Source organism: Pimephales promelas, chromosome 3, assembly GCF_988280905.1.
Source record: "Pimephales promelas chromosome 3, fPimPro1.hap1.1, whole genome shotgun sequence".
Taxonomy (NCBI): Eukaryota; Metazoa; Chordata; class Actinopteri; order Cypriniformes; family Leuciscidae; genus Pimephales; species Pimephales promelas.
Genome location: NC_142771.1, coordinates 32,477,352 through 32,549,440, shown reverse-complemented (window position 1 = coordinate 32,549,440; position 72,089 = coordinate 32,477,352). Strand labels below are relative to the sequence as shown.

Below are 72,089 nucleotides of genomic sequence, written 5' to 3'. Positions count from 1 at the left end.
GACGTAATGTGTATGTGTTATGTATTGTGACAGGCTATGTATGTTTTTTTTACTACTATGGCTTACTACTATTACTATGACTATTTTTTTTACTACTATGGCTTATTACTATTACTATGGTCTACTTAAACATAATAAGTTGCTCACTAAGAACCTGTAAACCTATGTGTACTGAATTGTTTACCTAAAGTAAACTTGTTTGACTTGTATGGACATCATGTTTTTTATTTTAAATATGACTTTTTCTAAACTTATAGTCTTAAAAAAATCCCAATATATCACCTTGGATAGGTGGAATGTAAGTATGCACAGTATAGAATTATATTATTATATATTGAATTGTGACCCATATATCGCATCGCCAGATTCTTGCCAATAGACAGCCCTAGTAGTGCATCACAAATTGTAATTAAACAGAAAAATCATTGTAACCCATGACATTTCTCTTTCAATCTTTTTTTTTTGTGCAAACGCTGTTAAATTTAAAATGTTTCAGGGTTTTCAGCTTTAAGGGGTTGGAGGTCAAAGCAAAAATGTCTATTACAAGCCTTTAAAAAAAAAAAAAAATCACACAGATCAACTTTTTTCCTACTTTGTGCAAAGAAAACAAGTTCTGTACAAAAACTCCAGTGTGACTTTAAGGTCAGCAGATCTAAGATGTATTCACTGTGTTTGTTCAAACGTGACAAAATTAATCGTGTGAAAATGGCAAATGCCATACCCTGAAAATACAATTTCCATCCATGAACTCTGTTTACAAGTCATGAACTATTTCCTGTTTGCACTCCTTATTGCAGTAGTGTGAGAAGAAAGATATGCTTTGGGTGTGATCAAACTTTTAGTATGCTTTTCCTTTGTTATTTATTGAAATGACGAAGACAATAATTCTCCATAATACATGTGGCATGGAGAGAATGGATAGGACTGCTGTCGGTTGGAATAGGAAAGGTGCTTTCAGTCTTTTCATCTGCCGGAGAGAATTAAACCATGCTTCATTGTCCAGCTCCTTTAATGAGGACAATACTTTATTTTCAAAGCATGAATAAAAACAATACCTCTAGGAGATCAAGATAGACCTTTAGAGGTGCTAGCATTCATTATGGAAGCTGGATTTTTGCTTTCTAATTACTAGCCAACTATGAGCTAAGTACAGAGTAATGAACTTGAATAATTTCGTTTTATGCTGCATGCGAGACACAGGAAGGAAAAAAAAAGCAAGCTAGTTTTCTCCAGCAAAGGATCAGAAAAGAGGCGCTTAATCGTCAGGAAATGTTCATCGGTGACCTCTAAATCTCAAGGTTTTTCAAGTAACTGTGTTGCAGATTTAACGCAAATTAGGCTGTCATTCCAAAGAGATTTTTCAATTACTGATTAAATGTGCTATACAACTTTTAATGCTATATTAAAGTTGTATTAGTCTGATGATAGCTTATATAACAGGCGTACAGATGTGATCAGAATTATTGTCATCCCTGTCAAATATGATCAAAGATGGCTGTAAAAAAATAAATCTGCATTGTTTATCATTTAGATTTTTTATTCAAAAAAAGTCCCAAAATCTAACCTAAAAAAATCTAATTGAAGTAAAAGAATTGAAAGTGGAGAGAAAGTCACATTATAATTTTTTTCTTCTCCAAAACACATTGGCCACTGTCACAAACCAGTAATGTAGAATCCAAACAAAACACTCAAGGCAATACTCCAGAAAAAAGTAGATTTATTTTAAAAAAGGGTAGTTTGGAAGTAAAAAAATCCATTCATCTCAGAAAGCGGTATACCAACAGTAGTGATGCTGCAAAGAATCACAGAAGAGAAATAGGAAAACTCCACGAAGGGAGAAAAAAACTAAATCAAATAACTAAGAACACCTTTGGGTAGCTTGGAAGGACTCAGTGGGACACAGCAGGAGATGCATATCCATGTGAGGTGAGGAACAAGGGGCTGAAAAACATAGCTAAAATACTTTAGGGAAAACAAGGCACAGATGACCTGGATAACGCTAACAAGGATGCACAAGGAGGAACTAAGGCAGAGGGGAACACAGGGGAATTCTAGAGGTCCGGAGACAAACAACCAGAGGTAGGATGCTGACAGGACCGCCTCCTCTAGGAATGGCTCCTGATGTTTCTTCTAGAACACCCCGGCTTCAGGGTGACTACATGAGACTACAGCTCGTATTAAGTGCCATTTCTACAGGCCAGGTTTGCAAACTGACGTCACCCAGTTCTGTAGAAGCTGCTCTCAGTGCCAAAAGACATCAATGAAAAGTCCCTCCAAAGCTCCACTTCAACCTCTTCCAGTTACAAGTGTCCCCTTTGAGTGTCTTGGGATGGACATTGTTGATCCAGTGGAGAAAAGCAAAACATGAAACTGCTTTTTATTGGTAGAAACCAAATATCCAGAAGTCTTACCATTGAAATTAGTTAAAGCAAAAACTGTGGCATCTTCCTTGGTGCATTTTTTTCTCAAGAGTTGGTTTCCCTTGTGAATTTGTAACAGACCAAGGCACTAATTTCATGTCTAAACTTTTGAAACAGGTTTACCCACTCCTCAGCATAAAGAGTGTGCATACTACACCCTACCACCCACAAACAGATGGGCTGACAGAGCAGGTCAATCATAGCCTCAAGCAAATGCTCTGTAAATTTGGAAATGAGACTGGATCTGACTGGGATCATGGGCTTCCATACAGGGAGGTACCTCAGGCTTCCACAGGTTGTTTTTTTTTTTGAGGGGTCCTCTAGCCTTTTTGGGGGACACTTGAGGAGGAGATCAGTGGAAGGAAGGGACCATTAATGTAATTTCTTATGTTGTCCAGATGAGAGGACAACATACGAAACTAGGCCAGACACACATGCTGGAGGCCCAAAAGCACCAAAAGACTTGGTATGACAAGTCAACTCGACAGAGATGCTTTCAATCAGGCCAGAAAGTTTGGTTATGTTGTCTACCAGTGACAGTAAGCTCCTTGCAAAATGGCAGGGGCCCTTTGAGGTGAAGAAAAAGTTGGGGCCCACCACCTATCAGGCATCCACTCCAGGGCATCAGCGTTCTAGCCGGGTACTTCACGTGAACCTTCCTTAAGGAGTGGGTCCCAAGAGCTGAGGTGTTCATGATTCAGGCCGTAAAGGAAGAGGCAGATGACCAGTTTCGGCCCTTTCCCGTGTCCACAGAGCTTGGTGTAAACTTGATGTAAGTCAAGGGAACAGCAGTCTCAGGTACGGTACAAACTCTGCTTCACTTAGACATATTTTAAGAATATCCAGGGCACAGAAACCTAGTTGAACGTGACTCTGTAATTAAAACCTGAAAACAGTGAGACGTATGAGTTACAGTATACCAGAGCATCTCCTGGTGTCCCTGGAGAAGGAAGTTGACTTCATGCTGTCTCAGGGGATAAATCAACGACTAATGGACCAGGTTCTATATGTATTATCGGAGTTTTCTTGTGCATACATTGATGATATTATAATCTACAGCAAAATGTGGGAGGAACATGTGGAAAATCTTAAAGTGGTCTTTGACTGCCTACATTCTGCCTGCTTGACAATCAATCCAGCTAAATGTGTCCTGGCCAAGAAGGAAACTGAGTACCAGGGTTTCACCAGGGTTTGGAGGTGGGTTAATTAAACCTCAGGTTCAAAAGTTTCATGCAATTGAGTCATGTCCTCTCCCACAGACCAAGAAGCAGCTAAGATATTTCCTAGGGATGGCTGGTTTCTATCATCGTTTCATCCCCAACTTTTCAGCCAGGGTTGCTCTATTAACAGATAAGATGGGCTCAAGATGTCCCAGCCAGGTCCAGTGGGCGGGGGAGGCAGTGGCAGCTTTCAAGGACATTCAAAAATCTCTGAGTGAAAGCTCTGTTTTACATAGTCCAAACTTTGAGAAACTGTTCATATTTCAGACTGATGCCTCTGAGAGGGGTGTAGGGACAGTGCTTCTGCAGTGACCTATGGAGGAAAGACATCCTGTGGCATCTATCCGTCAGAAACTGCTACCCAGAGAGGTCCGCTATTCAACAGTAGAACAGGAGGCCTTGGCAGTCAAATGGGCCCTGGACTCTTTCAAGTATTATCTGATGGGCAGAGATTTTACCTTGGAGTCTGACCATAAGGCATTTGCCATGCAGCCATTCCGATTTACAGTCCAGTACATCCTCTCTCGCTGTCAGCTGTGCCCAGCAACGGCTCAGGACCTTGTTTAAAATCCTGCCGTGACACAGAGCACCATTTACATAGTTTTATATCAAATTGACTTTATTTTGTCTCAAATCATCGTAAATAACTTCACCTTGTGCTGCAATATATATTTAGTTTTACATGTATTTACAAAAATCAGCTGCTTGAATGAAAATTGCTGATGTTATCGGATTTTCAGGTGATATTCTTAATTCATTCAGTTAACGGACCCTCTATGGTAAAGTGTTCAGATGACAGACTCAGAAACTATTGTATTTAATTGTACAGTACAATCATAACAAAGTATAGAAATTATCTTCATTTCATAATGTCGTTAAACATAAGAAACTGCTGGCCTTTTAAAACGAGAAATTGTGCATCTGGTGTGCGATACCTTGAGTTGTTCTACACGCGAAGCAGCGCTGCAGAATGTGTAGCCACCAACCTTTTTACCCATCTCCGTGTCCATCACACTGCGGATTACGCAATTTTAAATAAAATAAATTACAATTATCTTACTAGTCATGGAATGGGAAATGTGACATTGACCTGTTAACTGTGTTCATACATTTAATAAAGGGTGATAATTAAGAACCCTGTTTTCTTTACTCATCTTATTTTTGTATTTTTATTTGCACTTTATTTTTTATGTTAAAATCTGCTATCTGACTTTATTGGTGCTGGTGCAACAATAAGTTTAAAAGCTTTTCAGTTCTCCAGGAAACATTCAGACAGTGTTTCGCTTCAGTTTGAAACCAGATGAACTTCACATGCTTGTCTTTCTGCACAAAAAAAGCCATATTGAGTACACACAAAGTAAAAATACATGTGGCTTGTGTTTATCAGTACCCTTATGACTGTTGGGTAAAAAAGAAAAGATCAAGAAGATCAAGGATCACAGATGGAGAATTGCAGAGATTATTTGAGTCTTGGGGTCAGAAAGCCTAAGACATTATAAATCAAACAACCCCTACATCAGCACACGTTGTTTGGGAGGGTTTAAAAAAAATCCTCCTTGGTTATTCAAAAACAAACTCCAGGATATACAGTTGTCAGGCATGACTAGAACTTCAAAAGGGACTGGATTCTGGTCAGATGAAACAAAAAAAAAATAGCTATTTTTAGAATCAAAACCTCTACATGGATTTTATGTAAACAGGGATAAAAAAAAGTATCCACGGTTAAATGTAATGTTGGATCTTTAATGTTGTGGGCTTTTTATAAATCTTAAAATGGGCCAATGGCAAGGAAATGCCATGGATGTGCAGAATTTGCATGGTGTAACTCCGCCCCACTGTGAGGGTATAAAAGTAGAAAACTGGCAATATGTCCTGGATGTATATGGAGAACACTGGGGTGTCCTGCCGCAGGTGGAATATTTCAACCCCAGGGGTGGCAAGGATGACTTGCCAAGGTAAAGACACATGCTCAGAGAGGCTTACAGTGGAAATACACATGTGGGGATCACCCAAAGGGGGGACCATGCACACGGATGAACCTAGCCAATGCGCAGGCAATAGACACTGGCAGAGTCACCTGAGAAACTGGCAATAGACCCATGAGCGGGTCCTAGGCTTGGCCTGTCTCCTCAAGGGGCAGTGCTTGCAGGTTCGTCCCAGAATGGAGTGGGTCGAGGTCTCAGGAAAATGTGAGGATAGGCTAGCCCGAATTCCAGTCACACTTCATCTACAGAAAATGTGTGCAGGTCCCCTACCCTCTTAATGGAGGCCAATGCAACCAGGAGCGCTGTCTTAATTGACAGGAACTTGAGATCTACTGATTGCAGAGGCTCAAAGGGAGCACTCTGCAGGGCAGTTAGAACCACAGAGAGGTGTGTGCTTTCCCACAGACTTACCCTCAACTATGTCATGATGTGCGGCGATAGCGGCAACATAGACTTTAAGGGTGGAGGGAAACAGCCTTCGCTCCAACCCCTCTTGCAGGAAGGAAAGCCCGACACTGATCAGGCATTTTCTGGGGTCTTCTCGGTGAGAAGAGCACCAGGAGACGAAGAGGTTTCACTTCAACATGTAGGCATGTTTGTTGGATGACACTCTAATGGTAGTGATGGAAACCTAGGGTACTCAAACCTGCCTTGTCCCATCCAGGAACCACACGTGGAGGTTCCAGAGATCGGGACAAAGGTGCCATGGGGTGCCCTGAGAGGCCGAAGACGTGAGAGCTCATCGGCTGCACAGTTCAGGTCTCCCAGGATATAAATGGCTCGAAGCGACTTCAGATGCTTCTGACTCCATAAGAGGAGGTGGCGGGCGAGTTGCAACATACGGCGGGAGCGTAGACCACCTTGTCGGTTGATGTACGCTAATGTCGCTGTAGAAGCCGGACATCATTTCGGCTGGAGGGACAGTCTTGATCGCACCCTTCACCAGTAGGGTGGAGATCCCCGATCTCATGATAGGGGCATTGCCACCAACCATAGTGAAGCAGACTCCCCTGAAGCGGGGAGTAGACCGCACTCAGAAATACATGGGCAGATCGTCTTTAGAAAGACGATTCTAAATTTTCAAATTTCACAGACTCATGGCATTTCCCTGCCATTGGCTTGTTTTATTTCTTTTGAAGAGGAGAGGCTTCTCAGAGAACCCCAATCGTCGTCATCCAATGTAACTCGGAGTGACAACGAAAGGGAACTCAGAGCTGTTCTCTTGGTAAAAGGAGGCAGCAAAAAGAATTTAATAAAAGGGTACAAATAATTATGGTCAATGTGTTTTGGAGAAAAACATTTAATCCACAATGTGATTTTTCCACCCAATTTGAATTCTTTTACTTCAAAGGTTAGATTTTTGTGATTTTCTTTTCAAATGAAAGGTCAAAAGGATTAGCAATGCAGATTTATTTTTACAGCCATCTTTGATCATATTTACCAGGGGTGCCAAAGATTCTGACCACAGTAGATCTTATTTATTCCTATAAAATAATTAGTAAACTAACAGAACAGCAAAGTCTATTACATTCATGGAAGTGCCAGATGCCTTGGAGTCCGGCTGCAGGATATATGCTAATGCATGACATTATGACGGAAATGATCCCTGCCCTCTTGTAATATCGCTTCAGTGAGCAGATTCCAGCCGAGGCTGATGGGATAGTGGGCATGCCTATATTTTGGCTGAGGACAACCCAATGCAAACAACATTTCCATCCCATTTGTCCTGATGGGAACACCTCACATGCCAGACTCATAAAAGTGATAGAATGCGGCTGTTAAAAGGAATGTTCATCAATCTACCAATATACGGTCACTCCGACACTTTCTCTTTCTGCTCATAAAGGGCCTTTTGCTGCCATTTTACATTAGAAATTAAACAGAAAAACATCTCGCACCTGGTTTTGTGTTGTAACTGCTCTTTATGGAACGCAGCATCTTCAAAATGCATATTCAAATATGCACTGAGAAGAGAAGTCGCCAGCATGGGTTTGTTTTATACGTTTGTCTTTAAAACATGTTTTTTTAAAAAAATGAACAGATAAATTTCATCTCACGTCTCCATTGCGCTGTTTTCCATTCGTCTCCCAGCCTGTCATTAATAAATAAACAAATGGACTAACAGATCACACAGAAAAATAAATGGAATAGAGCAACTGCAACGGCTTTCTCCCTCAAATCTAGTGCTGAATGAGTTTTAGTATTCTCCTTCTCCATGATGGCGAGACTGTTTTTTTTTTGGTGTACATAAATCATGATGGCTGTCTTAAACGCTTGCGACACATTTCTATATTGTAAGCACCAGAAATTATGTGTTTACCTTTAGTTGCAGAAAAAATATTGGAATGTTACATATTACAGTATGTAATATAACACATCTCACATACTAGCTGATGCTTTTTATAGACAAGAAATGATGAATCACGACAGTTGTCAGTCATTTATTTTCTGTTCACAACTTTTATATATATATATATATATATATATATATATATACAGTATACTGTATATATACATATATACTCTATACAGACCAGTCTAGGCCAGCATGTAGGCAGGGAAATCAACATATTCCTCCTTGTGCACTTTCTGTCCCCGTTTGCAATAAACCTCAGTCCGTAGAAACCTTTAATGATGTTCTGCTTAGAATTGGACATGGTATAATGATTCTCTTACTGTCTAAATAAGGTTTGTTTGACATATAGCATGGGAAGGCATTTTTTTTTGCAATGCTGAAACTGACCTGTGTGTCGTGGTTTAATTTCCTTGACTTGTTTCTGTCTCAACCTTTAATTTGAATGGTTGAGGAATCATTGTTCGTGGAATCGCAGAGCGCCGCTGGCAAAATATCTGTAATTGGGTTTGACCTTTTACTGGGAATACCAAAGTAAGAAATGAGAGTTTTTCTAATGGCATTGGTGAGGAAGCTGTGGTTTTCTGAGTGCTCCGTATTTCCAACCTATAAAATGGGCAATGTGCATTAAGCTTTGCACATCACATACTTCATGTGGACAAACATTATGCGGTTGCCTCAATAGTTTAAAATGGCCTCTATCCACTTTATTTTCTTTGCATGTTGTGAAGATAAATTACCATTAGTCATAGGTTTATAAGATAAGCTCTCCAAATCCCACCCCTCAATGTTGATTTACTCTCTAAGAATATAAAAGCCACTAAATGCTAACACATTTAATATTGCAGTATATCAAAAACCAAGATAAACTCAACAGAAATGAGCTGTATTAACTATTTAAGTAATAACTCGTTTGAGGAATAGTTTTTGCAGAAATGAAAATTATCCCATAATTTTCTCACCCTCAAGGTATCATTATATGTATATGACTTTCTCCTTTCCGATTTCTTCTTTCACACAATTGGAGTCATATTTCAAAATATCCTGGCTCTTCCAAGCTTTGTAATGGTACTGAGTAGTGTTTTTGATATTACAAAAAGCGCATCCATCCATCATAAAAGTAATCCATACGACTCTTTAATGGGTTAATAAAGTCCTTCTGAGGTGAAGCAATGCGTTTTTGTAAAGAAAAATAACCATGTTTGAAACTTTAATCACTGGCTTATAATTTATTATCTCTGGTAATGGCCGTATACGCGTTTAGGAGAGTTTTGGCGGAAGGATGACTTTTTTGGGTGAACTAGTCCTTTAAATTGAATTATGCATGTATGTTATGCATGTCACATTATGAATATTATGATTTTCATTTTTGGAACAGTCCAAAACTACCATTTTATGACATTTAACACCTTCACTGAGTGTGAGTGCCAAACCCTTCACTAGTTACAATCCTATCCTGACAAATATAAGCATGTTAAAACATAACTCCACAATAAAATGTAGGCAAAATGTTTGTGCTTTAAATCTTTGTCTTTTCAATGTTTTAAAATAAGTCTCAGCTGCATTTGTTTGATACATATTTGTACAATTACAAGTTTTTGTAACATCAAAATTTAATTTATTCCTCTTATGGCAAAGCTTCATTTTCAGCAACATTTCTTTGCATGCAATTTTGGTGGAAAACGTGATACACTTTTTATTTTTAGAATTTTATTGATGAATAGAAAGTTAGTAATAGAACAGCATTTATAAAACTAAAATAAAACAAAAATAATAGTACTGACTGTAGACTTTTGAACAGTTGTACGTCTTAATTAAATCTGTAACACTTTACAATACGGGTGCACCGATGAGCATTAATTCATGCCTAACTAATGCACAGATAATACTGAACTAATGTGTAACTAATGATTATCTAAGCTATTCATTAATGATTATGACATTAGGAACTAGTTAAGAGTCTGTAAGGTTAATGTATTCGTTCATACATGAATTGTTATTAATTAAATATGTAACTGTGGATTAATTTCATAATAACTAATTATTTTAACCCTCTGAGACCTAAGGGTATTTTTACAATAAATTTTCCGTCTGGTGTCATTTACTAAAAAAGCTTGTAAAATATCAACCCTTTGGTGCACAGACAATTGACACACCTCTTTTTTTTCAGGACAAATTGAACTTTCAGCATATTTGTGTTACATTGATGTCACCTGAATGTAAAATAAGTTATGGGACCATAAAGACAAATGAAAAAATAAATCGGAAATGGAATCACTCAATTATTTATTGAAATCACACACAAATAAATAAAAGCTAAGCAATTTTCCTCTGGAAAATAGTTTGTTCATGTCTTTGGAGTCCTGGAGCACAGGAATAAACATTATAACTTGTACAGAACAAAAAATATTGACATTTTTCCAAAAGAAGTCCAGGCGTTTGGGGCCTCATGAAATTCACTGGTGCCAAGCCTCAAAACAGTTCCTATCAGCAATCACACAGAGGGCCACATCACAGGTTTTGCATTTCTATTTTATTTATTCTTTTATTTATTATGTTCTTTTTATTCTTTTATAATACATTTATACTACTATAATACTTTTTTACAGTAAATAAATAAATGGCACTTCAGCTGGGTCTATCCTGGTAATCTAGTTCCTCATCTGTCAAAAAGCTCTGTTCTCCTGAAAATCCTTCATCCTGCAATGCACCAAAATAGACCAGCGCTTTATTTACGTCTATTTCGCTGTGTTTCTCTGTGAATCGCGCGTCTCCGTGAGTCTCTCTATCTCTCTACACTATATCAGCGCTTGGTTCATGCGTAATGACGCACACCAATGTTTACAACGGATCAGCCTGTAATTGGTCAAAAACCATCACGTGAAAACATCACGTGATATCCAGGATGTCCGCTAGCATCAAGCTAGCGGCAAAAATGACCGAATATTTATGAATTATGGGCTTCAAGATTATCAAAGTTTGACATAAAGCGTTTGGATTTATTGCTGAAAACCTCTGAAAGGAAGCACAAGTTCCAGGCTGGATAGAAAACCTTCTGTAAAGGCTAGAAAGACCCGAAAGACACCCCCGTGATGGCTAGCTCGTTAGCTTTCTGCTGGAAAAAACGGTAAGAAAATCGATAAATCTGTCATCGAGTTATGTAAACATTTATCGGAGGTGACGTGTGGCATCGTCGACGACGCCGTCGGGCTCAGGGGGTTAACTAATAGTTTTAACTACTTTGTTAATTACCAGAATGAGCCAAAGCCTTGTATTTTAACTTCCAGATAATATGACATGTACACTAATATGCATTAATACATGATTAATTACTTCATTGTTAGTGCAAATTCATGTGCAAATTACTGCAATTACTAAATGACTAGTTAATAATGATGTGCCCCAACAAGTAAAGTCATGACATAATGATACCTTTGCAAATCATTAGCTAATGATTAATTAAAGCAGACAACTGGAAGTTGAAGTGCATAGCTTTGACTAATTGTGGTAATTGACACATTAATTTATTAGTTACTAAAATATGTTATTGAGGAATTAATACACAATGACACATTGAATCTATTAATCATATAGACTATTTATTAGTTGCTGATGCAGTAATCATTAATTAATGGTTTAGTTCTTCATGAGTTATACATCAGTGCATTAGTTAAGCATGAATTAATGCATATTAGTGTACCCGTATTGTAAAGTGTTATCATTGAAAAGGTGAATCGGATAACCTGCTTATCTACAACTTTCAGAAGAACAGCAAAGAGTCGGCTATCCTTGTAATCAAGTGATTGGTGTGAAAGTCTATGGAGAAACTGACAGCTTTCTTTGATCGATTCTCCAATAGTTCCGAATGAAGGGTGAGAAGTTAACATGATATTTATAGTCCCTGTGTGTTTGCGATGCAGGCAGTAATGGTTATGAATGATGCTGTGAGAATGGGGTCCCTGCTCTATTGAGTTCAGTCAGTCAGTCACTCATGACATACATTTCACAAGAAAGTAAGCATCTCCCTCCAGCCAGAAGCTCTGAGTGCTGTGGAATTGCTATAATCAATTTAAAGTAGGCGAAACCTGTTCCAGATTATTTTTTCACCAAACCTTTCCCTTTGATAATCATAAAGAAAGAACTCACTGTAGCTAAAACCGTCCAATAAAAAGCCGTTCAACTCTCAAGTTTTGAACAATCTCCACTGTAAATCCTTCTCTTTATTTGATTCTAACCAGTCTTCTCTATAATCACACCACATTTAATTGGCCCTAAAACATATTTTATGGTTCCGCCTGTGATTTAGACCGAGTATGTTCAAACTGTGCTTCGTTTCTGCGCAGGAATGCAATTAAACAGTCGGTGGCATGTGTGTTTTTCTTCTGGAGCTGCTGTATTGGAGTTTGTGCGGTGGAGCTGTCCTTGGTGCTGGTTGTCGAAATAACACGAGGACCCAAGGATTCTTTGGAGCCGTGCAGTTAAATGCAGTCCTCTCTATCACACCGTATTGCAGAAAGCAAAGGAAAATTAGTTGCATGGTCTCTTTTTTGCTTTTTGATTAAACAGGTGCATGGCAAGGGCCTCAACATGATCTCTGTCTTTCTCTGCATTGTGCGTCTCATGAGATCTGCAGGCTGCTGGATACCGAGTTCCTCTCTAATGATCATTAAGTCACTGTCACGTTATATTTAATTGCTGCTAGCTGGAAATGAGATTGTCTGCACAGTTGTGTAATTATGGTTTTAATTATAAAGCCCTGAGTTGAGTGAGCACTGTGTTATCGGGTAAGATAAGACCGAGGAAACGATCGGTGTCTGCAACACACACTCACACACTCGACTTAAACCTGAGAGCTGCAGTGGAATACTGCTGATATGTGGAGTTAAGTTTTTAAGAATGGCACACAAAAAATGATTTATTAAATATATTCTGATAAGATCTTTGCATTTTTACTTTTTAGGGCTAAACTGTAAAATAATGAAATTATCAATAAGTTATGACAACATGTGTGTGTGCACATGTTGCTTTAACTCATAAAAATTATTTAATTATTTTTTTTTACGTTTTTTCTGCAAGTTATACAAGATTTAACTCATTGTTTAAGTCAGTTTAATGTAATTTAAGTTGAAATCACTTACATGATCATTGTCATGTAAATCCGGATCGTGGAACAGCTGTGTCGTCATCAGAGGTTGTGCAGCCGCTTTGAAAGATATGGAATAAATAACATTCAATACAAAATCAACATGTCTCGTATATTGAAATAAAATTTTAAGTGATAAAATATTTGCTTTGTTGTGCATTAGAACCACACCAGGCATTTAGTCATATTACAAAAATAATTTATTGAAGCATCCAGATACTTCGCGGCGCAAATTGACGCCAAAGTTCAGATATTTCAACTTGGGCGGCAGATGCGAATTCGCGTCAAATACGTGAATGCACAAATAGCACTAACTAAATCATTTGCGCGTAACGCGTTTAACGCGCCAGACGCTCAATTTGCGCCATTCGCGTAAACGTCTACCGCGCCGCGCTCTGCGCCTCTGATTTGGCCACAGGAATTGTTTACGCGCGTAACGTGTCTTTGCATTGACTTAACATTGAAATCATTCGCGCCTGACACGCTATTCGCGTCCGGTGTGACAGCCCGTTCTCAACGTCATATAGAACGCTATATGCAAAAACGGCGCTATACTACGCACATGGCACCCTTTATCGTTAATATAACACGCGAACCCAAGACGTTATAAATCCTTTAGCGTGAATATGACACGCACACCCTACCCCACACCTAAACTTAGCCCTCACAGCACGTGTTATATTAAAGGGTTAGTTCACCCAAAAATGAAAATCAAGTCATTAATTACTCACCCCCATGCTGTTCCAACCCCGTAAGACCTTCGTTCATCTTCGGAACACAAATAAAGATATGTTTGATTGAATCTGAGAGCTGGATCAGTCCTACATAGACTGCCTAAGGGACTGGCTCTTGACGGCCCATAAAGTCATTAAAGAAAAGGTTTAAATATTCCATGTGCCTACAGCGGCTCAATTATAAGTTTATCAAGCGACGAGACTACTTTTAGTGCGAAAAAAACATAAATAACGACTTTATTCCACTATTCCATTACTTCCTTATTGGCGCATGCGCGAGAACTGAGACGAGGACGTTCTCATTCGTCTACTTCTTGTTACCGGCTGCTCACCGCTTAGGAGTTTTACCGCCCCCTACCGTATAAGATGATGATCCATATATAAGGCGCTCCGGATTATAAGGAACACTGTCGTTTTTTGAGAAGATTAAAGGCTTTTAAGTGCACCTTATAGTGCGGAAAATACGCAAATTGAAAAGCGTATGTACAGCGCGCATCTTCCTCTGCTTGTAAACAGAAAGTTTTGCGCTTCCAGCTATATCAGCACATCATCTTATACGGTAGGGGGCGGTAAAACTCAGCAGCCGGTAAAAGCAGCCGGTAACAAGAAGTGGTCGAATGAGAACGTCCTCGTCTCAGTTCTCGCGCATGCGCCCACAAGGAAGTAATAGAATAGTTGAATAAAGTCGTTATTTATGTTTTTTTCGCACAAAAAGTATTCTCGTCGCTTGATAAACTTATAATTGAGCCGCTGTGGGCACATGGAATATTTAAACCTTTTCTTTAATGACTTTATGGGCCGTCAAGAGCCAGTCCCTTAGGAAGCCTATGGAAGAGTGATCCAGCCCTCAGATTCAATCAAAAATATCTTTATTTGTGTTCCGAAGATGAACGAAGGTCTTACGGGGTTGGTACAGCATGGGGGTGAATAATTAATTACTTAACTTTCATTTTTGGGTGAACTAACCCTTTAACAATAACGGGTGCCATGTGCGTAGTATAGCGCCGTTTTGTCATATAGCGTTCTATATGACGTTAAAGGATGAGAATGCGTTGGGTGTGAATGCACCATGAGTCCTCCGGCTACTCTCAAATCGCTCTCGCGGTACTTTGATAGCATGCGTCACAGTCACATGGAGCCAGCACTGCATCAAGTCAGACAAAATTTTCTCTGGCCTGCTCTGCTTCAAGTCAGCCACCGATCGGTCTGCGCAGAGCTGCATGAAGTCGAACAAGCCTATAAATTCTGGAATTTTGCTTTCAAGACATATCGCTTTGAAAAAAAAAATCCTGTTTATTACTATTATGGTTAGATTTAGTCCCTCAACAATTGATTCTGTATTGTCCTTTTTCTCTTAAGACACTATTGGATATCAGAAATGGATTAGTTGACATGGATGTGGGATTCTCCTCCAGATGAATTCTATCTCCTTACATTCAAATTCAGTGCTACAACCTGTTTGGTCCCCGATTCAAATTCAGGACTGGAATGTAAATTAGAATGTCAGAGGCATTCTCATTCAATTCTGAACGCACACTCTGATACAATGTCAGCGAGAGAGATTAAGAGTGATCTCTCGGCTAATCCACCCTGTGAATGTGTCCATGCTTCTATCAAAGCACTACATGGTCTGGAGTCTCTTATACACACACAGTCACGAATTCCCACATTCACATTCATTGCGTGCAGCTGACAAATTTGCGCTCTGTCAGCGAAGTGTGGCATCACATCCGAAAATCTACATTGCGGGTTTGAGCTGCTAGCTGCTTTTCTCGCCTGTCACACAAACAAGCCAGATGTTGAACCCAAGCGTGAAATAATTCCACAACCGAACACTGACCCTGCCAGCCGCGGGGCTCATCAACTTGTTAAGTGTCATTCCTCCATGATAGAATAGTATGCAAAGCAATATAGGGTGGTTTCACGTCCTTGCTACAACACAAACACGACCTGAATGTGGTATCAGAGAGCACCTTGCTGCTTTTCTCAACAGGCACCCCTCAGAATAAATGATTGATAAACTCGGCAAAGAAAAACATACTGGTAATTGGACTAGCTGAGATGTAGGAAAAGCTCTGGTTTTGAAGTTGTGGCGGAGGAGGTTGGCATGCACATTACGGTTCACGACTTGTGCAATCAAGAAAATGGAGGGAGAACTAATGGCAGGATTGCTTGTGCACTTAGTGATTTACCCTCCCGTGTGAGACTCTGAGTGATTTCTCAAGTGATACTTGTGTTATTCTGTGAGATGCATATTCAGCTAAAGGGAAAGAGTGATCATTGGATCTTGATTTGGTCACAAACTGCCCAGGGCTGTTAATTATGAGGCTTTTAGCATGGATGATATATCTGAATGTTGGGTCTTGCATCTGTGTAGGTGGAAAGCATGTTTAAGCCTGTAAGAAGAAACTGTATTGAAACTGTATTGTTTGGTAATCTATCTATCTATCTATCTATCTATCTATCTATCTATCTATCTATCTATCTATCTATCTATCTATCTATCTATCTGACAGTAATAAAGAAAATTGTTGTGTGCTGCGTTCTTACTTTTGTGTCTGTTATTGCAGATGGCAAAAGGGGGATGGAAGTAACGTATTGATCCCTAAGGGTGAAATTCAGGTGCTGAACATCAAAAGTGCACAAATGCTTTCACACACACACACACAGAGCGCAAAACAAAACACAGTCTGAAGGCAATTACAGTAGAACGTGTAAACCATGACAGAGTTCAAAAGAAAACGATCCATGAGAAAAGTTGTTTTGCCTGGCCAACAGGCCATGTAATTTTCTTTATTTGGAATGTGACACATAGCTTTTTTTACTATTATAATTATTTATTTATTTTTTAAATAAAATAAAAGCTTCTGGAAAATGGCTGAACTACAAGAAGAGATAAAAGATTATGTCAAAAGTTTGGCAGAGACTACGATACTCCTGAACTGTACGTCTTAATTCCCTTCCCAGGAATGGACTCTCCCAGAAAATGGTGATCGATGTGCTCTGATGTTGGCAATTATACTGGGAATGAATTATTTCAGTCATTTCGAAGCAGCTAGATCTGGTGGAGGTGATGGAGTTATTTGTCAACAGGCTGCTGGACGCGATGCATTGTTATGGGAATCCGTCCGGGCACGCTTCCAATTAAGTGACACGCTAATATGTCATTTGTGTTTTTCGACGCACTCAAAAAACCATGAGAAATCCCTTCTGAAGACCTGCTGATCCTGGGTTTTAGATCTGTACTGTATTCGAAATGGAAACATAATCAAAGTTTCATCAGGGAATTTGTTTATCTAATCATCAGAGAAATTAACCGCTAATGGAATCGCACTGAATCACTAGATATAATGGTAATGGCCTCCATTAAAAAGCTATCACATGGATTTCGTGTAAGTAAATAGATTTATTCCTCAGACTTGCCAAATCGCTTATTACTTTTATGTTAGCATCGCTGGAGGGAGTTCAGAGTTTAAATATATAAATAGCAGAATGCTAATAACTCTAGCAGTAGCTAATATATACAGGAAGGAGCACACTCTGCATCAATGCATATTTCAGTGTCGCAATGCCTCAGCCGGTCCTAATCCCACTTGAAGCATGCAGTTCATGAATGTAGCTAGTGTTTCTGGATTAAAATCAAATGCAAACATAAATCTGAGATATGCCAGAGAAAAAGTGTGCTTGGGTAATTTTTTTTCTTATTATCAATCATTTATCCTTTTTGGCCTCAGCCTTTTTCATGGTGTACAGAACACCGCCAGCTGGAAATAATGATTTCACAAATTCCAATTGATTATGTCTCAAAATAAAAGTTGCAGTAGCAACATCAGACATGCTGCAGCTTAAAGAGAGAAAGAAAGAAAGAAAGAAAGAAAGAAAGAAAGAAAGAAAGAAAGAAAGAAAGAAAGAAAGAAAGAAAGAAAGAAAGAAAGAAAGAAAGAATAAATAAATCACTGTGTAATGACACATAAAGAGGATTTGTGCACACCGGGACAGTGTTCAAATCTGGCCTTAGTTTTTGTATCTATTCTTTACTAACTAATGTTTTAAAAAAAGAAAAAAAATACCATAGGCTACTCAAACTAAAAAAATATCACAAAGAATGAAATTTTCCTCCATCTTTTCAGACGAAAGAGTTCATTGTACTATAAAAACTTTTAGAACAGACAACTTTCTCCACAGTTAAAAAAAGTTAGAAAAGCAAGCTTTGAACGTCTAAAACTTTCTGATATCAATATTCAAGTCAAGTCACATTTATATAGTGCTTTTTTTTTACAATGGAGATATAATAGAAAAATAATGCAAAAAAAGTTTGTTTCCAGCAAAAAACAGCATCACAGACCAGCTTAGGTTCAGTGATGTTTCATTTCAGTTTTTAGAAAAAGTTATTAATTTAGTTCATTTATATAGCCGCTCTCGAGTAAACCGCGATGTCATTGTCCAGCTCAGTTCAGTTCTTGTATAATAGTGTCAATGCAGGCAGATCAACATTATTGTTGAATATTAATTCAAATGTTAAATGTAATATCCCCAACTAAGCAAGCCAAGCCAATGGCAACAAAGGTGGAAAAAGGCAACAGTGGCAAGGAACCAAAACTACATCATGTAGCAGAATGGAGAAAAAAAACCTTGGGAGAACCAAGGTACGAAGTCAGATTGGTTTAGAACAATCAGAATATTATCCAGTTCCATCTGGTTTAAGATCAGAATCATCACGACTGGTTTGTTGAGGATCAGTACTGATGGCTGTCGTGGCGATGAGGCCTTCGATGAGAGTTTAGTCGATACTCTCTGCTGACACTTCAGGGATGCATTGTGGTCGTGTCTAGATGCAGATGCTCCAGCTGATTTCAGTAAACCTCGGAATAAGCAGAAACACTAACATTAGTATAGATGCCATTCTTCTTATGATGTACTGAGTACATCTGGTGTTATAGGAAGTGGTCCCGGTTCCGGCTGACCTAATTTATGAAAGTGTGATTTATCATTTACACGAGATAGTGTTACATTAAGCACTTGAAAATAATATTTGAACTCATGGTGGACTCATTTAAAGTAATTGTCAGCGCAGTCTCATCCCAAGACGTCATTCAACTGACGCTTACGTGTGTTCGTGACACTATACTATACATATGACACGAAGTGCAAGTGACAACAGAAGACACTACTCACCGTTTTTTGTTGACTGATCTTACTCACCACATTAACAGGCCAGTGAGATACTAGCATGTTGTGCTAGCGATAACGATTTAGATAAAAGCTTGATGTCAGATGTGATATCAACAATATCTAATTTATGTTGAGTAAGTTATATTTAGCAATATAAACAACGAGGAATGATAGTAAATAGATATTCAAAGATATACAGTGCTTACAGACGCAAACCAGCAGGACGGCAGAGTGCTGGGTAGATTTCCTACAAATTGTAGTTAGTTACAGATTGCAAATTAAATGATGAACGTATTAGGCTATGTTTACACGGAAACGATTCTGAAGAGAAAACGCAAAAGTGGCGTTGCGTCATCCCTTTTTATTCTGCGTTTAGACGAGCGTTTTGTGTGTGAAATCCGCGTGCAAATGGTGACGCAAAAGTGTGTGAAATTCAATGTAGTATGCACTTCAGGCGGCTAGGAGTGCATACTACAACAACACCAAGTCCACGCGCCGGCGTACAACCTTCACTGTCAAGCAAACTTTTGATTTTTTACCATTTACATGGGAACGCGGCGGTGGAGAGTTTTTAAGATTTCCACTCTGGAGGGTGGTATTACTTTTTTGCATTTTTAAGCCTCAAAAACACCGTCGCCGTGTAAACGAAAGGCACATCCGATAGAATATTTTTACGTTTTCACCCGCGAGTGTTCTCAACAAAATTATAACAAAATTATTATATTACACATTTTTTGGTAATGTAGTCAGACATCTTTTTGATTACTTTTACTTTTGAACAGAACTTGTTTATCATTGTATCGAATAGGACATCTTGTATCATATTGATATATAAATACAAAGAGAAAGGATTCCTCATTTTGTTATTCACAACATGAAGGGTATTAAACAGGATGTTAATGTCTGATGTTTGTGCCAATTATCCGCTCCGCAGTGACATTGATAACACAATCACATGCTCCGTGAGAAGAGCATCACTAAGGAGGGCCTGGAGAAATAAAACTGAAGTGTAAATATTCTCAGAAGCCTTAAGATCACTTGTCTTCTTTGATCAAACAAACTACAGTAGCCTACAGGAGCGATTCACTTTGAAGCTGACAAGCCTTAAGTTCGAGCCTCATGACTTGAGTTGAGCCTCACGCCCAGCGTGTTTCTATAAGCAGATGGTAACAGACCCCCTGCTATGGATTGATGTTTGGAGGTGAGCGGTCCCTTGGATCTGATTTTTTTTTTAGCAGAAACAGCACTTTAAATATAAAATAAATACATTTGCATGAATTTAAGATTTATGTTTGAATCACATATAAAATGGACACAGTTTTACAGTTTTTCTCATTGTTTTTTGCACATTTTTTTTTTTTTAACATTCTCAAAACTGTTTGCTGGAACATCAGAACTCTATAGCATGTCTGCAAAATGTAGTTACTCGCCCAAAACATTTAAGTCATTTAATTTGAATTTTACTTACGGCATTTAAGTAAGTAAATGCTTCAAGACATTTGTTATTGTGTCAGTCAGTAAAGTAGCCAATGGCACCAAAATAAAAGGTGTGAGCCGTAGATTTTTTTCACTGTGGAAATATCTTTTATTATATATATATATATATATATATATATATATATTATAATTTTATTATAATATTTGGAAATATCAGTTATTATGCAAATTTCACTTTTTTCCCCTATTTTTTGTTTTGTTGACTAACTCTTTTCTATACAGTTCAAGAATGTCAGTTTTGTCTGTGTAAATAGATCAGATTCAGATTGTTACTTGTAAACAGAAATTCAAAGTACATACAATTTGCCTTAATAAGAAATTCAAATCTGATGTGAACAAGAAACTAATTGTTCAGAGATCTGAACCTATTGTTTTGAGAGACAGAAGTAAAAAATCGCATTTGAGAATTGAGCCTAAGCAATTGGAAAAAACTGTAACAAAGGGATAAACATACAGTGATGCATATTTGTCATTCATAAATATGAAACAGGTAAGGGCAGGATATGTATTTTGTAATATAATGGATGTTTTCACCCCGTTTTCTTATTAGATCTGTTGCCATATAGATGGGCACATTTGCTGCAAGGTGAGAATTTAGAATTGGTTTGTGGTATAATGGTTTATCGGATTGGTTGCTGTATAATGATAACCTTTTTAGTATTCTGAGAGCCAGCAAACTACAAAATGGCAGTGTCAGCACTCTAACACAAGACACAATGCTAAGCAAAATCACTCTCTTATTAGGACTTTTTTTTGGCAGACTGGATCAAGCATCCTCAAAAAAAAGTACAATATGTTATAGCTTACCAGACAGCTTTGGCCTGTTCTCATGAAATATTCTCAGACTATAACCCTCGCCCACCGCCGCAGATCCAGATAAATGGGAAAGGGAGATAAAGTGGAAATTTCAGCCATGATTTCAAATGAAGTAAAATTCCATTTGTGGAGATGGTGGCCGTGCTGCATTGCAAGTGGTGGCCCGTATCTCTCCATAGACTGTCAGGCTCTTGTCAGCGGCTCCTTACAGTAATGCCCATGACCTTTATATGATGAAGCACTGAGAGTCTCAGCCGTGGCATGTCTCTCTGTCTTAGGGATGGTCGACAGGAAGTTGTTCTGACCCTCCCCAGTGCAGGGATCCATGACAGAGACCGTAGGGCATCACAAAGGCCACTATTTATCTTTGTTACACCTTTTCAGATTAGAAAAGGTTCCAATTCCACATTGAAAACATAACTTTTTTTAGCCTTTTAAGCCAAACACGCACACACTGAAGCTAGTGTGCAACAAGAAGTGCCAGATGGTGAGCGACTCCCTGTTGCCGTGCGTTCAAGTGTGCGCACTTGTGAGATGCGCTGCGGCTAGTCGCAGATGCTACAAGACAATTGAAATTGGTGTTAAATGCAGCCAAGTCTTCAGGTGACTTGAGAGAGAAGAGCAATGAGCAACAGCCAGAGTTTAAGAGGGAAATATAGCGAGAATAGGGAGCCAAAAGACATTAAACTGCTGCTCATATGCTAATTATTTGTGTCCTTTTCTGTTCTGTAGATTAGTGAAAACAAAACAACACAAATAAGAAACTTACCATTGTTGAGTGAATTTTGCAGGATTGGTAGTTTCGATCGCGGGCGAAAAACTTTCCCTCACGCAGATTTCACTTGAGTTCAAAATGGTCAAGCAAATTTGCCGCATTGACAAACAGAAAGCTGCTTGGTTTGAAAGTGACTGTTGCGGTGCTTCATACATCACTACGCTATATATATAAAAGACAATGGACCTATTTTTGAATGCAAAAATTGATTCTTTAAAGGGTCATGAAACCCAAACCAAATTTTCTGAGATTTTAACAGAGGTATGTGTGTTAAACACCATTAAAGACAATGTTAGCATCTGTTAGATTTAATAGTAGGGTTAAAATAGTTCCATTTTTCGTCTTCCGGGTTTAAAATCTTCATCGTGTCCACGTCACAGGACTGTGAAGCTTTGGGGGTGCTGATGGACTCGATCTACTCCATCTTTGTTTTGATCATCGTTCTGAATCCGATTTGGCCATAATCTTTAACAAAAATGCGATTTTCTCAGCTTTTGTACTCAAAATGTTGCTTTTTATAATGAAACTTACCCACATTCAAGTGTTTATAAAAAAGGAACTCATGAAGCTAGAATACAATTTCTTTAGCAAGAAAATGGGAAGATGAAAACCACTATTTTCGGTTTCAAATTTTCACATAGCATTTGTAGGTTATAATAACAATAAAAAATGAAATCCAGGTTTTGATTTCCAAAGATTTATTATAAAAACAGATCGTTTTTTCCCCAAAATGCAATAAATCCAATAATTTATTTTTTTTCAAAATGCAATTAATCAAAATAAAATTTTATACACATTGAATTTCTTGTGCATACTATAAATCCATTGCTTTAATTTAACAATATTCGGTAACACTTTAAGGGTTCATGTCATGAATTATCATGAATTCATGGATAAATGAATTATGCATTAATTCATATTAATATCATCAGGAACTATCAACGTTTTTTTTTTAACAGTTCAACGTTTTTCATTCATGACTTCATGGATGAACAAAACCTTAATTAAAACATTAACTAAGACGAGCACATCATCATGAATTATGATTTATTAAGCATGATCTAACGTTATGCATATCGCTGTTGTCAACCTTGGGACGTCGCCGCTGAACTTTTTTGACGGCGATCAGCTGTAAACTGGCTTGGTCCTGCTCGGTTTTCGTTGACTTTGAATAAAACAACTGAAAGTTTTCCAAAAGATCCTCTGGGGGTCAGTGTGTCAGCGTGACAGAAGTTTGATGCTGTCGTGTGAGAACAAGCAACAGCCGGCATTTCCTCCTCCCGAGTCCATCTTCTTCCTCACGTAAATGATTCGATTTCGATGTCACGTTTACCCATGCAGGATGCCTTACCCTCCGCAGGTTCACCAATGCTGTCAAAATGATTCATTTTTTTGTGTGTTTGTTGATCGAAAGGACAAAATAGAGAAAACCTAGGAAGCCGGGTTAGTTAAAGCGCTGCCGTTACTGTTTACATTGCGTGGAATAGTGCGTTGTGATTGGTTTAGCGGATATGTGGCATTTTGCAGAAAAGGGAGACTGGCGTTTGTCGCGGTTTGGAAAGAAAGGGAGAAAACATTACATAATAACACGGCGGATATCCCATTTTACGTAAAATTAAACATTGTTTTGTATCTGGTCGGTATTGAAAAGTCAGATTTTTGCATTAACTCATTTTTTTTAAAAATGGCGTTTATCGCGTTTTGGAACCAAACTCTTCACATCTTAAATAAATTCAAATTTGGATTTTTGCAATTTATATGGAGATGATAATATAATTGTTTTCAAAAACTTGTACTTTCAACCTCGTTTCCAAAAGTTTGCATTTTTAGGGCCACAAACGCTGTTGTTGTTTAAATGAACTGTTGTTATTTGAAAATGTTGTCGTGTGAACGGCCTATGGTGTCTATAGTGGGCACCTGGCCACAGTTTCAGACAAAAAAAGATATCTTTATCCCCCATTTATGTATTACTGAATTAAGTTTGATTTATTTATCCTTCTGTGCAGTGAAAATGGGAAATGAATAGCATATCAACCTAAAACGTACAGCCATCCAAAGCCTAAGCTCTTCATCTCAACATGAAAGCCCTGCAGAGAGTTTAGTCTACAATGAAGTTTTTGATGTAGTCCTTACCATCTGAAGTGTCCTTGAAGTAAAAGAAGGAAAGAAGAAAATAGGATCGAGATGTTTTCAGTATATGGGTATTCTGCATCCCTCTCAGACATTATATCAGCTGTGGAATCACTGGACCAGTTTAACTCCTTCACGAGCTTCTATTATTTCCTCAAATGAAACAGCGCTGCAGCATTCTCCAACTGAGAGGCCTGTTTATTTATATATTTCTGGGTATAACTTATTCATTCTGCTTTTCATATTTCAGTGGTTGTTGAAAAAAATAACTGAAGTCTGTGTTTGTTTTCAAGCCCCTTGAAATGCTTGGATGTTTTGTGAATGCTTCATCGGGACCAGGGTTTGATCAAGTCTTACTGTGAGGAATTACTTTGTCTATTCAGACAGCTAAAGTATTTTTAATTAATTTTTTATTTAATTATGTTATATTTATGATTCATATTACCGGCTACTGACTAGATGTCCTGCGACCATACATAAGTCAAGCTGTTTGTCTTCCAGATGGATGGATGGATCCATGAATCCTATTAGTTTATCTTTACAGTGGTATAAAATATACATGATGAAATGCATCATGTCCAAGATGTTAGAAACATGGTTAGTTTAATATACAGATTACTATTTTATTAATTCAAAAATCATATCACATATGCTTACCGGTTTGAATCAGGCTAAGGCAAGCAGATAGTTTTTAACATTGGCTGGTCATGCATGTACTTGCTCAATTTATTTAGGATCATTTTTAACCCCAAAACGTTATGGACTGCAGCTTTAAATGTTATATTTTTAACAGCCAAATTCCACGAACACATCCACTTATGCAATTTTGGTCATTATGACTTAAGAAATCATTATAATACAGCCGAATATAAGTTACAGGGAACATAAATATTTAATTTACCTACTACTTTCATGACGTTCATGGAGTTCTTCTTTTTCAACAAACCAAACTTTTGAAAAGTCGCATAATTTCTTTCAACTTTTTATTATCGGTATAAATACATTTCATATTTATTTATTTATTGGACTTATGTATTTTGTTTTACTAAAACAGCAAAAAAAACTTTTTTTTCCCCATGGCATTGTACCACTCATGTAAACACATTAGTGATATTGTCTGAACAAATGGATCCCATTGATAACTTGACAAAATGACAGTGAGCCCTAAAGATCAGATATATAGTATTAGCCAAATTGGATTTGTGTGCATTGCAAACACAGTCTTTGATCTTCCATTCATTTTCACACTTGTATTGTTGACACACATGCTTGACATGCTCTCAAGTTATTTTTTACGTCCACAGTAATTAGAAATATCCCATTTTAACGCACCTCGTTTGTAACCTGTCATCAAAATGCGAGTGTTAACCAAACCTGTATGAAGAAGCAAGATTTATGCTTTCAATTAAAGGCTAAAATAATCTCCTATGTAAGTTGATATAAAATGTGCAGGTGATGCAGGTTTACAGGAAGCCGTGATGTCGCTCTATAAATACAGAGTCTGAGCTGACCTTGTATGAAGTCTACATCGCTGAAGGGCTGAGACCAGCTCTGAGGACCAGCCGATGTGTCTCTGGCTGTATCGACCTCTCCTCGGGCCCTTTGTGTGGATCACCTGAAACACAGCCAGCACTCCTGTGTCCCCGCAGGGGTTGTTTTTCAAAGACTTCTCAAGACCGATATGGACTTCCTTCCCCAGCATGCCACTAGCAGTCCATCTCCAATGTCGCCTTCAGTATCAACAAAGCAATTACACTGAATGATTCCTCTTTGTGTCATTCGATACCTGTCCTGTATGACACTTTCAAACATAGGATTGTCAATTCATGAGGGAAAATTGGAAAAGCTGATCTCTGGCAATCAAAGAAAAAACAAGTCTTTCTGCAAAATTTAATCTGGCTTTTAAAGTCAGAAACTGTGTTCACAAACCAAAGAAGATATCTAATACAGGTTGTGGGACCCCCCGCACTTTGACGCATGAATTATTAAAGTCCAGCATTATGGACATGACATTTGCAGTCAAAACTTGCAATAAAAATTCTCAGAAAATACATGTATTGAAACGTATATAGGCTACTTCCTTAAAGGACTCCAGACATTAGACAAATATCAGTCTGTTTTATTTTTAATATTAGGGAAAAGACACACATTCATGCATGACAAAAAAATAGGAGGCAAAATATATTTTTTGTAATTCTGTTAATTACACTGCGCAAATCGGATGAGGAAGGGTTGGCTCTCCAGTCTCCATAGAACTTAAAATATTCATTTTATTTTAGTTTTTGTGTTCGCATTTATGAGGAAAAAACAATGTTACAGACACGACCGCTCTGAACTGGCACTAAAAGACTGCTTTAAAACTTTCACATAGTCTGTTGCCTTTAAGAAGTAAAAGCAGACAATACACTGTAATACAACTGTAATACAAGCCTCACTGAACATGTAACGAGTAAAATATTACTGAAAATTGATTAGTAATGCCTTACACTACTGCGTTACAGCAAAAAGTAATATGTTACTGTAATCTATTACTTTTGTAATGCGTTACTCCCAACACTGAACGTCTCCTACTATGACGGCTGCCAAAGCGCCAGTCCGCCTACTTCTGTTTCTGTTTCTGTCAATGCTTCTGTTTCCGCCTACTTCAAAATGGCCGGTTTAGCCCCATCCACCAATTCGCGCATTACACGCATAGCTAAATAACATAGATACCTACCTCATGATGACAAACCGGATCAAGCTACCGAGCAATACAGAGTATTGTGCAGTGCCTGGTTGTGGAAGAAGACAGTCGCTGCATAAGCTTCCTCTGGATTCCAACAGGACTGCATGGATACACTTTATTTTTAATAACGTTCCACTTCAGCTGATGAGGTAAAACATCGTTGTCTGTTCGCTTCATTTCACTGAGGATTGTTTTGTAAACAAGACTGGATTTACAGACCGATTAAGAGTAAAGAACGGTGCTGTGCCGTCTATATTGGCTCTGACAGGAATGGTGCAACACACAGACTTTGGGTCGAATCATTCCGGTTGCCATTTTACAACATTGGACGTTTTCAAAACAATTTCCCCCACGTGCACCGGGTGAGTTGAAACTCATTATAATATGCAAAACTGTTAACCACTCACAGCAGTGGGCGTTTACTTCCAAGTCTTCAGTGCGAGATGCCCATAAAAACATATTTCTGGCACAGTTTCTGGCAACCACAAATTGGGTTATGAAGGCCTACAGTTATTTTATTGCTCACAACACAATTCACACAGATGCCTTTTGTATTCAGCTCGATTGGAACAAAATTCCGCCTCACTCTTTATAGCAAAACGATTGCAATATATCAGAATTGAGGATGTTGTTACGCTGTTCCACAATGCTCAATGAGACAATCAACCATGCAATGCTTTCCATAAACTCCTAAGTTCCTTGTTTTAGCGCCATTTATATCAGTGGAATAATTGTATGAGGGTTTTGTGATTTCAGTTGTTAGCTCATGTGGTGCATCTTTAGTATTTCACCCATTGGAGTGTGGAGGTGGACAGCAAGTTTGCAAGGCGTTTTAGGGGTGTGAATGTGAGATAATTAATCTCTTTCATCACATGAATGTTTATAATGCAGACCCAGTCGCTGACGCTCATTTACATCTGAGAATATCATCTGCACGGCCTCTCGCCAGAGAAGTAGACGCAGGATTTAGCTAATGCACTGGCATTATGACCATTGTTGTGTAATGGGTTGATGCATCATTCCAAGCAGAGCTGTCTGTGATCTCACCCACAGTAATAGCTCTGTGAGAATGTATTTAACGCAGAACTGTGAGCGCCGGTAAATGGTGTGGAATTGCTCCAATTTCTGTAAAGCGCAATGGTTGACAATATGAAAGTGACAGTCAGAGTACATGCATCCTTGTACCTACTGTAAGTGAAGTCAACGCAACAATAAATCAAATCACACAGTCTTGAGCACTATTTGACAATGTGGGGATGCTACTTTTGGAAGTTAAAATGGTAACATTTTTCGTTTTGTTTGTTAACATTATTAGTTAACATTAAGAGTCGTCAAAAAGTACAGACCTTGGTAGCAAGTCGTTACTGAAATTTAAAAATGTGACGATAACAGCATTTCTCTAGCATTTTGAACGCATTCTTGAACACCTCTGAATAGCCATGAATTGTCTGAATTGTCTCAACATATATGTCTCTGATTTGCCATTGTGTTTACGCACTCAATATATATGTCAATTTATCCTCAGGTGGAAATATTAATCTTGTGTTTGCCACGTAAATAGCCATGATGCTAACATGGCGTTAAAAACTTAATAAACAAACAAACATCCTCAAGTGGAAGTGCTTTGCTTGGCTTTCAGGCTCACTTTTTGCAACTAAAACAACCAAAACACTGTATCACAATGTCAATTTATAAAGAAACACTATGCACCTACTGACTGAACACATAATATGCATGTCACCATTTTCACCAATTCACATTGTTGTAGTTTACACAGAGAAAATAACAGTATCGTTTCCAAAGTAGTTTTCTACATTTTGTGTTTTCAGATACCCCCCAAACACAGATGAATGAACTACCTCTGAATGAACGACCAAAATGCAGAAAAAGTTTTGGTAACACTTTATTTTGATGGTCCCTTTTGAACGTTCTGTTGACTAACTACATGTCAACTAACTCTCATTAGAGTATCAGTAGACTGTCTGCTTAATATCTGTATTTATTGCTCGTCTTTATTGTAAACTCTTTATTGTGTTGATCCTCCAACAGACAGTCTACAGACTATAAGTAACTTTGCAACTATATGTCAACTTATTCTATCCCTAACCCTACCAGTCTACTAATACTCTACTAACACTCTAGTAAGAGTTAGTTGTGATGTAGGTGAAACATTACTTATAGTCATCGGAATGTGTTAAAGAGACCATCTAAAAAATGTGAAACCAAAGTTTTCCATTTTTAGTTGAAAACAGTAAAGTGTAAATGCCCCCTTAGGGTCATTTGAAAGGGAAATGTCGTTATCAATATAATAACCATATTTACACACAACAATTTCTACACATTACATGCTTCCCATTTCTCCCAACATGAAGAAATGTTATTCAGTTGTATTTATTCAGTAAATAATAAGGGTGTGATGAAACACTATATTGGGTTCACAAGACAAGACAAAATTTCAACACTATTTTTAAGAAATCTTTAATGATGAAATATATGACTTGACCAATTGTCTCTTATTTGACTTGAAAGATGCACAACGCATGTGCGTTAAAAAAATGCTTCAGCTAATCATCTTTTAAAAAACTTCAACTTTATGAAGTATGAATTATTCAACCCGATCTCACGGCAATTCGTATGTATTTTAGGAGGTGGCTGATTTGTATGAATTCATACAACCTCTGCTAAATTGTACATATTTTACGAGTTGCACAATTCTTATGAATTCGTACTAAATCTATTTGGGGTTTAGACTAATTGCACGAATTAGCCACATTATATTCGCCCGCACAAACTGGTCGTGAGAGAGCTTTGGAATTATCATTGCAGTAAAAATGTAAGCCTGGTTCAGATTACACGATTTTAGCCCGATCTTGGCACGATCCGTTCGACGTAGGGTGTCGTGGGGATTCGTAAACGACAACGGGCGTAGGGCACAAGATTCGATCGTATCATCTCGTATAGTGGGCGACAACCTACGTCGTGTCTGCGATGTTTCAAGACATCATGACAAAAAGACTAGCATTAAGACTAGCATTCAGCGTTTTTTAATGGTTTAGCCCTCGATTGTTAAATAAAGGCCTTTTTCACTTTTGTAACCCTGAGTGCCTGGACTTGGATTTTTTTTCCAATTTTTATAAAAAGACTAGCATGTTTAAATTTTTAACGGTCGTCCACGACGGTTCCGTCACATGTATGAGGTTGACCAATAGGAGCACAAGCTTTTCCGTATACAACTTTCAAAAAAGACAAAACGAAAGAGAGATGATGGTGCTAATTAGGGCTGGGTAATAAATATCGATTTCTCGATATTAATCGATTCTCATTTTTACGAACCGTTATCGATTCTTAAGTCTCAAGAATCGATTATTCATCCTGTTTCATTTGAATGAATGGGATATTGTATCGCGGCTGCGCGCATAAAAAAAAATCACAATAATCTTTGTCCTTTGTTACTATTGATATGAAGCAAAGTCTCAATTTTCAAATTACGTCCATTTTATTTAGAAATTCAAAAACATAAATAGAGTTTTGGCGCTGTGGCGTGAGATCGCTCTGGCGCAGCTGATGAGAAGCAGCAGCGCTGATCTCTCTTCCAGCTTAATAATACCAGTTACAGCGCAAAATAAACATGAATGAGCGTCTGAAAGTGTGCTAAAAGATAGAGTATAACTTATCGAAATTCATATCATGTCACATTGATTCGCTCAATCAGCGTTTCAACCGTGGAAACACGTCAGTTAAACAGCTTGTAATCAATGTATCGTCATATTTACCTCAGAAAACCCACATCAACTCGTTAGCCAGCTAGGAAAAAATAACTACAGAGAGGAGCATTTTGCTAAATATATAGCCACCATTTAAATGTTTATATTTCATATAATCTTCTTATTATAAAAATAAATAAAAGTGTAATTTAAGTGATTCATTCATTATTACCTTCATATTAGGCTAATGAAGCCTAATAGGCTACAACTAGACTCCCATAGTTTACAGCATTAGTTAAGAGATTTGATTCCCTTGAGAAAAAATGCCATTTATTGTAACTTTTATCCAAAATAATCGATATTGAATCGAATCGAATCGTAATCGAAATCGAATCGAATTGCAAGCTTGTGAATCGAAATCGAATTGAATTGTGAAATTTGTCTCAATACCCAGCCCTAGTGCTAATGTTAAAACTAGAAGTAAAAATATATAAGAAAACAATATTTTACCTCAAGTTCTCTTTGGAGGATTGACAGCCCATACTGTCCTCTTCGAGCAGGGTTCTCAAGTCTCGCGCAATGGCCGTGAGACACACGCGTTTCAACCAGTTCACACACTCACACGCCACACCATGTATTTCTCACGCTGAAAAGGCAATGCCGAGCAATCCAGGCACTCGCTCGCTACGAGTTTTGCCTTCTCGATGACGTCACACGTCGTTAAACACGGCATGTGATGACTGGTCAGGAAGTAACGTGTAGTCTGACATGCGTCTTGTCCATGACACGACAAGATTTTAGGAGCCAAAATCGCGTAATGTGACACAGTGACTATCGTAACTAGGGGTGTAACGGTACACAAAAATCACGGTTTGGTACGTACCTCGGTTTTAAAGTCACGGTTCGGTACGTTTTCGATACAGCAAAAAGAAAGAAATGCCAGAGAAATTTCCTATTTGTTTAAAGAAGAAATATTTTTAAATAAGTGTGAGTTTTCCTAGATCTTGAAACTTTCAGGTTTATAAATGGGGTCATCTTTGAAGGATGAACAAATAATGTTTTGGTCATCACATTAAAAATAACATTTAAATACATATTTATTTATATAATATTTGAATTTTGAAGTGCTGGAAAAAGATGTGTGAAGTACTTGAAAGCATTTCACCATTCCAGCCAAACTGGTTCCAGTTAGTGTTACTATAGGCCTATTAAATCCATGGTGAATGTCGCTGGTCTGTGGACGTAAAGTACTAGTTCATTCACGGCACAATGTTTCTCCTGGTTTCCATGACAGCGCTGTTTGATCTAATAGAGATCTACGGTTAATAACGGAGAAATGTGAATGCATCTCACTAGATCTCGCAACGATGTTATTACCTCAGTGGCGAACTCAAATGTTTTCTTTACCGGATCTTTTAGCGCGGTGTGGTAACAGTGTTGCTTGATCGAGATCGGCTCGCGCTGCACAGATGTTGCTGGTCCGAACTCAACAAAACTCAACAAACTCAACCTCGACAAGAAATATTGCTACTTTTTAATATCAGGAGATCTCGTGGCATAAAATCTCGTCACACCCCAAGTAAATAAACTAAATAAATAGAAAAGGAGCCCATGTTATTTATTTAAATAAAGTTGCAAATCTAACAAGTAAAAAGATCCCCTAACACACCTTTCCTGTAACGTTTCACCCCAGCTCTGCTCTTTGAGTTGAATACAGCCAGACCTTCAGTATAGTGTCTAGTTTAGTGATTGTCGCCTAGGCAGAGCCAGTGACAGAAAACATTCCCAACCTCATTCATCAAGCAGTTTTTTGCTCAGAGCATCTCAAAATCCTCTCTCCTTTCCTGTCATATACATTTTCTAACTTACCACAGATGTTCCTGAGGGATTTTATCTTGCATTGACTACAAGAGAATGCAAATGGCATACACATGCATGAATCTGGGACAAGATGGCCATGACCTGCAGAGGTCTCCACTCTCTCTCTCTTAGCTAGGAGTCTGGGGATTCAGAATTCTCCTCTGATGGAGCTTAATTAGACCAACTCGGTTGCCTGGAGAAGTGTTCAGCGCTTGACCTTTCTTAAAGGTAAGCGACCGGTGCGTGTTCAACAGGCCACAGGAAAATGAGCAGCACCAAGGAGGTTTCTGACAAGCCCAACTAGGAGAGGAGGTGGAGATGGCGAAGGCATTCGAGTCTGCACCCAGACAGTGTCTCGTCTAAAGATACATTGAGAAAGGCGCATCATCAAATGTAAGTTTTATCTATATTCCTGCAGTTAATGATTAAAGAGAGACTGTGCCAGGTTTTGCGTTCATAAGAAGAGGGTTTAAAAACAGGCAAAGTGAAAACATGCACTATGATTTTAGATGATAGCTATGTTTAAATGCATCCTTAAAGGGTTAGTTCACCCAAAAATGAAAATTAAGTCATTAATTACTCACCCCCATGCTGTACCAACCCCGTAAGACCTTCGTTCATCTTCGGAACACAAATGAAGGTATTTTTGATTAAATTTGAGAGCTGACTCACTACCACATTGGCTGCCTAAGGGACTGGCTCTTGACGGCCCAGAAAGTCAATGAACAAAATGTTTAAATATCCCATGTGACTACAGTGGCTCAACTATAAGTTTATCAAGCGACGAGAATACTTTTTGTGCGAAAAAACAAACAAAAATAACGACTTTATTCGACTATTCCTTTTCTTCATTGTTGGTCTGAAACGAGACTTCCTTAGATTTCCACGACACATGCGCGAGAACTGAACTGAAGTCGTTGAAGGAGATCGCAATTCTCGTGGAAATCTAAGAAAGTCTCGTTTACGTTCGTGTGTAAGCAACTCGGGGTACATTTACACGACAACGATATGCTTAAAACAAGTCTTTCCTTAGAGTTTTCCGCATTCACACGACACCATTGTCAAAACGATCCCCATTTACACGGATCCACGAAAACGATTAAAAAATGCTGTATTCTGCTGCCAGGCCATTAGGTGATGAAACACTATATGCGTAGACTGAACACGTAAATAATACGCATATGCATGACATCATCGTCTTCAGAGATTCACATTTTTTTTGTTTACATGGAGACAGTTTTCAAAAACTTGCACTCAGAAACCCTTTTTCAGGCCCCCGAAACACTGCTGTCATGTAAACGGACAGCTAAAACTCATAAATAAGTTGGTAACACTTTATTTTGATGGTCTCTAATGAACATGCTGTTGACTATAAATAACTTTGCAACTACATTTCATTGAAGGCCGTGTTCACCAAAGCGTTTTTAGCCAGCTGAAAACGTTAGGTGCTCTGCTGAAGACGCCATGCTTTGGGCGCTTGAGAGTGTTTTGGCAGCGCAGCGTTTTTTCCGTTGAGACTTTTCGTTGCTATGATACAGAATATCCGCAGCACAGTTTACTTGTAACTGATTTCGCAGATAATTTGTTTCACACTAAAAATGTATTTTTCATCCATTTTGTTCAGTTAGCTCTGCTGGTTGATGTCGTTGTACAGAAAGAATATTGTGACAGTTGGTCAGTGTGGTTTAGTCCCGCCCCTCCTCCACTGTGATTCCACGGCAAGGTTTCCGCGAATACATATGACTTCAAAGACAGACGCAGGTAATCGCACGTGGTCTGCCGATCTCTTTCATTCACTGTCTGTGCGAAGCCTAGGCTACACATCACCACGATAAACAGTCTCGTTATCATTATGAACTTGTCTAACATTCAATACACATGCATGAAGTTCAAAACAAGAAGGGTATAGCCTTATAAAAAACGTTAATATCACGGTTACTGCGGTTACTTGCAATCCTCCTGCTGATATAGACGAATCCGGCGAAACTACCGGAAGTAAGCGGGGCGCCATTACTGAGCTGTTGCTGGGTAGCGTTGCGCCATTGCCTCCTATTGTTTTAGCTGCAACTTGCGTGCACTGGAATAAACAGCTCCCCATTTACGACTGTCACTAACGTTACAACGTTACCCCTTGTATAATGTCGAGTGGGTAAACAGTTTCCGTTATAAATTGTTTCAATGGTGGCAGTAAAATTTCAATTTTGAAGAGAAAACACTGTGAATACCCCGGGTCGACTGCCCCTGTCTGGTGCCGTACGGTTTACACAGATTTCCTGGGCGAGTACAAGACGCGGACATTCGCGTATAATAACAATTATTTAATGACATAAGTAAAAAAAATATAATAAATATGTGATATAGTGATCAGCAAAATCTCCTCTCTTGCTATTTTTTCTATTCAATTAACATGCTATGGTCATTAAATGGCTTTCCTGAGCTAAATGTAAAGTTATGCGACATAATTGTTCTCCTGCTGTTATATTGACCTCTTTCCATGGTTTAAAAACACCAATTGGTCGATATTATGTATATTTTCTAGCTGTAAAGTTACCTTACCCTTGCCTGTTGCAATGTGAAAATGAGATAAATAATGGACACAAAGGAAAAACATGAATTATTTTTTTTGATTTCATTCATTTATTTATTGTTGCCAAATGGAAAGATTTTTTATAGTTTCCTCGTTAGCAAACGTTAGCCTAGCTAGCTTGCCAAGCTATTTTCATAAATAACGTTAATCTGTAAGATCGTTTGTACCTTCATCTGTGACTGGAGGCCACTTTCTAACATCATCAACCCAACAAGTCATTCTGCCTGGCTGTAGCTGTCATCGAGGGTGCTTTCACGTTATCACCGAGGTTTGTTTACATACCGGTGCACATGTCGATGCCGGTTTAACAGCTCAGTAATGGCGTCGCAACAAGATGGCAGCCTACACAGAACGCTCGTCGGATTCGTCTACACCTCTGCGTCCTCTGTCGTCTACACCAGTGCAAGTTGGTGAAAGCAGTTGTGTCAACACGGAAGGGGGATTGTTCTTTACAACAATCAATAGGCTATTAATTTGCAGTTGAATGTCTATAATAAATTATTACATCAATATGTTGCATAACTACAGTCCTGTAATTCAGGTAACAGCTGGGAAAACATGCCTTTTTCAAAAACAAATATCTAAATCTCGAAGATCGGATCAGATCGGATCGAATCGAATAATGATAATCGATTCAAGATCTTGAGAATCGGAATCGAATCGATTCTTGAAATTTGAATCGAAACACAGCTCTATTAATTTGTGGAACATGAGAACCATTTATTATTATTGTTAGTATTGGGCATTCGCTATATAGCTTGTAAAATTTTGCATTTGAATGGCTTAAAGTACAATTTCTATTTTCTCCAATTTAGTCTGCTAATGTTTCTTGAATGAAGCCAGATGTTCACATCCATAAAAACAAGTTCAAGTAGAAAATCGTGTATGCGTGGGCTTGTGTGTGTGGTTTTGCATTGTCTTTTCTCTGCATGGATATGTCGAGACCTTGACTTCATCAAAGTTGCTAACTGTGTGCTGTGACTCTAATAGCTCGCTCTTCATTAGTGTGGCACAGGAGATGTCAGATAGAGTATGTCAAGCATAAAGAATCAGCAGAGCCGCTTCCAGGTCTCTCAATTACACACCCTCATCAGCCACTGTTACCACTGCTTTTTAAACCAAACCACTTCTTTATGTCACACAATGCCCATTTTTAGGGAAAGGTGCAGTGGTGTTGATGGTGGTGCGAATTGGAGCAGGAAAAGGTTTTCTCACGTGATCGTCTTGTACATAATAAGTAATCCCTTGGAGGTGGGACTGGCCTGTCATCCTATAAATCATCCATAGGCAAGTATTCCTTTCTGGCAGCACGGCCAGGCACCGTTCTCATTATCCGGTGTGGGCTTGCCGCTTGGAGAAGAGCAGTGAGGTGAGATGCTTTGATAAAAATACTTCACAAATTCGCCGTCACTATTAACGGCTCTCGCTCTCATGAGAATGTGATGAGGAGAGGGATGAGGAAAAACACACTGTGGTTTTAGCACCGATAAAATTGATTTAAAGCCGTATCAAAACATGACGAGCTTTTTACAAGTGTCATGTACTTTTACGGAGAGGGAACCATTTTCCAGCTCTGTGCTTTGCTCATCAGTTTCACAGCGCACGCAGCAGAGCAGAGGTGATTACTTTAGAGAATTAGATTTAATCACTTAAAATGCTGAGGGAACCATTCTTGGGCCATTATACTGCTCTTAAAGTTTGCTTTGTTTATTCCCCATTGAACTTTATTTAATGAGTTTTAATGTCAGCCTGGAATACTTTTCGTTTCAAAGTATAAGCATTTACTTAAACATACATTTTTACTTATAAATAAAAGCTTTATACATATATATATATATATATATATACGTGTGTGTGTGTGTGTGTGTGTATGTACACTGTAAAAAATGATTTTTTGGTTAAGTAAATACTAGTGAAAAAACCCAATGTAATTTACTTGAAAAAGTTAGTTCATGCAAGAATTTAAAAAACTAAGTAAATTCCAAATCAGTACTTATTTCAAGCGAGTATAAATGAAAGTGTAATATCAACTCAATAAAATTAAGTAAAAATTACTCAACTTTTCTGATATCGGGGTTCCCATCATGCACTGGACCTTGAATAATTAATGAGGTTCATTTTTCACTGGTTTCCAGCTGTATTTACACTTTTTGATCATTGATTTTTGTTTTCAGTATTAGTAAATTGCCATTTTGTGACATTTCGAGTACATTTTTTTGCTTAAAACGACACATTCAAACACAAAAACGATCCATCAAATGTTACCACCATTGTGTATTGTCTACCAAGTATTGAGGTGTTTGCATTCACATAGGGCTTAAAGTCTGACATGATGTATATATAAATTACCTAGATGATCTAAGAACATACTATAAATGACTAATAAAATTCAAGATAATTGTTTTAGTGAAATGTAATACAAAGGCAAAGGAAATCGGTATTAATCAACCTTTTACAAGCCGAGTTAAAATTACTTATTTTTTGTAAAGTTTACTTAATTCTACATTCCAAGTAAATTTAACTTAAAGATTTCTAATCAAAGCTACTGATAAATATGTTTTGGTTTTTACTTGGCAAATCTTTGTAAATTTACTAGCATTTTCTGAGTGAGATCGTTTAGCAAGGTTTTTTCAAGTAAATCCTACTCCAATTTTTTTACAGTGTATATATACAGTATATATATATATATATATATATATATATATATATTAGGGGTGTAACGATACCCTTATGTCATGATTCGATCATTACTGAACTCTCGATACAATATTATTGCGATACTCCAAGACATATGGTAAAAGGTTAACAAAAAAATGCACTGTTGATTAAAATGTAAAATTTGGTATAACATTGTGGGTGTAAATTAATAGGCTTGGAAATCCAATCCACAGGACAATATTGACACCGGGATATACAAATAATCATGATTCTGAAGCAAAAAATAGAAAATGATTTTGTGACGAATATGTTTGCAATCTGTCACTGACTAGATATATTTAAAATAATTTAGGAAACTTTTTACTGGTAACATAAGACATTTGGCATTATCAGAACCCACACATATTCCCCTCTTGTATTATTATACATTATATTCAACATTTACATAGTAGTTTAATGTAGTACTGACACTAAAACTCTGACAACTTGATTGTTTTTCTCACAAAGTAAGTTTTATTTTAGGTTAACTATACTATATTTTGGGTCAACTGATGTCGATTGATTTAGTCCATTTAGTTTGAACATTTATGTCATTTATGATATAGTTGCACACATATCAGTGTGTTGAAAATGTAAAATGAATCACTTTATTTGGGTCTTTTAATAAGCTATGTAAATGGCACTTTCCATGAATAAATTATGAATGAATACATATAGATATTTGCTTTTTTCCCCCCTCCCAGTAAGTGAAAAGATGTTCATAACCATCAATTAGCATCATTAGTCCAGTCTTCAGTGTATATATTACATGTATATAATATATATATATATATATTTAAATTGCACTGACCCAAAACTTTTGAACGGACAAAACTTTAATGGCTCATTAAAGGACCTAAATAATCTGCTTCATTTCACCACTAGAATCAGGTGGCATAAATCCACAGTCTTGTCTCCTAAATAAATGTGACCAAGTTCAGTGCAAAAGCAGCTTTTTTTTCTTTCGTTCTCTCTAACAAGGATGAACTAATACTGCATGAAGACAGACATTTCTGGCATGCTGTTCATTAGGTGAGACAGTGTTGTGACACTCATGGCCCTCTGATGGCCTTCCTCATTCTACATGCCAGTCTGAGCTCTAAATGCTGAAACCGCTGCAGGACACAAAACCGTCTCTGCCTTGACAGCCGTGACAAGGGGTTGGCCTTATCAAATTGAGATGGAATGCTAATTGTGAGGAATTTCACAGAAAACTTGTGGTGCTTTTGAGCAGACATTTGAAACAGACTGCTTTTGCTGTACAGAAGATTGCATCTTTTATGTGTGATGCACAAAATCAGCTTCAGCAAACCCTTCTTTCCCTTCACTACTCTCCCTTTTGAACAGTTCTCAGCAGATATTTCCAACCATCGCCAATGCCATCTGTGGGATTTTGGGTATTTTTGACTTGTGGGATTTTTTTCCTTATTACAGCAAGAGCTTTTCCACTATAAATGATATGGCCAACCCGGGCAAATTCTGTGTTATATTTTAATATTGATGTACACTCACCTAAAGGATTATTAGGGACACCTGTTCAATTTCTCATTAATGCAATTATCTAATCAACCAATCCCATGGCAGTTGCTTCAATGCATTTAGGGGTGTGGTTCTGGTCAAGACGATCTCCTGAACTCCAAACTGAATGTCAGAATGGGAAAGAGAGGTGATTTAAGCAATTTTGAGCGTGGCATGGATGCTGGTGCCAGACGGGTTAGTCTGAGTATTTCACAATCTGCTCAATTACTGGGATTTTCACTCACAACCGTTTATAGGGTTTACAAAGAATGGTTTGAAAAGAGAAAAATATCCAGTATGTGGCAGTCCTGTGGGCGAAAATACCTTGTTGATGCTAGAGGTCGACTGATTCTAGAGCAACTTTGACTGAAATAACCACTCGTTACAACCGAGGTATGCAGCAAAGCATTTTGAGGTAAGCCACAACACGCACAGCCTTGAGGCGGATGGGCAACAAGAACCACTCATACCACTCACCAATGCAAATAGGAAAAAGAGGCTACAATTTGCAAGAGCTCACCAAAATTGGACAGTTGAAGACTGGAAAAATGTTAAAAATGTTTCATTCGTAAACAGAATGAAAACATGGATCCATCATGCCTTGTTACCACTGTGCAGGCTGGTGGTGGTGGTGTAATGGTGTGGGGGATGTTTTCTTGGCACACTTTAGGCCCCTTAGTGCCATTTGGGCATTGTTTAAATGCCACAGTCTACCTGAGCATTGTTTTTGACCATGTCCATCCCTTTATGGCCATCATGTACCCATCCTCTGATGCACCATGTCACAAAGCTCAAATCATTTCAAATTGGTTTCTTGAACAGGACAATGAGTTCACTGTACTAAAATGGCCCCCACAGTCACCAGATCTCAACCCAATAGAGCATCTTTGGGATGTGGTGGAACGAGAGCTTCTTGCCCTGGATGTGCATCCCACAAATCTCCATCAACTGCAAGATGCTATCCTATCAATATGGGCCAACATTTCTAAAGACACCTTGTCGAATCAATGCCACGTGGATTTAAAAGCAGTTCTGAAGGCGAAAGGGGGTCAAACACAGTATTAGTATGTTGTTCCTAATAATCCTTTAGGTGAGTGTATGTTGTGTGAGCAAACCTTTTTCCCCATGAGCACCGTTTTGTTGAATTGTTGAGCATTTCAGCAGATGTTGACTCTTCAGCACCTCAAATGATGTCTCAAGTGTGGAGCAGTATGCTTCTTTTTTCTCATTATCACATCTATTTTTAATGTTTCTAATGGTGCAACATATTGTTGCTATCCACATACTAACCCTTAAGATTATAACCGCTTAAGACGTTAAGTCCAAGTTTTTTAGCGGTTAAACTGATCAATTACAACTACTTTGTTTAAGTTCGGTATTTTTTTGGAATAGCACACAATGCCTGACATGTCCTGAGTAATCACACCTATTTCTTTCACAATCGTATGCTCGTTAAATAGCCTTTTAGCCTTTGAAAACTATAGCCAATCAAAAATGTTTTAGCGTGTTCAGACTTGTGGACATTTGTGCGTCGGAAACCGCATAGAAGGCACTACTTTGCTACTTTACAATGCTTTACAACCATTAAAAAAGAAAGTTCTATATTGTATGAATGTGTGTAGTATGAATGCAATTCGGATGTATCATCTGTCATATTGTCACTGTCATGTGACCTACAGTGTCAATTGTGTCACTGGACTGCCATTCATAAATTCTCTCCCGTGGCTTCATGGAACACACACTTCAGTCATCCAGGTACTTTTCACGTACTGTTTTTTAATTTTTTTTATTTGCGTGTACTATAGTATGGATTTAGGCATATTTGATGCAGGGCTTTGATTGGCTGCCGTGTTCCTGTGCACCTGCATGGCCCCACATTTCTGATCTCGCACACACGGAGAAATATAAAGGCAGGGGAAGTAACAAAGGACAAATAACTATTAGTTAGAACCAGTGAATGCGTTGTACAGGTTTCATAGAAAGAGAATAATAATTCGCTTTTGGAGTATTTCAGTGGTTGCGGTCAGCGTCTGGGAAAGTTGCTTTTAAATTAATAATATTACAAAAAATCTATTAATGGCAAATGTGAAGGCGCTTTTACACCAAAAGTGAAATGAAAAATTCTCAGGCTGAATGAAATGCAAATTCACACCTGCACAGTAAAGTGTACAGCTCAGTAGGGATGGGTGTTGAGAACCATTCTAAATTTTCCAGAACCCATAATTAGATAAGAAACGGTTATTTCGATTCCGCTTATAAGTCCCTGTGTGTGCATTTTAATATGAATTTAACCAGAAATGTATTTTCAGTTTCGGTTCTGCCAAACGATTCTGGTTCTTATTCCGGTTCCATTAAAATAATAATGGAAAGGAAAACAACACAATACTAGGGTTAAAAACTTAAATATCTTAAAATATGCTTAAAAACTTAAATATCATTTACATTTATTCCAAGTCTTATTGCAAAACATTTAGTTTTAGTTGAAAACCATGAACAAAAATCAACAGGAACTTGGAACTTTTGCCTACGGTTTAAAAATACCATAGCAAAAACAACTAGCCTAACTAATGCACACACAGGAACCGGTAAGCGGAGTCAAATCATGTTTCTTTTTGAATTACCGGTTCTGGGAAATTTGGAACCTGTTCTAAAATGGAATTGGTTCTGGAAACCCATTCCTAGTTAAAGGGTTAGTTCACCCAAAAATGAAAATTAAGTCATTAATTACTCACCCCCATTCTGTACCAACCCCGTAAGACCTTCGTTCGTCTTCGGAACACAAATGAAGGTATTTTTGATTAAATTTGAGAGGTGGATCACTGCTATAGGCTCCTAAGGGATTGAAACTTGACGGCCCAGAAAGTCAATGAAGAAAAGGTTGAAATATTCCATGTGACTTCACACTAATGCGCGAGAATTGGGCAAGAAGTAGTAGAAAAATAACGTAGTTCTAACATAGTAGTAGCAGCAGCATGCGTCGTGGAAATCTCTTGAACTCTCGTCTCAGGCCCAGAAGGAAGAAAAGGAGTAGTCGAATAAAATCGTTGTTTTTGTTTTATTTCCGCACAAAAAGTATTCTCATCGCTTGATAAACTTATAGTTGAGCCTCTGTAGTCACATGGAATATTTTAACACTTTCTTAGTGACTTTCTGGGCCGTTAAGTTTCAATATGTAGCAGTGATCAACCTCTCAAATTTAATCAAAAATATCTTCATTTGTGTTCTGAAGACGAACTAAGGTTTTACGGGGTTGGTACAGCATGGGGGTGAGTAATTAATGACTTAATTTTCATTTTTGGGTGAACTATCCCTTTAAAATGCCTCAAATAGGTTTGGTGTGTGTTTCAGGGGTTTAGATGACAATGAAATGTTTCCTGAAATTATTTAGTATATCGGTCAAATAAAAGAGAAATAGGACATTGATGTTGGAAACTGCATGATGTAAGCAGGATTTGTGTGTATGCTGTACAGGCCTTTTATAAGGGATGTTTTTGCTTCGGTGGTTGAACTGTCCACCTAATAGAGACAATTAAGAGAACACTGGTTTGCTGATGTGTAATTATGGGCCCTGTTAGAAAAATGGCTGAAATAGAGCAACTTACCTCTAACATCCAGCCCATCACAACATTAATCTTAATTATCCTTGTCATTGGTAAAAATATGGATTCTTGAGTGCTAGTTTGAGAAGCATCAGCCACTTCATCTCTAGATATTACTAGCATCAGCCATTAAAAACTCCATATTGGTTGATCATTATATGGGATCCTTTCATATGCCATTTAAAAGCACTAGACTAGAATAACGTCCTAATGGACTTTCACACTCCCCAACCATCTCTGACAGGCAGACGAGGACTTTGTTGACATTACTTATTAAGGCCGGGGTACAAGATGCTTCTGAAAAGCTCAAAGTTCATGACATTTTCAGCACTGTCTGTTTATTTCTCGGTATTTACTTTGAAGGTTAAACTGGCTTCTACCAGTAATTGCGCTGTTTCCTCTCTCATGATCATAGCAAATCAATGGTAGACCTTTTCAGAGCTTACAGATGTGTTTTAAAGGACAAGCTAATGCTTGATTCATCGCTCTGACAGATGGACTGAGGCCCTGCTTCATTCAAAATGCTGCAAATACTGCATTTATAGATAAACATGTTTCTTGTACCAAAACCACTGTAATGTGATGGGTTGTTTACACGACACTCTTTTAAACTAAAAAAAACGTTCATATGCCAAATTCTAAGATGACCAACTAATTATAATTCTGAGCTTGCATGATACAGCAATTTTAGTCATTTTCATTGATCTGGATTTGACAACGTCGTCGTCTTTACACAAACCTTTTCAAAAACGTAAAGGAAAAACTTTTCTGTTTTTAAGTATATGAGTTGGGTTGCAGTTGAGTTGCTTCTGGTTTTAAGGTTTATTGTTACATATAGAAGTTTATGGAAGTAAATTATTGACAATGTCTTTGAAACACAAAAGCATGTTGAATTGCACAAATTGAAGGAAAAAATCATTGCATCAACGGTTCTTGCATTTAATGCATAATATTTTCAGAATGTTAATTGAATTGTCACAAATTCATTTGGATGTTCAGCATTGCACATCCAGGAACTGCAGGAGTTTTTTCTTTTCTATTGCACTTCAACATGCTTTTTTTTGTTTTGTTTTGTTTGAAAGACCTGTACTTTCATAGTTTTACCTTTGTCCGACATGTATGAAATTGAGAATTAGACCTTTTTTTCTTACAATACATATAGTGTAAGACTTTTTTGTAGTGTATGTAAATGACACCTGGCATAGTTCACATTGTTCTTCATCAAGCTCGCTAGGCATTTAAATCTAAACATTAGATTCGTATTTATGATTTGGCTCATGGTTCACAGTGCATTGAAGCTATACATTTAATTGGTTTCATCAGAGAATCAAAGAATTACGCAAAAGTCATGATGTCATGTTGACTAGACAGTCATGCGCTGACTTACCTCTTCCTACTGTTTGAATTGTGCATCAAAATGACCAATGAAAATATATTTAAAGGGGTCATGAGACTTGCCTTTTTTTGACATTTAATAGATCATTAACATTAAAACATCTTTCAAGTTTCATAGCTTAAAACATCCTCCTCATTATAAACCCTATTCATTTAATCAAGCTCCATAAACAGCTTTTTTTTGGTATAGGGGCGAATTTTACGAATTGGCCAATTCGTACGAATGACCTACCCCCTGACCCCGCCCCTAAACCTAACCATCACATGGGTTTAGATAAATTGTACGAATTCGTATGAGTGAGGTCGTGCGAATTAGTAGGAATTAGCCACTTTTTAATCACTCGTACGAATTCGTACGAATTGGTCGTGAGATAGGGTAGGAAGGTCCCAGCGTCTGAAACCAGTGGATGGTTTATTTTAATTTCACGTTGAAGGATTATGTTTGTTCTGAGTATTTTGTTTTTTAAATGATGCACATTGTAAGGGAGAGTTTGCAAAGGAAACTGTAGCCAACTGTACTGGATCTGACAGTAGCATCACAAAAGTATATATATCTATATATGCAAAAAATAACATTATAAATAAACCTCAGGGAACATTAAAATAATAAAAAATGATGTCATGATCCCTTGAATCTGTTAAGCCAGTTGCTCTTTTGATCTTAAGAAATATACATAAACAAAAATAAATAAATTAAATTAAACAGAGGTAGTTGTTCGCATTGGATGTACAGAAGTTGAAGCAACTTAATATATTGCAGTGAGGCTGAAAGTTATTGTGGTTCTTTAGGATTTGTTTAATTGTGTGTGTTACATTTTGTGAGATAAACATAATGACACACCTCAGCAGTCACGGTATGCTTTATGGGTTTCTATTTAATATCAAGATGATTGACTTTGTTGAGTGTTTTAAACAGGATGGCGATGAATGAAACAAATGCTGTGCATAAGAAACGCTGTGACACTGAACAACAGCTTCGCACTTAATCTGTTTGTTTAATGAGCTTGCGTGAGTTCTAAATGTATTAAAGCATTTCTTGTCAAAGGCAAAGTCTCTTGAGCTACAGTACATACAACGTTGTTTGCCCATATTTTGTCTTTTTAATACAGTATATTAAGAGCACTGGGTCTTAATTAGTAGGAGGTGTTCTGTTTCCTTTTTGTCCCTCAAACTGATTTAAACGTATAGTTCAACCAAAAAGTAAATGTCATCATTTATTCACCCTCCAAACCTGTTTAAAACTGTATCATCATTCAAAAGTTAGTGGTCAGTAAGATCTTTTATTAATGTTTTTGAAAGATGACCTTTATGCCCAACAGTGTTTCTGTTGAGAAACAGTTGAGCTGCTTAATATTTTTGTGGAAACGGTTATTATTATTCTTTTTTTCCAGAATTTTTAGATGAATAGAAAGTTTAAAAGAACAGCAATTATTTGAAATAGAAATATGTTGTAACATTATAAATGTCTTCACTATTACTTTTGATAAATGAAATACATCTTTGCTAAAAAAAAAAAAAAAAAAAAAACATACTGACCCCAAACTTTTGAATTGGTAGTGTAGCCTATATATAACTAGAGCTTTCAAACTTTAAAAAGGGACACCATAAAAGTATTATACAAGTTTATGACTTTATATGAAAAGACACAACAGTACCCAGCACATTCTTCTAAATATCTTCTTTTTTGCTTCACTCAAGAAAGAAATAACACAGGTTTAGAACAACATAGGGTGAGTAAATAATGACCGAATTTACATTTTTGGGTGATCGATCCCTGGATGACCCACTTGTCATCAGAATAGAGAGGCTGGTTTCACCAAGGTCCTCCTCCTCAGTCCCATCTGAAGTCATGACCCACCATTTCATAAAATTTCACATTGAATGGCCTATAAAATTCTCTAAGCTGCTCAATAACTTCCCGGTCAATCTGAACGTGAGTTCTGCCCTTGGACTTGCCCAGGCAGCGGGGCTGGCTGCTGCTTTCCGGCTTCTTCAGGCACGGGAAGCCTTTTGTTCGGTTGAAGTAGAAGTGCTTGTCTGTGATGATGCGTTTGAGCCCTAGGAAGTCCTGCACCCGGCCCAGCTCTCCGGCCGGATCCGTGATGAGCCGCTCCCCGCTGACGAAATGAATCTGTGACAGACGGAAGTATTGCAGCCAGTTCTCCAGGTGTAGGATGTACATGCCAATGCGGATGGCATTCCAGGAGGTGTCCACGATGCCTTGACTCCTGTTCTTGAATGCTAGTTCCTCAAAAGAGGGGATGTCGGGCTTCTTCGACAGGGTCTGTGTGTAGTCGGAGATCACCCTTGTTACCGGGTTTCGCACCACAACAATCAGCTTCGTTTCACGAGACATGTTTGAGATGCGTCGCGGTGCCTCCCGTGTTACAAAGTAACTCGGTGTTTTCTCCATGGTGATTTGGCTGTCAAGAGTCCGCGGCATAAGGCCCCTGTGAAAACAGAAATATTAATCAAAATGAATGAAAAGCAAAGGCATGGCTCACAATAGTGGCTTTTTACTAAAAAAGGACCCTTGGTAAATATGTGCAAAAAAAACATTTTTTTTTTTCCCAGCATGCAACTCCCTACTAATGTCCCTACAGACATGAGTGATACAATTGTTGGGGTGTGTCATTGCTTTTCCAAGAAAAATAATCTATAGACAAACATTGAAGGATGAACCACTCTTTTGAGTTGATTAAGCAACCATCTTGCAATCACACACACACGTTTCCTCAGAACATGTTCACATGTATTATATTTATTTGATGAAACCATAACACTGCTATTTTCTTTTCACAGCCTTGTGAGGAAAACGTGAAATAGCTTGTGGAATTTGGTCACCGCTCAAATTAGTGTAGACTTTAGCATGGCAAATAGGAATTCAGTTACAGAAAGTGACAAAATAATCAGAGCACACACATGAGGTTTTAATGCTCACAGCCAATATTTCCAGTCTCTTATCTCCCCGGTGAGTGTGATGCTGAAGGGTATGGGGAAATTATCAAATCTCAGGCACATCCTTTACTTCTGCTCATAAATCACCATCACCTGCATTACAGATGCACAATAGAGAGAAAGGCTTCGGCAAATCTGGGACATGCGAAATAGGTCATTATTTTCACAAGTTTTCTTCCAGTCCAGCTTTAGAGTTGTTCTTACTTGAACTGATGAACTACATAAGGTGATATCCACTGGTCACCATGATTTTGTCAAGTAAGACATGGTCCTGGATCAACAAAATGTAGTCCTTACCCAATCCCTACCTATAACTTTTCCTTATGTGTAAGTACTTTACCGTGGTTCTAAAGGCCATTCCGAAATTCACATCCGAAATGTTTGCACGTTAAAAAAATTCGAACTCACGTTATGTCAATCACGCTTGCGCACCACCTCCGAAACTTTCGTTCGTCATAAAAAAATTCGGATCGGATTTGATTTTCTGCGTTTTTCGCATTCACTGCCAGCGTTTTGAGAGGTTTTTTTGACAATTCAGGGCCGGGGGAGCTCGTTCCGCATGTCATTGCACATGCGCAGTCCTTTCAGATTCAGTTTTCAATTCGATTAAATGTTTATATGTTTTCTCGATCGGATTAGAAAAGGAATAAACCTCCCCTTTCAATCAGATTGAAATTTCGGATCGATTAAGGGTTGATTCAGCAGCCAATTCGATAACTAATGTATTATTTGGTCTCTGTTCAGGATCGTTTGGTTCAAGGAAATTGGTGGTCTTCTTTTTAATATGTGGCTCCAGAATCGTTAGCAAAGCATCAAACTGTTCCACTGACATTCTGAAGTAAATTATGAATTGCTCGTAAGGAGGTGGAACTCTCCTTCCTCTCTGCCCAATTTCAGGATTGAATGGACCCAATGTTTTCTCTTTCTTCTCTTTTCAATAAGAGAGAGGGCAACAAAATCATCCTCACTGCTCGACGAATCCATTTTGTATTTTTGTGTTTTTTCCCCCCGCAAAGGTTTAATAAATACGCATGAAAGGTGTGTGAAAGGTTTCTGTGCGTGGCGAAGTGTGCAATGGCCTTAAGCCTAAACTTGACCTAAACTGTAAACTTGTCCCTCAAATCTGATTGGTTGATTGGAAAGTTAAACCAAGATCAACAACGATGTTGATCCAGGAACATGTGGTACTTGGTGGAATCACGTTCAACGGTATCCACTTGGTCACAATTCTGTTGTTGTAGGAGTTAACGCATTAATAGTGTCTTGAGTAGTTTTTAGGGAATGACACGCAAAAAACTTCCCTCTCACCTGACATAAATCACTGAAACGGGTGTCTCGAGAACTCACACTAGTTTCTGCGAGTGCCCAAGGCAGAAAAAACTGCTATCTAAATGCAGGATTTTACCATTGAGCTAGTCAGAACACTCTAAAGTGCCAAGTCATTTTGAGAGCAAACATTTCAATCCAGGTTGGGGTTTTTGAGGGAAGGGAAGTATAATTTAGTGGTGTAAGTTAGCAAAACGGCTAATATTTTAGAAATATTGTCTGACTTGAGACAGCGCGGACGCCACCTGACTGTGGCGTATGACATTAAAGTATTGCGAGAGCGATTCGAGAACAGCCGACTGATTCATTCTGCACAGCTTCTCTAGAACGGCTGCAAGAGCTCTGATGGCGGCACAACTGTTCCACGATTGGACGAATCCACCTCATTATTCTGATGCACATCACAACATGGAAGGATAGATCTGTGGCTACTTCCATCACATCACAAATTTAAACTAATTTTAAAATACTGTGTCTAAAGCATGAGGCTGTCTAACACTGGATGAGACAAAGCGACCATTGCAAATCCATTTGTTCTTAATGTCAGAACTAGCACAAACACTTGAAGTACAGTCAGAAATAGAATGGGGCATCAGTTTACTGTTGGGAATTTGTTGTCGCATCACGCCACATCCAGTACAGCATCATTGATTATGATGGGTTCTATTTGCTATTCGTGTCGCACTGCTCTCGTCTAGTTTAGATGTGGTGTAAATGTCCAAAAAATGTAAGCATGAAGGCCCACTCCTAAGTATAAACATCACTGGGACAAAAGCAGATTATGAAAACCTTTGTATGAGAACTGATAGGAATTAGCCAGAAATTTGCCAAAACGTAAAATAGTTGCGGATTCCCATAAGGTTGTGTTGAAATGCCCAACAAACAAACAAAAAAAAATCACACAAACATATAAAAATGACACATATGCTGTATGTTAAACATTTAACACACAAGCTCCCTCCTGATATACTTTTCTTAATGATTGATATATAAATATGCATTTATAGATTTTTGCTACATTTACAAATCCCTTATATATATATATATATATATTTTTTTTTTACCTCAGATGGTATTTAAGCAGAGCTATAAATGAACTTTTCATGATTACATCAGCGTTCACCCATTAAATTGAGAATTACAGCTATAAGACAGGATTAGTGAGGGCTTATGAATTTAAATCATAGACTGTAATAAAGATGGAAATTTTATTGACCGTCTTATCGTATGGAACACAGGGGTCAGAGTATAACCTCGAGTTTCCACCGGCTTCCTCGAGTTTCAGACTCATCCCCGATTCATCATGGGCTTTCCTAAAGCAGGAGTTGCCATACTTTACCTCCATAGTCCTGAAAATATCGATCCATTTAGCTTGATTTATAAATGGTGCGCTGCTGGCCCGGGTGTCTCTGTTAGCCTTAGCAGTTCAGGGCCAGAGGCAGCCATTAATCTTGCATACGGTGCAATGGCACTTCACCCACTAAACAACTTTAATGTGTGTCAGAATGCATGCACCAATCACACCTTGATGCAATGCATAATTCAGTTACATAACCAAACATGTATTTCTTGAGACATCCATCAAAAATGCACTCAGTAAAAAAAAAAAAATAAATAAAATTCTATTGAAGTTGTAACACCAGACTTAATTTTCATTGTAAACTGTCACTAAGGGAGAATTTATGCTTCAACTGAAATGAAGTGCACTCTAATTTTCCTCACTGAATGGACATTTTTTATTACGTGGATATTTTTTTGTGAAATTATTATTAAATTGCATGGAAAAGCAATCCTTTAAAATTGTGTGTCCTCTTATACAGAATATTTATTAAAAGAAAGACTGGTCCAAACTCCAATTTATTTTGTGTTTGTGCCATTGCCTACCTCAGTACTCACAGTTCTTTAATTAATTGCGTTTGCAAGAATCAAAATATGCGATGAATTTGCCAGTCTGCCTGTTATCACATCACTGATGTGTCTCTCATCTGCTGTCTTGAGACGAGGCTGGCAGGTGCTCTGTTGCTTGCATAAGATGGTCTTTTTAGAAGAAAATTCATTTAGAGAGAAGGGTGAAGGCTAAGTTAGCTGAAAGCTGGAATAGAGAGGTGCTAATTGCAAAGTGGTGCACAGAAGCATACTGTTGGGTCCACACTGAAGAATAGCCAGGGAAGAAGTTCTCGGCACTTTGTAAAAAAACACACTTTTGAAAGCTTTCATTTTTGTGGACAATGCAGAAATAAAACTACACGTAAACCTGAATAACGGCAAAGCTTCCCTAAATTTTCAAATTAAAATGTTAATGTTTTATTTAAGGAGATCAAAATAAAACCTATAGAAAGCTGTTTGTTAGTATTTGTATTCATCTCAAAGGCATCTTTTATTCATCTTACTCAGCTAGGGAAGGACCACCCGGAAGTATGTGATTTGTAATCTGCTCGGTTCTGGAATCCTGAAGTGTTTTTGAGTCTTTCTCATCTGAACCTAAAATGCTATGTGACTGAGGGTATACATGTCAACGATATGCGTAAAAAGGAGAAGTTTTCCCCGTACAAACGACACCGTTGTCAAAACGATCCCGATTTACATGGATCCGCGAAAACGGCTAAAACGCTGTATTCTACTCCAGGCCATTAGATGGCGATGAAACACTATAGATTGACCACGTAAAACGCATGCGGATGATGTCATCGTCTTCAGAGGTTTGCCTTTTTGTTGTTTACACGGAAACCGTTTTCAAAAACCTGTTTTCAAAAGTTTGCGTTTTCAGCCACCCAAAATGCCGTTGTAGTGAAAACGACTGGTCAAACCGCATAAGCCCCAATTTTTTCACAGGAACTACTATTCTGAGTTGGACACTATCCAAAAAAAAAGCTGTAAAAAACAAAACAAAAAACAATTACTATAATACATCTACTATACTATAATGAAATATTGCCTATATTTGCGTACACTGACTTTAAATATCGTAACCAGTCACAAGTGAAGCGAATATTGTTTATCATCTGCTAATATCATGTGATTAAAAGCCTAAATTAAATTTGTTCATCATATAAAGCAATCAAGTCTCTACAGAAAGTTTGGACTAAACCGCTCAATATTTTGAGTCGACAAAGTGGTAGTTGCGTAGCTGTCATCCAAAACATCTTTATTTGTGTTCCGAAGATAAACGAAAGTCTTACGGGTTTGGAACGACATGAGGGTGAGTTAGGCCCTGTTTACACGAGAAAACGTGAACGTAAAAACGTAAAAATAAAACGTAAAGAAAAAAGAAAACGTAAAGAAAAACTAAAACGTAAAAATATTTTATCAGATGTGCCTTTTGTTTACACGGTGACGGCACAAAAAGTGAACCCACCCTGCAGAGTGGAAATCTTAAAAATGCTCCACTGCCATGTTCCCGTGTAAATGGTAAAAATGCAAAAGTCTGCTAGACAGTGAGGGTTGTACGCAGGCACGTGGACTTGGTGTTGTTGTCTGGCAGTGCTCCACATCGCCACCTAGCCGCCTGGAGTGCATACTACGTTGAATTTCACACACTTTTGCGTCACCATATGCACGCGGATTTCCCACCCAAAATTCTAGTCTAAACGCAGAATAAAAAGTGATAACGCAAAGCCACTTTTACATTTTCTTTTCAGAATCGTTTCCATGTAAACATAGCCTTATGAATGACACAATTTCATTCCATTATCCCTTTAAGCTGCGAGTTACATTGATGTATGGGAAACACAAGCTAATCAGCCAACCCTTGCCCAATATATATATTTTTTTATTCTATTTAGCATAAGAATAAAAAGACAATCTGAATATAAATTGTGTGAATAGAGTCTTGGAATTGCCAAGACCCTGTAAAAGGAAAGATTTTAATAGCAACAAGCATGCAAAAAATGTAAACATTTTAATCACTGGCATAATTCCACTGCAATTACATAATTAATACGCTTATCGTGGTGCAGCAAAGAAAACAATTGGATCTTTCCCCATTGAATTAACTTTGAAGGCAGTCTCTTGCAGAATTAGAGAGAATTAATTCCTAATTGAATTTCTATCACAAACGAGGAAGACATTAAACAATTGCCGCCAGTTTAAAAACTCAGCCTTCCAAGAGGGACGTTTCCATCGCAACATTTACTCCAGCTATCTTTCTGAGCCCTGGATTTATTAGATCACTGTATCTGTAGACACAGGCCTACATAACTGAGGATATCCTGACGTCTGCTATCACTGGCCTTCACTTTTAATGCAGACTGACATTCTAATTCATCAGGGGGTTAAGTCGCTACTTGCTGCCAACAGATCCACCACCTCAGAGAAATGAGAAATGGCATCAGGCAAAGGTCTGATATTACATCTGAAAGTTACAGTGCAGTTAATTGTCTGCCAGAGCACGATGTATTCCTGTTGTCTTTTCTGCTGAAGATAAGTTTTCAGAGAGCCAGGCAGCTCTTCTGATACGTCTGGGATCTGCTGACAAGGTCATGAGAGCTCTGGAGAACAAGTTCTGTGAATTACATCAGCTTGTGTCATACTAATACCATCAACCTAAAGTTATCCTCTTAAATTAAAAGTCTCATGCAGGCCTTTAGTCAGCCCAGGTTTCTCTATTCTTGGGCCATATTTTGAGCCGTACGATCAAAAAAAACACAACATCAGACAAAAAAATAAATAAATCTGAGTGCATGCCGTGCTAAGCGCAAACCAATGTGCCGTTCCTACTGAGGTCATTGATTCTGATAAAAAAAAAAAAGGCTTCTGGCCAACCTGCATGCTGAGATGACTTTCTTCTGTGCTGCACCTTCGTGTTTCACACATTGCGGTATGTTTCTCTAATAGATGACAGAGCAGATTTGCAGAAAAATGGACACAGAATGCTAAAGTCCTTCTTGAAATGATCTCATCTCATTCTACTCAGGGCCAATTTAAGGATTTCTAGACACTGAGATGATGTGGCTTTGACAACTTTTGTACATAAATAACACTTTATCTATGATTTTACACAGATACAATATTCGGAGTGCGTTCAGATGAGAGATACCGTGCAAATGAAGCGTGTCTGCATGTGACAGCGAAGTGCCAACATGATCTCATTAGTATTCATACATAAAATGTGGATCTAGAACAATTCCATATGTTTGCATAAACACAAAAAAATTGTTTGACGTATTGACAGCATCTAAAGAGTATGAATTTTACAAATCAACACCTTTAGATATGTATGATTATTTGTGAATCCTTTTAGATTCATTGTATATTGAAGTCAAGGCATTACTATGCTGATTTTATTGTATCAAAGCTAATCACATTTATTATATTTAACTGATTTGACATTACAACTGATTTTTATTTATTTAACAGTATATTGCAATGGAATGTTGTCACCTGTATAGTTTTATTAGTATTTTTACATTGTTTAGAAGTATTTAGTTTGAGGATACATGTGGTGGAGTGTCTATTTACACCAAGTGCAAATAGCCCGTCTTGTCAGCGCGTTAAGGCGTCATGTACAACGCTTTTGCCAAAGCGTAGACATCCAACGCACATGGCACCCTTTAGCGTCAATATAACACTTTGGTTATGGGTAGGTTAAGTTCTGGGTTAGTGTTAGGGTTAGGCGCCTTCTAGCCCATATATATATCTGCCTCTCATATTGACGCTAAAGGGTGCCATGTGTGTTGGATGCATACGCTTTGGCAAAAGCGTTGTATATAACGCCTTGGGATGAGAACGGGCTGGTCTTGTTGTCAGAGGATAAGTTACACTAACTCCGCCCACCATTATCTGATTTCGCCAGACAAAAATCCAGTTGACAAAGTCAGTGGTGTGGCGAGCAAGGCAGGAGGCGTCAGCTTTTGATACAACCAACCCAAGTTTAAATTCGAGTTCTCTTTTCCCATCACATGTCTTAGATAAAAATGAAGACAATATTCAAAAAGTGGAAATATTTGAACCAGCCTATATTGGCTGGAGACTGACACCTATTAACGGGTCCACAGCCGAATAGATGTAGAACATCTCTTTCTTTCTTACACACATTTACAATACTTAATGGAAGAAATGTTGAAGCATTTTAATGACTAGAAAGGGAAAAAAACTTCAGACAGCTACTGCAGCCAATGTTTTCAGAGATCATATGAAGAGTTCAGATGCAAAAGCCTCTAAGTGCCATTTGAAATTTTCTTCTAAAATGATCATTTTTATAAAGCTTGTATATCTAAGTTCAGTAATTTCACTTAAATGGCAATGAAGATTACCTATTAATTGTCATTTAAGTGAAATTACTGAACTGAAATATACAAGCTTGATAAAAATGGTCATTTTAGAAGAAAATTTCAAATGGCATTTAGAGGCTTTTGCATCTGAACTCTTCATATAAATAGGGTCTATCAGCTCCTGTGATTTATACTACAGACTATGCTCTCATTAATCTGCCCCTTTTTTTCTCTTTCTGTAATAGTTTAACTTGGAATTGCCTTTTCAGGCTCTCTGTACAACATTACATTTTGACTTTGACTGACTTTGCAGATCCCTATCATATATATATTAAAAAGTTATCCTGATATACTGTTCTGATCCAACCTCATGAGGTTTTCTAAAGGTTCAGACGGACTGGGGAATACAGTGCAGCTATAGCAAAGTCATCTCTGCGCTTTGATTGCAGAAAGTCATAATGTTTTATAGCGCATTCTTTTAATTTTGTATTCCTCAACCTTTACTTCAAATGGACACTTGAAAGTCCAGCATTTTGATCCTTATAAATGTACCAATGTCTTGTGAAAAGGTCAGTTTTGAATGTTCAGTCGATATGATGTACTAAACGCACTCCTGGTGCTGTCTGAGCATGGCTGGGAATAACTCTGTTTTCCCCTACCGTGTGCTTGAAGCTTTCATGCACTTAAGCACTTCTGACCTGTCCAAAAATCCTGTACATATAAAATCTCAGGATTAAATGTCTGAAGCTATTTGCGATTCAGGGCTGATTGTAGTCCATTTATGTGTGATGGTGTGCTGAGGTTTGTTTTCAGCTTATTCCTTCAAACATGCTGTCCATTCACTACACTGAAAAGACCATAGAAATCGAATGACTCACTCTACGGGTATTAAGCGTAACCTGGGCATATTTAGATAATGCATGCTAAGACGCACTAAAATATTGCATTAGCTGAAGACTTGCTTAAACCTACATATGTGATTATTAACTGGGCTACTGCCATTTCTGTTTAATTAATCTGAGCCTCATTGTGCTAATTAAAGTGTTTTATGTTGGGACACAGGATTGGATCATCATATTCATGCTAGTGCTGGTCTGATTGGTATTTCTAATGAAAAGCATCAATCACTATGACAAAGCTGCAGGGATATACGCTCACAGCGTTTTAGACAGCGAGTCTCATTTCCTGTCTGAGTTCAAATGCTTGTCATTGCTGACACTCTTAATGAGCCCAGCTCCATTAACAATTTCCTGTTCCTGAGTCTTCGTAGGGATCGGCCCAACATCCATGGCTTCATAGTTTACTCGGGAGATTAGTAGGGTTTCTTTGCATCGTCATACACTGTGCTACATGCAGTAAGAGTTTATTGGGCTCATACAATATAAATGTCAAACTGTTTTATGAATCTTTTGGCATTCAAGTGGTTTATAGTCAAATAAAGTGTAAGTTTCTTTCTTATGATTTTTTTTCAATATTCTTTTACATAAATATTGTGAAAAAGAGCATTTGCATGATATCAAACATGTTAAACACAAAAGTTGCTGGACACTGTAGTCTCGCATAGCCTCTAGTCCAGTTTGCAGCTTTATCCGTCCAAAAACCACCCAGTTACATTGAAAGAGATGAACATAAAACAGCCAATCACAGTTAGAGTTGTTTCATGTTCTGTTAAGGTGCGGGTTTAGTGTGGGAGTGGCAGATGTTAGTTGTCATTAGTGTTGTCACGGTACCAAAATTTCAGTATTCGGTACCAATACCAGTAAAAATTCACGGTTCTCGGTACCAATTTCGGTACCAAAGCTTAGTTCAAATTTACATATATTTAAGTGTTTATCACGGTTACAAGTATGAAAACTGTACATTTGTATTATAAACACTTTAGAAAAAAATTAGATAAAATGACCTAAAATAAACAATAGTAAACACCAACACATTTTCAAAGTTGTTTGTAAAGTTTTAATCCATTAACATTTATTTAATGCACAATGAATGAAGTGAACAAACATGAACAATCAAGTGTTTCTATTAAATAACATTTACAAACATTAATTAATGTTGTAAAAATATATTGTTCACTCAATGTGTTGATGTGAAGTAGCTAATGTTGATAAATGGTATCTTATTGTAGCATTACCAAACTATAGGCTACAGGAGAAAAAACATGTTTTATTTGATTTGACTGTACTTTTATTTAATCTAAAACTGCATTCATATTTAATTTTGAAAAGGCTTTTTAAAACTGCTGAGTTATAAAGGCAAGAATACGCCTAGAACTGGCACTCACATTAAATGACATAAATAGGGATGCATCGATACTACCAGTAGTACTCTGGTGTCGGTTGGTACTACTGTGCTCATGTACTCGTAAAACTACCCCGAAAGCACTTTAGAGGCCGTTCACATATCGCGCGTGTTTTTTTTTTATTATATTTTTGCGCGTGCTTATTCTTTCCAAAGCGCTTGCTCTCACGCGGCGTCTGTCGTTGCTATGCAACGAGTTTTTATTATGAGCGCGCTTGCCTCGCGCCTATATTTGAAATTGCGAATTTGCATGTAATCGGCCTCTTATGGCAACGTGACATTAGCCTAATCCAAAATATTTCCATATGTGGCTCTTTCCTCCTTTCGTGTCAACAAGTGGATTCAGAGAGAGAGAGCCATATCAGCGTTATGAAGAGGACGCAACTGTGCACCTTTCAGACATCGCGTCTAGAACTGGATTAACCTGGTACTCGGTACCTAGAAAAGCTGGTACCGTAACATTTTTTTTTTTTTTAGTACCGACTTGGTACCGAAGTACCGAGTTTTTTGACAACACTAGTTGTCATAACGAGTGAAAAAGATTGACATGGAACAACCAAATCTTGAACTTCTAGGGAATCAGTGGTTAAAAAGAAACATCAAACAGAGGAGAATCTGCTGGCAAAAAGAGAATGCGACAGAGCTTGTAATAAAACAAGCATCAACATCCGCTCGGCTTTTTTGGTGATGGTGAGCTGAGGGATTTGAAATGTTGTAAAAGCGACGCGGAGATGGCGTTTTTACTAATCAACAGGTAAGTAAAGTATTTTATTGAACAGATAAATTGCTATATGTAGCTCTCTAACAGAGTTCATGGTGAAGCATTATCTATTGTGAAGGATGATTTCATCATGGTTGTTGTAGCGCTGTGCTGGAATTTCTTTTCCAGGAAGTACTGTGTCTATTAATGGGTAAAGCTACAGTAACGTCTTCAGCTAGTCAGCATGAGATCCTTCCCATCTAAACTGGTTATCTCTTAAGCCTATTAGTGAATGTTTTATAGCAGAAGGATAACCATATTATCCATACAGTCATGCAGAGCCGAAGCACAACCAAAACAATGTTCTTTCAGCATCATGCAAAAATATAAAACAAATATATATATATATATATATATAAAATACCTTTCATTGTATTTTGAATCTGGTTATGTGTCACTGCCAGGAGAAAGTTAGTAGAAAGTGTTTATTTAGTTTACCATAATTGCAGAAGAGGTCACATCATCATTGTGCAGTACTAACAAAGTCACAAAATCCCAGAACAATGAACAGATTTTAGTCAGTATTACCGATATTCCTCATTTCCCGGCCTGGAAAGAGCAAATGGCTTAATTCTTCCATCACCGTAATACAGATCATGAATATTTCAACTGCTCAGATTTCCTTCTGGGAGGATGTCAGACCTTTAATGACCAGTCAGCAACAGGAACTCGCCTCAGAGAGAGTCTATTAAGAGTTAACCATGAACCATCCACTCATACATCATATGGTGGGTGTAGGTTGACACTGCTGGCAGTAATAATGCGACTAAAACCAGCACTTGAATGAATTATAACTCCTTCAATATGACACCTACAAAATGTGTTATCATTTAAGCCAGACATTCATCTTCAAGCCCTTCACTTCTAATGAATGATTTATAAAAGCTAAAGCTCTGCAATACATTTGTCAACACAACATGTCCAGTGTGCATTCACAAATGACTCACTTGCCCTCATAGATTCGTCATGCAACGTATTTGCAATATATGAAATTAAACAATAACGATCTGTTGGTCTTATTGATCTAGCCAGAAAAAACGGGAACAATTAGACCATCGACTACCCCAAAATAGACTGCAAGGCTGCTGCACAATGATAAATTAACTTTACAGTTCACCTCGCCGGGAAAGAGTGTATTTGATTCAGAACTGCGCGTTGGCAGACTTCATCTGTTGTTACTCAAAGAGCTCCTCAACAGAGACTATAAAAAGATGAAAGGACCTAGACTTGTCAATCTCCAAACTCATTTGTGCTGGAACTGAAACATCTTTTGCATCTCAGCAGTGCCACAGTATTTTTGGTCTCATTTACTTCAGATACATCACTGAGAGGAGGAGGAGGAGGAGGAGGAGGAGGAGAGCTCAAAGAGGTGATATCTCCTGGATACTGGCTTCACTTCAGAGCACGATGGTCCAACGCTCACATTTCAATGTGATATGCGCAACATCACTTGCATTTGAAGTCAAATGCGACCATCATATTCTATACGTGTCCCAATTTGCACTTAAGCACTATTCTTCACACTTTTTTTTTGTAGTAGAAGCATGTTCACACTGAAAATTTCAAAAAGAACTCCCATGCATTTCAAATGCCCGAATGATGCACATAATTAACTGTAAAAACGAAACAATGTTTGGAATGTTGGAGACCATGCACCATGTACCGTATAAAGTTCATACGCTCAATTATAGAGTACATAGTCCATGGTGTACAGAGGTTGGACAATGAAACTGAAACACTGGCCAATGTTGGAGGTTTCAAATCTATATGCCTGGCGGCCAATCTTCAGAGTGAAGCACGGGTGGATCAGTGATGGTTTGAGCTCCAATATCATGACAATCCTGATTGTATTTGATGGACACGACACTGCCGAGGACTACCAAACCCTTCTGGAGGATCATGAGCACCTGATGCTCAAACCGTGTATCAGCATGATCATGCACCAACACACACAGCAAGACTTGTGACAGAAGGGTTTGATGAAGATGAAAGTGACGTTGAACATCTCCCATGGTCTGACAGTCACCAGATCTGAATATTATTGAGGTGTTTTGGAGGAGCGAGTCCACCAGCATCATATAGTGACCTGGACACTGTTCTGGAAGAGGAACGGCTCATAATCCCTCTGGTCACTGTGAAGGACTTCTATCTGTCAATTGGTGCTGTATTTGGATGCAAAATGAGGCCCTCACCATACTAACAAATTATTGTGTTGTAAAACCAGGTGTTTCAGTTTCATTGTCCAACCCCTGTAAGTGTATGGTGTATATTACATAATTTTGGACACACAAAACATATGTCTAAAAATATAGTTGTATTCTCAATCATACTCACTTTAAATCACTTTATACTACTGGGAAGTTGAACACTTGAATCAGATTGCTTGACGGACGTTCTAAAGTGTGAAATTATTTTCAGGGAAACACATGGTTAAAATAGTTCCAGTCAGTTCTTGACCGCATTACAGGTCTACGTATATCACTACGCCAAATGATTTCAGTTATTTCAAAGGTCTATACAGCCTGCGGTCCCACTTTATATTAAGTGGCTTTACGTACTATGTACTCACATTGAACAATAAGTAGAATGTATTATTGTGCACTGTAAAAAAAAAAATATTTTCAAAAATTGTTATCACAACATTTTTTCTTTTGTCAAATCAACTTAAATAATTTATTTAGTTCTGATAACTTATTATTTTGAGTTTCTGATGATTAAATTAATCTCCTTCATTGTATTAACTCACTTTTTCCAGTTCAATCAACTTAAAATTTTAAGGCAACCAGGTTACTTTATTTTTTAAGTTAAACCAACAATATTTTTTTACAGTGTGTTCCTGTTGTATTGTAAAACACTTTTGCTGCTATTGAGGTGTGATACGGGTAAGGTTAGGGACAGGTGGTATGAGTCGATTTAAGGGTAGGTTAAGGTGTGAGGGGAGGGTCAACTGTAATTACAAATGTTATTACATAAAGTAATTATAGCTGTAATTACATGCTGGTATTTTTAAAATATAAGTACAATGTAAAAACATGTATGTACACAATAAGTCTATTGAATCAAATTATTAATTTCAATGTAAGTATATAGTACTTAAAGCCACTTAATATAAAGTGGGACCCAGCCTGTAACACAAAAAGAACAAAAAAAGCCCAACAACTATTATTCCAATTATTCCTTTCTTAATTTGCTTCTAATTTCACACAGCCGAGATCTGTGTTCGATGGTTCTGTTAAAAAAACTAAATTATGCCAATGATTAAAAAATTGGTGAAAAATGGTTTGGTATTGTTGCTTCATTATCCCAATTAATTTCAGCCTTGTATCAGTGGCATTGTCAAAACACAATATGTTATCATTTATTTCAAAGCCACATACAGACTACTGTGCAGAAGGTTGTGAAAGTGAAAAGTGAGGGGAGCCAAAGCTTTCATTGTCCAGCGGGGGAATGGGCCTGATCCACCCACAAAGAAAATGCTTCATATTTTTCTCTCCTGGTTTAAAGGGTTCATTGCAAAGCTGCAGGATATAATGGGAACATTATTATGGAATAATAAGAAGCAGGCTTACTCAGTATGTGGCAGAAATGCAAATGGGTAAAGGGACACCTGAACGCAAAACACACAATGCCTGCACTTCATCTTATACATGATCCTTTGAAGCACAAGTAAAGTGTGATCTTAACAGAATTGCATTGCAAAATTTCACACTTAAATACTGCATACTTTGGACAAAAATTAGATGTTTTGGTCTATTAGCATTATAATATCTGCCTTAATTAACACTGTGTAATGTGTACCACTGTATTCATAAGCATTTTTTTTCTTGATGTATCTAATTAAGGGTAATGGTCAGATATGATGACGTTCAATTGAAGACATGGTAGCCACTCCCAATAAAGTCATGCATCCATACAGTAGCTACAAATAACTTCTTCACTGCACACCATCTCCCACCACCATCTTCTCCCATAAGGTGCACTTGTGAATATGCATTGGTGTGTGAATTGATTTGAAATGGGAAATGGTTATATTTATGCACTGGAGCCTGAAAAAAGCCATACAAGATATTTATAGTTCTCTCTGTTGCCCATTTATATCCTCTAAAATCTTTAGATATTTTTTTTGTATGATGTCAGTGATGTGTATGATTTTTTTGTATGATGTCAAAGGGAAAATACACAAATTTTACTGAACAAGATAATAATAAAAAAAAAAAGATAATTTAATACAGTAGCTAGGGGTGCAGCAGATCACAAAACTCATGGTTCGGATCATATTGCATTTTTTTTTTTTTTTTTTTTTTGTCACTGATCAGATCATTTTTCAGATCAGCCAAAAAAAGGTCTAATAGTACCCAGGCACAGAAATTGAAAAATCTAATGTAAATAACATTGCTTAGTCTTTACTGTATATATATATATATATATATATATATATATATATATATATAGTATATAATATATATGATCCAAAATATAATATATATATTTTGCAATGCAATTCAATATATATACATATATATATATATATATATATATATATATATATATATATATATATTAACATTAATGACTCGGATATACGCAGGTACATTAGCCTGCTGTCACTTTAAGAGCTAATGCACGGATCCAATATAATGATACGCATCCGTATTCTTTCTCAATTGTTTATGTTTACTTATACAGTATATAAGAGCCCGTTCTCATCCTTTGGCGTCATTATAGGTGATGCCGTATGACATTTCTTCAAAATACTATGCAGATAGCGTCAATATAACACGCAGAAGGCGTCATACAGGAGACTGGCATCCTTTAGCGTCAATATGAGACACAGACCCTACCCCAGACCTAAACCTACCCATAACAGTGCATGTTGACGCTAAAGGGTGTCATGTGCGTAGTATTTCGACGAAATGTCATATGGTGTCACCTATTATGACGCCAAAGGATGAGAATGTGTTGGATATAACCAACTGCATTTACGAGGATATTAGCCAAGATTGGCCGTTTGAGATAATTCTGGCCCACTAGGATCAGTTACACCCCTAACATTAGCATTCCTCTCCCTCACCCCAGCTGTTATTTTCTTCGATTGTGACAGGTGATGCAGAACATGCCTGCCCACCTTATCAAAACTGCTGATGCTCCAAGTATGATGGGGACAATTTATGAATAGCAAGTCATTTTTCAGATACATATAATTAATCTGGAGTGGCTTTGGTTCTGGCCACTTTAGAGCATCTCTCTCTCTCTCTTTTATTATATTTTTAGTTTATGCCACTCCAGTATAACTATTATATTTTTGGGTCATTGTCCTGCTGGAAGATTAATCATCTCCCAAGTTTCAGTATTTCAGCAGACAACAGCATGTTTTTCTCCAGATTTTTTCTGGATTCTGCAACTCCATTAATTTCCCGACTTCCACAGACAAACCTACAATATTAAAATATTAGAATAATATTTGAACACCGCAAAGTCTGGATAGAATTAGACTTTATGCAAAAATGCAGTGAACCTACTGTATTAATTGAACTCTACAAATCTACAAACATCAGGGTTGTGTGGTACATCTCGAACTTTCTTTTTTTTTTTTTTTTTGTCTGAACGGCCCATAAAACTTGTATATCGGCGGCCCATTGCATTTAGTTTTGTTTAATTGATAGGTCACGGCTCTGGGATCTTTATGCCGGTGTAATGCATTGGACAAAAAAAGTCAGTAGGTTTTGGTAGCACATGAAACGTGTAGATCAGTAGCCCATTAGTTATTTTCTTGATTGACACTGGGCTGGTCCAATCACATCTTTTTAATAGCTTTGAGTGAGCGAGTAGTGTCAGTGTGTATCTGTCAAAATAGTCAAAGCGATGGAGAAGAAACGCAAGGAATGTGAAGAGAAATAGCGTGTAAGTTCAACTTCAAAGCCCTTCAAGTGGCTGATGAGGATAGTGAGGAGGATAAGGAGAGGAATAAGTGAGTATAGAAACTGTGGGAAGCAGAACTAGGCTACTTTCAGAACACTTAGGCTATGTTGGAACCCACTAGCCAGTTACTCATTGTTTCCACATCTGCATATTTGACGATTACGCATTTTATTAGAATTGTAATGAGACCATGTTTTCCGCCAAAGTGAAAACTTGATGCCGTTTCCGTTAAAATAAAAGATCATGTGTTTATCTCTTTCAAGTTTAAAAATGAGTACGAAATTAATTATTAAAGTTGATTTTATTTTTCAGTGTATTTTTTTTTTTTTTTTTTACAACATATGGCTATCACTGCCATGGGATTAATATCATATCTGTATAGTAATGTAGACAGACACTAGGTCTATGTAAAAACTAAAAGAGTTGAGTTTTTCTTTGTTCAATTAGCACACTGAATATGGGTTGGAGCTCTTTATTTTGAACTCTCAAAGTGCTGCAGATTGATTAATTTAACATTAAAAAGCACAACATTTTCTTACGGGGAGCATGCACCCGAACCCCCCTAGAGGGACAGAGGTGCACTCACCATATATTTCCAAAAATCCTGATTCTGTTATTACATGGCATTAGTGGTTTGAAGGAGTCAAGGGCGTGCAAAGTTCGGTTGTGCTTATGATCATACAGTATGTAGTGGGCCAGTCTTGGACAAAATTCCTGGGCCGATTTTTAGTCCCAGTCCAGCCCTGGATGTGATGTAATCCTGAAAAAAAAATCAGACTAGAGATGAACTTCGTTGGGAGTTCAGCTTGGTCCTTCTAGGTAGGTGTAAAATGTAAATTCTGGCTATTTTTTAAACACAGCCTATAGTGCTAAAGGTTCATAGGACTTTATTTTTACAATGTACTACATTGAAGCAGTTTCTCCAACAGCTCAGCTGCACTGGTGGTCTCAGGTGATGTTATAGTGCATAGTAGAAAACTTTAGGGGTTGATTTACATGCGTAAAAGCAAGGGCAAGATTTTCAGGAAATTCTTTTAGTTCCATTCTTTTAATTTTTTTTAAATTATTTAGTAAATTGTCTGGCTTTTTCTTCAGAGTAATTCAATAAAATGTGCTAAATTTAAAAAGGGAGGATGTATTTTATAGGCCCGGTATATGCACACTTTAATTTGCACAGCAGAGGGCCAGTGGAATACCATAATGTATGATAATATATGATGACTGCTTCTCTTCAAGTATTCTGAATCCAAGCGCTCACCTTCAGCTCCTCAGCGGTTCTGTGGTTTGTCTCTAGAGTGACTCGGAGCATTCAACATTCATCCTTAATCCAGTCAGTCCCATAATGGACTCCCATCAGTAGACGCACTTTCTCGAAGTAGCTCATATTTACTCGCCGCTCTTGCTAGTGGCACTCATGTCTAATGAGTAATTTACACTAAAATCACCAAATCAAAACATCTTGGTAGCTTGCCGTTCTCTGGGGCACATCCAAGAAAGAATTGTGTAGGTAATTAATGCTACAGGAAGATCTACAACTCTCTGAAACCATACTGGGATTAGCCATTCCCGTTAGTGGCGCAAGGGAATGGAAAGGTCTCTCATAAGCATGCAGAGATGTGCGGTTTTCCCAGTTAAATTAGCTCTGTCCAACTTTCTGTCCTTGTCAACCTTTCTGAATGCTCCTTTCCCTTTCGAGCCAATTAATGGAGGACCGGGAGGAATTTCTTGGCTCCAGCAAATGTTAAAAGACGTCTCCTACAATCTGAGGATTTCTTAGGGAATCTGCTTTAAGAACTTCCAACTATAGTAAAATCAATAGAATTCAGATGCACTTTTAAGTTTAGATGGTGTGAAGAGCAGGATATGTGTTTGATTTGAATTTGATGAACCCCTTGAATAGGAAACCTACACCAGCATGCTCACAAGTGTCCACTCATAATGGGAAAACAGGTTTGCCTACAACAAATGAGGCCATAAGGATTCTTGTCCATTCTAAAAATAAAGTAATGAGCATCCACATATGTATTACATGTCTCTCGTAGGCTTCGGGGGAGTGGTAGAGCACACAAAACTCAACAATTTATGAATTTTTCCAGGAACCTTGCTTGCAGTTTTTTTTTTTAAGGTAAAAGGAGAGATCTTATTATTTCAAGCAAGGACTTTGTTGTTCCCTCTAGAACAACTTCTAGTAAAAATCCAGGGATAATCTCAACAACGCTACGTGAATTTAATGAATGGGCCCTGTCAAGACAAAGACTGAAGGAAAATGAAAAACAAGACTCTAAAACACATTATTAAAGGGCTTTATAAGAAACTTTTGACTTAATCAGCCAATTCATCTTTCTCATTACTTCTGCCCTTTATTGCAGCCCTTATTGGTCCTCTTATTGCAAGAAGTCAGTGGCTAAAATAAAATGGCTTTCAGTGAGGATTAGGGGGACTGTTTCAGTATCTTGGCCTCTGTGGCATTTTAATTAACCCGTCCACAAATAGTATTGATGAGTTTCTTAGTGTGAGAATGAGAGGAGCTTGTGGACATTTTATAGGCATGGTACTGTGTGTGTGTGTATATATATATAAATATATATATAATATTAGTTCTGTCAAACGATTAAAATATTTAATCGTGATTAATCGCATTAATGTCGTAGTTAACTCACGATTAATCGCACATTTTTATCTATTTTAAATGTCTCTTGATTTCTTTTTCTCATTCTTTTTTTCTCTTTTTAATGATCTTATCAACATGGAAAAGTGGATCGGCTTGCTTTTTTAGTTTCACATTTAAAAGTATCATTGCATTTTCCCCGACGTGTTATATTAAAGCAACACTAAGTAAGAATTTTTGAGCCCAATCTCATGAAAATTCGTATCTATAGGACGAATGTCATTTCTCGTGCCATTTATACAAAACAAGTTTTTGCGTGTATGGTACGTGATTTCGCGTGTATATGATACGCACTTTTTGGCGTATAATAAGTACGAACTCCCCACCCCCCCTTCCCCCCTAAACCTACCCAAGCCAATTGCAGATGGGGAAGCAATTAGACAGTAGACTACAACTACACTTTCATAAAATCATCCATTATACTCTACTTTGTCTGTGCGCGTGCGACAGTAGGATGCGGTTGGCTAAATTATTTACGACAGCAGTAATGAACAATTCCGCTTCCAACCTGTAGGGCGACCACCGAGGAAAAGTTGCTTGGTGTTGATGTAATGTACAATATAAATAGAATAAAAACTTGTTTTAAGATCTCTTTATAAACTTTTTGAAGCGTCAAAGTGGTAGTTGCGTAGCTGTCAATGGAGAGAACAGAATCAAAAAGATCTTCATTTGTGTTGGACAAATGGGTTTGGAACGACATGATGTTTATTAATGACAGAAGTTTCATTGTTGGTTGAACTAAACCTTTAAACAGTCTAAATACATCTAGATGCTACTTCAGATGCAGATTCCGTGTTTCCTCTTCAGTAGAAATTTAGTTGATAGTGATTTCATTTGCTAATAGCCCAATAGTGTCTTATTACTCCAATTAAAAGTATTGATAAAACTTAAAGGGGTAGCTCATCCCCCCAAAAATTGTTGTGAGCGGACCCATGACCAATTGGTGTGGCTGTAGATTACAGGTAATAATGTTGTAAATAACGACATCTTTGGATTCCTTTCTTTTTTCCCCCGCATCTTTTTCTCCCCATGTCCAAATACAAGGGACTAGCATCGATCCGCACATCTCACAAACACATTTGCTTCAATTGATTTAAGCACAGAAGACTGTGGGTGAGTGGAGTTGCCCCCGAACGAACGTAAATAGAGGAGAAGTGTGTTTTATTGTGCTTTCCAGACAACAAGCAGACTGAACAAGCAGCAACACCTGCTAATGGCTGAAGGGCTGCTCTCACACAAGTACAGTATGCACTGTTGACTTCTATGGCTTTCCCCCCTCACGTTTGGACATGACCCATGGGGAGTCCTTTCTGTCCTGTCTGAGTTGGGATGTGATGTGTGTGTGTAATTACTGAAGCTGTGCTGCAGGCAGACGCCGTGCTTAAAGAGGGAGGGCTGATATTGTCTCCCAGAGACCCCTGCACCACGGCTCTACACGCCACACAGAATCGACACCGACTTCTTGCACAGTCGAACGGCTCCCCGATGGGTATTTGAATGGCAGCCCATCAGTAGAAAGGGAAGAAGGAAAGGAAGGAGTTGATTTTAATCTCCCCACTGATCAATATGATCCATGCCTTTCTCTGGCAGGGTTTATGGAAGGTTTACTCTTGAAAGAGATCCATTGGCCTTTATCTGCATATTTTCCCCCTGAAACCAAACACTGCAATCACTCTGTGTCATTCCGCTCTGGGTCTCTGGCCAAAACGCTATCATTCCTGCTCTCTCGGTATGACTTACTGCAACGTCTCCTTGTCAGCAGTTTGAGTTTTCAGCTCTTGTCTTACTGCCACCACAAAAAAAGAGCAGTTTTCATCATTTTTGCACCCTGCTGATATTACCTTTATGGCATTTCACCCATTAGGCAGTTTTTTTTTCTCTCTCAAATTTGTGCGATTTTGAAGAATGTTTTGCTTAAAATTGACATTTTGGCTGTTTTATTAATATTATTTGATTAAAATAGTCTTGTTTGTTTATATTCGTTATATTGGACCATGATGGCAGTTATCCAAGGAATAAATTTCCTTTTTAAAGCAAAACCTAATATAAATAATTGAATATTTATTTATTTTTTTATGCACGCACAGTATCACAAATAGTTTGTACAACTTTTGTCATGTTCAGAATACTGAGCATGTCATTTTATGGATAATTTGATTGACTTGTCAAAATTCCAAGTATTCCGAATAGAGTTTGCTTAGAACAAAAAGGGTTTTTTTGTAACGTGGAAAGTCTATGTTATTTTCCCCCTTAATTTTTCTTGTAAACAGCATCAGAGAAAAGGGAGCTGGTTTAGTTCATTATCTCTCTCCACAAACAGGTTTCCCTCACTAGTAATGGAATGTAAAACCCAAAGGGAGCTGGAGTGATTAAAGTAACCATTAAAATTTTTTTATAGAATATTGGAGCATTTATTGTGATTTATACATGCACATCATAAATGTTATTTTTTTCTATTTTATGTGCTTTTGTAATGTACAAAATCAATTCCCCTCTGTCTTGCAACAACATCGCTTCTCTTATCTGATCATGTGTCTACTGGTGGGAGGGCAGGGCAACCTGTCTGAGATCATAGCAATATCAAACCATTCAATCAATTCCCAATAGACAAAATCAAGCCCTCCCCTAAATTTTTTCTTGTTTGAGAAGCCATTTTACTCAGATATTTAGTACGTCAAAATAGGGAAGAAGAGAACATTGCAACTTCTATTTCATGCTGATTGTAATATTTTTTTTGAGAAGGGAAGAAAATTCTGTTATATTATCAATTCCAGCTGGCTTTTAGTCAGTGCACATGACACATACAGTAAAGCTTGATGCTTTTGGACCTTGGAAGTATATTTTCATTGGTGGAAAATATATTTATATAATGCAAGTTACTCAATTAACTTCATTATAACTAGTAATATTAATATCATTCTTGAAATCGTGATGTGTATTGAATATTCGCAAGGCTGTGATTATCTGCTGCCAATTTTCATCACAGCATCACTTGTGTGATATTGCGTTCATTTAATAAAGACATTTTTAAAAGTTTTTTAAAATTATAAATTATATTATTATTAAACAATTGCCTTAGGTTATTGAATTTACTAACTAGAATACCAATGCAAAAAGGCAGAAAAAACCTACCTGTACCATTCCAATCCTTTGTCATAATTTCTATCAAAGAAATGTGGTTCGGTCCCAAGAGCTCGAACATCTGGATGAATCCGGATGAACTCCAGAACTGCCCTGGTTCCTCCTTTCTTAACGCCAACTATAAGTGCATTGGGCAACTTCTTATTCCCGTATTTTGGCGAATTACTGTTATTACTCTGATTGTGATCTACCACATCTTGTGTTTTCTGGAAGGCTGAATGTTTGCTTTGGTTGCCAGTAAGGTTCAAGAGAGCCACAGCCCTCGTCTCGTCCGGGAGAACTCTCGCTTTCGCTGATATAGTGCAATAATGTGACTTCTGTAAAAGTTTTTTACTTCCCATGTTCTTCAGATGGACGCAGCGGTGATCCTCCCATCTCTGGCTAGGCATGATTGTACCGGAGCAAAAGAGGATGCTGTAGCATAGATACATGAAACACAAAGAGATAGTGAATATAAAAATAAATCTTCTGCTTAATCTGTTTGAGGATGGCACAATTCGGCTGGACAGGAACCTATATGCCATGTCTCCATGGATGAAAACAAGGCATGTTTTTCCCCGTAAGTTTCTCTGTGAGGTTTGCTGGTTGTCTCGAGCTCCCCATCAACTCCGACGGCGCGAACTTACATCTCATTTGGGAAAATGATAGTTAATATTTCCGAGCGGACACATAAGATTACATGAAGTCTGAGGAAAACATGTATCGATAACAAGGTAAAGTTTCCAAATGAGCACAAAACACAATGTAATTCCACTGCCCTTTAGTTTCGACGTCGCGTCACTTTTGTAAGCTACGTGAAATCACCTCATATATTTGGACTCCAGCAACTTGACTTGATTCTGTGCTGATATAGTGTTGAAAATATTTAAAGTAATTCCTTTGTTTGACCTGCAGCATCTTACTAAATGTAATCCGTTTTGGAAATCGCATATTCCAGGTCTAAAAGGCACATTTTGCTTCCAAGTTCCCAACGCGAAGCCGCGCAGCGCTCGCCCGGTCACCGTTCAGCTCATGTTTGTGTCTTTCTGAAGTTCTCAAGAGCGGCTTTGCGGCAGTCAAGCGCTCGAGATCAATATTTAAAGACGACGCCTGACGTCACGTCATATTTTCATATTCCTCGTGCGTTTGTCTTTTTAAAGGAGTAGGCTACTGCACGGCTGCGTGTACCATTACACTAAGTGCCATTATTCCGCATAAATTCTCATTTGCCCCGCGCGTCTAAACGCTTGCGACCAGGGAGTGGAATCTTAATAGATTCTTCAATTATGCTAAATTATGTTTATATTTTTACAAAATGACTTCTCTTAGACCCGAAAGCAAACAACTCTTTGCTTAAAACTGTCATTTATGAGATTCTCACACCAGAGGTGATGCTAATTTGCACTTATGTTATTCAGGCTAATATTGCACTGAGAACTTCAGTTTGGATTCCTGCTTCAAAAACGTTAGTAAAACGTGTTTTTGTTTAGGGATATTTGAGCCTCAAATTCTAGATTGGCTTTATGTTGGTCAGAAAGAGATGCATTGGGTTACATATTCACATGTTATTTCAACTTATTCCAGTTAAATTGATCAATTAAATCCCAAACAGTTACAGTGTGCATGTTTTCATTAAAAAAATGGGGGCATACTAAATATTGAGCAATTCTTTAATTCAGGTTCACCATACTTTTTACACTACTTTGCACTATTTGTTTACACTATTTCAAGGTGTCCTTGTTATAGTGGAGTTATACAATTAAAGTATTTTTTTTAAAAAAAATTTTATGGAACCCTTATTCATCGTCTAGTGTTGTTAAAGCCATTTGAAGCTGCACTGAAACTCTCATTTGGACCTTGAAATGTTTGGTTCCCAATGAAGTCCATTATATGGAGAAAATATTGGAATGGTTTCATCAAAAACCTTAATCTCTTTTCGACTCAAAAAAGAAAGACATGGACATCTTGGATGACATGGTGGGTGAGTAACTTATCAGCAAAAGTTTTTTTTTTTTTTTTTTTAAAGTGAACTACTCCTTTAAGTACCGAGTAACAGTAATTAACATCATGTTGGCTATATGAAAAGGTTAGGGGTTTGAGTAATTTTTCACTCAAATTGCTATGCTGATGTATTTTGACATTTGGTTTTAAATTAGAAAATTGTGAAATATTTTCACTGGTGGTCTCAGACTTTTGGACGTGTTAATGTACTGAATCCAGTGATTTAAGCAACTGTAAATAAAGTTTTGATTAAAATCCTCTCTTTCTCTCTCCCTGTATTCTTGTTGTTTGAAGATATCAACCTGTTTAACCAACCTGGAAGGTTAAATTGCATTTAGTATTTCTCTAAAAAACAATTATCAAGACAAACAGACCCTTAATCCTCATCCCCTATAATCTGCAATGTGTTTGTCTAGAGGAACATTAATGTTGACAGGTCTCATTTCACTTGTGGAGAGAGAGAGAGATAGAGAGACAGTTTCAAACAGCCTTTGGTT

The 72,089-nt window shown here is 37.7% G+C and overlaps 1 protein-coding gene across 1 annotated transcript; it reads right to left on the bottom strand.

Annotated features, from left to right (window-relative positions):
- Positions 1-45,608: 45,608 nt before the first annotated feature.
- On the bottom strand, positions 45,609-70,771 carry hs3st2 (heparan sulfate (glucosamine) 3-O-sulfotransferase 2). Its single transcript, XM_039685621.2, has 2 exons — positions 69,604-70,771; positions 45,609-46,780 (listed from the first exon to the last, which is right to left on the bottom strand). The coding sequence occupies exons 1-2, from the start codon at positions 70,134-70,136 to the stop codon at positions 46,162-46,164; spliced, it is 1,152 nt and encodes a 383-aa protein (XP_039541555.1). The 5' UTR covers positions 70,137-70,771; the 3' UTR covers positions 45,609-46,161.
- Between the last annotated feature and the right edge of the window lie 1,318 nt (positions 70,772-72,089).

What these genes read in the sequence shown, in the direction of transcription:
- hs3st2 (XM_039685621.2), bottom strand. Translation starts at nt 70,136, where the DNA reads ATGGCATATAGGTTCCTGTCCAGCCGAATTGTGCCATCCTCAAACAGA. An exon ending in AAAGGATTGGAATGGTACAG is followed by an intron (nt 46,781 to 69,603) that starts GTAGGTTTTTTC and finishes CTGTTTTCACAG; the next exon opens with GGGCCTTATGCCGCGGACTC.